General features: G+C 47.8%; 1 protein-coding gene across 4 annotated transcripts; it reads left to right on the forward strand.

Moving 5' to 3' along the window:
- The first annotated feature begins 2397 nt into the window (after nucleotides 1–2397).
- On the forward strand, nucleotides 2398–57494 carry TUNAR (transmembrane neural differentiation associated intracellular calcium regulator). Of its 4 annotated transcripts, XM_069558877.1 has the most exons (3): nucleotides 2400–2738; nucleotides 3001–3342; nucleotides 55019–57494. In XM_069558877.1, the coding sequence occupies exons 2-3, from the start codon at nucleotides 3331–3333 to the stop codon at nucleotides 55202–55204; spliced, it is 198 nt and encodes a 65-aa protein (XP_069414978.1). In that variant the 5' UTR covers nucleotides 2400–2738; nucleotides 3001–3330; the 3' UTR covers nucleotides 55205–57494. The 4 variants fall into 4 exon arrangements, with proteins under 4 accessions (XP_069414980.1, XP_069414978.1, XP_069414979.1 ...); XM_069558879.1 differs by lacking the exon at nucleotides 3001–3342 and having other exon boundaries at nucleotides 2398–2738; XM_069558878.1 differs by lacking the exon at nucleotides 2400–2738 and having other exon boundaries at nucleotides 2888–3342.
- Nucleotides 57495–71436: the final 13942 nt, after the last annotated feature.

Here is a 71436-nt window from a genome sequence, read left to right on the forward strand (position 1 = left end):
TCAGCCACAACGTGTTCATATATTCCCCACCTTTACTGAGAAAAGCGTGAGGAATAACAATATGATGCAGAGGAAGCCCTGCCTGTTGCCTTCTTGCTCCCCTCTGCCCCCACCACACACACACTGTAAAGGATGAATGTGCTGGCTTTGACTTTGACACAAGCCAATTATTTTTCAGATCTTCGTGAACAGTGAATGAGATGTTCGAACTGTCAAATCACATTTCCCCACAGGCTGCCTTGTTTCTTGGAACAGGGGGGCCCTGGTACAGGCTGTGCATGGAATGTAAGCCCTGAGCCTGTATTTATTGTCGGCACTGGGCTCCCTGACCAAATCAGATGTCCAATTAGAGCTGCATATTGGAAAGTCTAGGCTGAAGGAAGAGCCAGCTGCCAATATGGCACCAGGAAGCAGTCCTTCTGGAGTTTCTGCGGACCAGCTGCCAGGCTGCCACCACCCATAAAAACTGATTGGAAAGTCAGAAATGTTGCTCTCAGTTGCACTGGAATTTGCTGGATCTCAACTGTGGGGCATGGGCTGTGATGCCAAGTGGTTTTCTCAGAAAAGTGCTGCCTTTGGGCCTCTGTTCCATTTTTCATGTTTTTTTCTTTCTTTCTTTCTTTTTTTTTACTTGTTATTTGCAGCTGTTCTGGGTCTTCCCTGTGTGTGTGAGGGCTTTCTCTCGTTGCAGTGAGCGGGGGCAACTCTTTGCAGCGGTGCAGGGGCTTCTCTTGTTGCAGAGCATAGGCGCTAGGCACGTGGGCTCAGCAGTCATGGGGCACAGGTTCTGTTGCTCCACGGCATGTGGAATCTTCCCAGACCAGGGGTTGAACTCGTGTCCCCTGCATTGGCAGGCAGATTCTCAATCACTAGCCCACCAGGGAAGTCCTTGGACCTCTGTCTCTTAAGATACAGGATGGGTTTGCAGGGTTTTTCAACAAGAGTTAATGGCATCTCAGTAATACTCACGATGATGATGGCAGTACTAATAACTAGGAAAAGTCTTGTCACAGGGCCAAAAAAACCCACTCGGGGCATGGTATTTTCTAAAGCCCCTCATGGGGGGGGATCTGCCCTGGTGAGAGCCCCTGCTAGGATATGGGCGCTTTCTCGGACGGGGAGATCCCTTCTCCTCTGTGGGTGAGCTGCCTCTTTCTCCTGGCAGGCACACCAGAGAGGACAGTAGGGTGAAAAAGGGGTATGGGCTTGGTCCAGGAGGGAAGGCAGCAGAAATGAGGTCCTCCGAGGAGGAAGGAGGTGAGGCTGCCTGCACCTAGCGGCTGAAGAGCGGCAGTGGGGATGTGGGTGCTGGGACATCAGGAGGCCTGGGCTCTGCTTGCTCTGAGGCACCCAGTGGACCTGGACAAGTCATCTGTTCCATCGCAGGTTCCTGCCTGCGATGAGGTCTTTCACAAACTCTTGCCCACTTTCCCTGGCTTTGGGATGAATTCTGGGGGCCTCCCAGAGGATCAGGCTGTAGCTTTACAGCTAACACGTGTTCGCATTTACGGTGCACTTCAGGTGTTAATGCTTAGCTACCAGGTCTGTGGGGGAACACAGTTTTGTGAAAGGTGGGAAGTAATTTAGGACACATTCCGCATAATGCAGGCAATTGGAGGGGCCCCAAATCTCAAAATAGGAAGGTACCCCAAGTCAGATTAAAGGGCCCTCCCCCAATGTCCGTAACTGGATACAGGGAGGGGGCAGGGTGGGGAACTGCCAACACCGAGCTTGGTTTGAACAGCACGAAGCTGTTCCCGACATCTGACATCCTGGGTCATCTGTTGGGCGTTAAGGAAGGAGGAGCTGAAAGCAGCGAGCTGAGTGACCCGGGCTTCCAAGAGGAAGAGACAGTCAGCGCAGCGCAGGAGCAGAAATCCAGGAAGGAGGGAGAGAGACCAGAGGAAGGAGGAGGCTCCTCCTTCGCCGGCGTCCCCCAGGTCCCCAAGTATGCCACGTGGGTGGGAGCGTGTCGCACACACCCACGCGCCCACTGCCACAGTCCTCGCGTGCCCGGCCCGGCCCTTGTCTGAGTGCCTTCGGGCGCCGGGTCTCCACGGGCCACGTCGCCGCCACCTGCTGCTGCAGCCCTAGCAAGGGGAAGGCGCATCTCCGCGGCGCCCCCCTCCCCATCCGCCCCAGCTCGGTGCGGGCCTTCCCCCACCCCGCATCCTCCAGTGCCGGGCTGTGGACGTCTTCCCCGGGGCCCCCTCCCCAGCGCAGAAGGGGAGGCGGAGGGAGGAGCTCCGGCCGCGGCCACCCGCCCCCCCCCGCACCGCCCCCCCCTCGCACCCCGGAGCTTCCCTCCCCTTCCCTCCCCTCCCCTCCCCTTCCCTCCCCTCCCCTCCCCTTCCCTCCCCTCCCCTCCCCTTCGCTCGGTTGCCGCAGCCCCGCTAGTCGCGCGCGTCAGCATGGGCTCCCCGGAGCGAGTCGCTAAGTAACGGGGGCTGGCTCCGCAGACCCCGGGCCGGGGAAACCCGCGCGCGCGTCGTCAGCAGCGGCGCCGCGGGGCGGGGGCGGGGGGCGCACGGGCCCTCCCCCATCCGGGCCTGCGGACCGGGGCTGGCACGCCGCCCGCCTCCCCGGCTCCCTTAAACCCGCGCGGCCGGTCGCCGCCGAGGTGCCCCTCCCCTGCAGGGACCTCGACGCCGCCAGCCCTTCCCTCCTTCCCAGCCTGTGCGCACAGTTCCGCGCGCGGCAGATTGGGCACCCCGCGGCCGCGATCGCCGTCGTCGCCGGTAAGCCGCTCTCGGGGACCTGGGCCGGGGTGGGGAAGCGAGATGGAGGGGGTGGGGGGGAACGGCCGCCGGACCGGCCATGTGCTAAAGTTTCTGGGGCTCCGTGCCCCACCGGGCGGGCGCGCAGAGCCGGGCGCAGCGGCGCGGTGGGTGGGGCAGCGCGGTCCTGCCGGGCGCCCGCCGCCCCCGGACCCGCGGGGCGCAGCTCTGCGCGCACTCACGCTCTCTGTTCCTCTCTTTCCCTCCGCGCCGCCTCCCCGAGGTCCTCCTGCCGAGCCCCGCGCGGGGCATGAGGAGCCCCGGGGCGCCGCCCGGAGACAACCCGGCTGCGCGCACACCTCGCCAGCGGCGGACGGGGACATGAGCCGCGCGCACGGGGTCCGGCGCCGGGCGGCCAGCCCCAGCAGGCGGCGGCCAGCGGATCGGCGGTGCCCGGGAGAATGAGGCGGGAGCCGGCGGCCGCCTCCTGGTTCTCCACCTCGTCTTCCTCTTCCTCCTCCTCCTCTTCGCCTTCCTTCGGCTTGGGCGCCCCGGGCTCCGGCCGGGCTGTGGCTCTGCTGCGTGCCCCGCGCGCCCCCCCGCCCGCCTCCGGATGCGCTGCTCGGTAAGCCAGGCCCTCCGCCACCGGAACAAAGCCCCTTTGCCGCGGACCCCGGAGGCTGCCTCTGAGCCCCTGCCTGGCCCCCACTCGCCCAGAGCCTGCCCGCGGCGCTTCCGATTGAACCCCTGTATTCTCCCATTCCCCAAGCCTTGCCTGGAGGCCGAACACTGTCGGGCTGCATTCGAGACCTGGTGCCTCCCTGGGCCATCAGGGAGGTGGATACGGGCTTGACACGCAGGCAGGAGACCTGTTTGGTCGAGATAATGACATAGGCAACCTGGGTTCAGTCTCATCATTTGTGGGAAGGAGACGACTCATATATAGTGACCTGGAAAAGGGTGTCCAGGCTGTGCAGGGCAGGGAGCCTCCAAACCACCCGAGGAAGTGGGTTCCCCTTCTTCTCTGGCTCCGATGAGGAAACTGAGGCCCAGGGAGGTTGATGACTTAGTCAAGGTCACAGGGCCAGGAAGTGCAAACCAGGGAGACCACAGATTGACAACCAGGGAGCTCTTTCCCCCGCTCCCTGGAGAGCTGATCCGTTTGTAACAAACACACCTGTCCCAGCACTTCCGCTACCTGCTTTTGTCTGGAGTTGCTGCGCCTGCGTGAAAATGCTTGTGCTGATGAGTATCTGCTCGGATGCCATAAATCGCTGGTGGCATGTATGTTTTTATCCCTCCCTTCCTCATGCAACTGCTCAGCCTTAATGTGAATTGTTACGTGCTCGGCCACTTCTGTTCAGGTGGGAGGAAGAGATGTTCCCCTGGGTGCTCTCTTTCTTTTATTCTTTTTTCTCCCAGACCACTTAAAGGAGAAAAAGGTGGGCATTGGGATCCTCCTGTGTGCTGCTTCTGCGCTGCGTGTGCCTAGCACATGCTTGGCCTCAGAACTGAGTTCTGAACCTTTCTAAAGGGTGAGGGCTCATCAAGGCTCTTGCCCCTGGTTGTGTAAGTCTTGGAGATGGTTACTTAACTGGCTGATCCCAGATGGCCACTGTGTAGGAATCAGCCCTGTTGGAAATTTCATCTTGGCTCATGTTTGCCAACCCTCCTTGTCAGCAGAACTTCCCACAGCTCAATCCAGAAGAAAAGGAGAGGGGGCTTTCATGTAGATTGGAAGCCTTTGCTTGCTCCCAGCTCTCCGGTTTTGCCGCTCTTAACTGTCTGCTTAAGTGCACTTAGAGCGACCCTCAAGGGGGAAGCCACACAGAGTCGTTTGGTCCTCATCTGAATGCCTTGTTTAATTGGTTGAGTCAGCAAGTGTTAGACTTAGTTGTCTACAGGACTTGGAGGGTCCTGGTGTCAGGGCAGGGAAGGGCCATCGGTTTCCCTGATAGTGAAATGTCAAGAGTTACACTGGGTGAACCCTCAGATCCCTTCCAATGAAATGATTCTTCAAGTGGGAGAAGGGTGGGTCACAGGCCAGAGCTGAGGTGTGTGAGCTAGTCAGACACATACATTTGGATGGATAGCTCCACACTGAATAGGTTGTTGATCTCCAAGAGCAGGACGTAGTGCCCGAGGGAGCTGCAAAATTCAGGTTGCATCCACAGGAGGTGAAGCCCGGGCCGTGCTTTAGTGGATTATTTATTGGGCTAAAGCGTGATAGCTGTCAAACGTCCCAAGGTGCCAGATTGGGGTTACGGGGCAGGTTAGGCATTGCATTTGGAGAGATGACATTGATCTCTAAGAACTGATGAAATACAGCACATCAGCTGGATGTCCAGCCGGCTTGAAAGCGGCCAGCTGGTGAGCCTGCCTGTTCTTTCCAGAAGGAATCCATCGTAGTTGCAAGGTAAAACCTTCTCCGACTAACCCAGTAATGCCAGGAAATAAAGTGATTTTTAGACGCTCTTCTCTGCACTGTTTGCTGATTGTATTAGCGAATGGTGGCGCTTGCCTCAGCAGGTATTCAGAGGGTTTGTCCCATGAAACGGGCCACAAGGCTGTTTAGACCTTGACTTAGTCTTTGCCTGTTGATTACAGCTAAATTCATCAACTTGACCTATGGGCTCTTAATGGAGTTGTCATAGGTCTTTTAAAGATCTGGATTAATGAACCTTTTAAAGTGTTACTGAATCTCCAATGAAGCAGGCATGTCCCACCTTTTTCCCCAGACACTAAGCTCCCAGTGGGTTTTATGACTGTTTGTTGTTCACAGAACCAGAGCAGAGCTTTTATTGTTGACAAGCTCGCAGGGTCTGTGAATGGCAAGTAATGCATCTTGTGTGGGCATATTAATCTCCCAGCGTTGTGTGTTTTAGCGCCTCATGTCTAACGGGTGAGGTTTTGAATAAAAATGAATGCAGAGAAACAATTTTCATGAAGTTCCTTTTGAAAATGGTAATGTAATTATGAGAGAACAGTTTTTGTGTCATATATCATGCTGTTGCTACCCAAAGCCGAGTTTCACAGGAAAATGTTACCCTTGTTCCTCATCTATAGTTTTTAATTCATCAGTTCTCTCTGTTTTTGCTCTTTTTTTTTTTTTTTTTAACCTTCCTGGTGGGAAAGTGTGCGATTGAGAACAAAATCTCCATTTTCGATTCTGCTTTGTCTTAAACCCACTTCTTTTCTGGAAAATCTCTAAAGCGGACCTCTTCCATACCATACCTATAATGGCCTCATGTTCAAATATATTTCAGTGCCTCCTGTTTCTGTTGAGAGGGCAGGAGGGGTCTTATCACAAATGAATGACAAGATGTTTCCTCATGAGTGTCCCATTTCTAGCTGGAGTGTTTAGACCAGGAACTCTTGATTGGGGCTGACTCGCCCCTGCCTTGTGAGAACCCAGTTTGGACACTGTGGTACTTGTACAGGGTTAAGGAGGTACACAGGTACTTATGGGGTGGGGCGGGGGTGTCTAGAGAAAAGAAACATCTTCCAGAGGCCAGAAGACCTGGGAATTATTTTCGACTCTGATAATTGGCTTTGTGACCTTGGACGAGTCATCCCCGTTCTTGGGGTCTTCATTTACGTCTGTGCCGTGAGCTTGTATGTTTATGTGTCTCTGTGTCCCTGGGCGTGTGTGTATATTAGTGCCAGGAGGTCCTCTTCAACTCTTAAGCCCAAAGAGTCCTCGGAATCTAGATGCAGCTGGTTATTAATAGCTCCAGAATGCTCTGTGCTTTAAGGTTACATAACGTTTCCTATTAAACATCCGTATAAACAGTAAAGAATGGGCCATTACAAACAATCGTCTTGATTATCCTAAGGGGGAGCACTACCCTGAGTATGTGATGAAACAACTTTTCATCTCAAAAACAGTGATGCCAGTTTCCCCATCAGGGCGCCTTGCGGGGTGGAGTCTCGGCACGCATCTGAGAGGGCTGAGCCAGGACCCTCTCTAGGGTCCCTGTGCCAGGAGCCGCAGGAGCCCTTACGTAATTTGGGCCCACGGAGTATGAGAAATGTCACTTCCAACTGTATAGCTTGAGGTCCAGGGGCTGTGGAGGTTTCTCCGTAGTCTTTTCAGGCTGTTCCTGGAAGGTAAGAGGGTAAGTGTGTAATTACCGTTTGCAGTTGTTTTGAAAATGGAAAGTACTTTAATTAGAGCCTTGAATTCAGCTGAAGCTGAGAAATGGTGAGAAGTTTGTCGATTTGGCAGTGGTGTTTTTGCTGGGTTCCCTGGGCAGGCTGGCTTGTCACACTTAAGCAGTCTGCGGTCAGAGGTCAGCATTCCTAGCGAAGCTGCAATTGTTGTCAGATAAAGAGGGTGGAAGAAGGGAACCACCAGTCTTTACACATTTAATCCTCCCGACTCTGCTGCAGAGTAGATCTTATGAACCCCTGTTCTAGATTCAGAGCCCGAACTCAGAGAGCTGCAGTGTGTCACTCAGGGTCACAGTTGCGGAATGGCAGAAAAAAGCATGATTTCAAGGGCTGGGGTTGAAAACACACCCCCGCCCTTGCCCCTCAGACTTCATTTCCATGGGTGCTGCAGTGTGTCTGGAAACCAAATTGTGTTTTTCTTGTCGAATTTCTAAATAGCACCATGGCACAGAGAGAGCATGAAGCTCTGATGTAGGTAACGTGGGTGGTGGTGGGGAGCTATCCAGTTCTTGAAAAGACTTCTGCATTCAGGACGTCGAGTTTCTTTGAACTCTGTGTCGAATGTATTAGATTCAAAAGATCATTAGAAGTAAGTCAAGTATTACCCTATCAAGGTTAGAGTTGGTGGTTCTTTGGAGGAAGCTAAAACAACTCTGTAGATCCCATGTCACCCTGGGAGCGATCACAGGCTGACACGTGGGATATTTTGAAAGGCAGTGCCAGCCTGCACCTCACAAAAAGGGACACAGACTAAAAGTTATGTAACAGAAGCTTCCGAAATGAGTGTGACTCCGGTTCCAGGATGCCACACGGGTTAATCCTCCCCCACACGACAAAGGAGAGAAGGAAGTAGGAGGAACATGTAAAGACCCACCTCCAGCTCTTAAGAATTTCCAGGGCTTGGAGGAGGGAATGTCAGTTTCAGGAACTTTTCAAGCCCTGGAATAGAGATTCAGTCGTAGCCAAAACTTGGTGGAGCCTGCAGAAGCCCACCCACGTTAGTGTAGCTGTTGCCGTCTTTGCTGATAGCTCCACAGATCTGGAAGAGTGTCATCCATACTCAGGACAGGAGACTCCAGAATCCTGTCTGCAACGCACAAGTTTAAACAGATGCTAAAGGGAGCTCGTTGAAATCACCCATCCTTACATGCTAGCAATGATACTCAAGCTGACTGTCTTCACCAGCAGTTTAAATTCCTTTCAGCACCGATTCTGGCCTTGCCCACATCAGAGCAAGTGATGTCTTAACAAAAAGGACCCTCCCTCCATCTCCTCTGGATTCCTAAATGGCTTATATGCCAAGAGCATCGAGATTTGTGGTAGGTGATTAATGAGAAAAAAGCAGACAGAATGAGTTGAAAAACTCAATTGTGATTCATCTGTCATCGGTAAAGTACCAAAATGTCTTAGCAGCCAGTGCAGTGTTTTTGATTTGGTGAACTAGAAATTACATGGCTTGTCCCCAGTGAGACCCATAGAGACCGACAGACCCATCCTGGGTATGGATGACACTCTTCCAGATTTGTGGAGCTATCAGCAAAGATGGCAAGGTTTTACCCAAACCTTGAGTGAACAGATTCCTGGTAGCTTCAGTTCTGGGCCCGATTTTCAGTATATGGTTCTTCAATGACAGAGAATACAAAAGTGGCACTACAGAGGCTTTGGAGGGTGAGGCAAGAAGGCAGTAAAGTCCCTGGCCTCTGATTGGTGATTCCTACAAACAGTTATTTGGGGCCCAGTAAGTAGAAATGATTTAACATCCATTTCCAGCATCGAGAATCACAGAATAAATTTACTAAAGAATTCTAGATGTCTCATGCCATCTTCATATGTGGCTTGTGATAAGTGTCAATGAAATCTTACATGGGGTTAAAAAGGCTGCACCTTTGTAAACCCTTCTGGTAGACTTTGAGGACTTGTCTTAGTATTTGCTAGGCTGAATGCTTCTGCACTCAGCATCGTTGAAACCAGAATCACAGGTCAGATAGGCTGTTGGGAAGGGTCTGTGTATTCTCACTTGCTTCAGTTTCTTAATAAACTGTGATGAGCCACTCTGTATGCCTCATTTAGCACCTCCAAGCAGGAGCACACATAAGGAATGCCCAGGGCTTCCTGTTTTTTCATCATCCCAGCTTTTGAGCCTGTATCTGCTAATATAGTCCAGGAGCCTGACCAAGACTGTCTCATTCTGCCACAGATAAAGCACGCAAGTCACATGGGCCTCAACATGCACCCCCTTCCCCATTGAAAGATTCTTGATTTTTTTTTTAAATTCAGAAGATAGATGATAATGACACTCACCATCTTTTAATGATTGATATTAAAAAGTCTTTTTTTAAATAAAGTGAATGTGCCTTGAGAGCATCATGCCTAAACTGGAAACAGTTTATGAGCCCATGTTCCTATTAACTTGGTGAGAGGGCTGTAATGAAAACTTCTAAGAGAGTTAGCCTGGCTTTGCAGTGCTAAAACTCTAAAGATAGACATGGAAGCTTGCATTCTCCACCTGGAAGGCAGAAGTGGAAGGATAAACTTGTTCACTGTAAGGGAAGGCTGAGGCTTTTCACAATTTTACCGAGATAACATGGGTCCGAAAATCTCTGCAGATGCTGAGGTTGCTTCTCCATGAGGTCTGGTTGTCCTTGGCCTGCTCCAGGACATCCCTGTGGAGTTGGAGAGCTGCCCTGTCCATCTGTCCAGGAGTGTTGCCATCTCTTCCATCCTGTGTGCCTCTCTGGTCCTGCTTGATCACTGAGATCCGCCCCCATCACTCTCCCATTGGACAGGTGTTGATCATCAATGGCTGAACAAAAATCTGTTGTACACCAGCTCTGTCTAGGCACTGCTGGGCATTGGGGCCAAACTGATAGACGATGGATAGCTGGAGTATATCTGTGCATGGCTCCTGTGAGCCTGGGAGGGCACCCCTGCCCATCTGCAGTGGAGCAAGGAGGCCAGGGAGGAGGGCCCAGCCTGGGAGTCAGGGGGACTGCTTGTCGGCCCGGCTCCCCCTCTCATCTCACCTGGGCCCTAGGGTACAAGCCTCCATCCCACTCTGACTCTCCACTGGCTGTTAGGTTCAAGGATTGAGTCATAATGTAGGGTTTTTACCAAGTGGGATACAGTGGGGCCACTTCCATGAAAGCATCTGGGGAGCTTACTAAAATACAGATTCCTGGGTCTTGTTGTGCACCTACTGAGTCAGAACCTCAGAGGGTAGGGGCCCAGAATCTGTATTTTTAGCACCCTCCTGGTAATTCTTAGCTCAGGAGCAATAAGCAAGTGAGAACCCCTGGCTCTTGCAGGTGGTTGATCACTCATGCCCCTTCCTGCCCCCAAACACCTAGAATACTGCACCCGACTCATACTGACCTGTCTCTCCACCTCCACCCTGGCTGCTCTTACCTCTCTCACAACCTTTTGTTTTCCTCCCCCGCCACCCTCGGCAGTTTGCTCTCCAGCCGCCGCGCCGCCGGAGGGAGCCTTCTAAAGGATCCTGGTCTTCTCTGCTGGGAGCTCGCCAGTGTCCCCGAGAGCACTGACAGGGGCTGTCTCCAGGGCCCTGCACGACCTCGCCTGCCCCGCCCCTTGCTTCTCCCCTTCTAGCCGCACACTGGCTTCCATGCTCTTCCCGAAACCCTCACAACTGCCTCCAGCCCTGTTACTCTCCAGGAGCCCACGGGACCTGGGGGCTGGAGGAGAAGGGGGCTCAGCAGGTGGGGAGCCGCCCTGATGAGCTGCCATGCTCCGTGCCCCCATGGCTTTGAAACCTTGTCCAGGTGATGCTGTCATGCTCACGGGGCCAGTCTCAGCTTCCAGGCCCTCCGCCACATACGCATTGTTTTAGGAGCAGCCCTTTAACTCAGAGCACCATATTATAGGGTGATTCATCCCTGATGGGGTCATCAAAGTGGGTCTGGAGTTCTCTTCCAGAGGAATTTTTCTAAAAAGACCCTGATTCCATTTCTTCCACTGGGTGAGATGTTTCTTCAGCCACAGTTAATCCTGTGGTGGGGGCTTGCTGTCCCTCCTTCTCTTCCTTCCAGAAACATGCCCAGAGCACCAGCTATGTCCAGGCACCATTGCAGGTCCCCCATAAATGAGAGACGCAGTGGCTCTGGCGTCTGCTTGCTTTCATCTCTGACACTGGCTCTTGCTTTCATGCAGATGGAACAGTGAGGCCTGGGCTGGAGTCCTCTGGCTTCCATCTTCCACCAAGGAAGAGGTGGAAGGTTTATCAGAGTGGCTTTCTTGGGGCCTGCATGAAGCAAACCACACTCAGAAATATTGTGTGCTGAGTAGGAGGGAGAGATGGACCACTTCGTAAGATTTGTCTCCAAGCAGAGCTGAGTGCATGACCTGTTATAGAGATGGAAGATATAAAGATGATCTTAGATGGGTTAACACACAATGTTAATTCAGGGTCCCTTGAAGCCAGTCTGTGGCAGTATATCGCTTGAAGAAGGCCATGCAAACCTCAGACCCTTCTGGGTCCTGCCCACAGTAGGCGCTTTTCCTTGAATCTTGCAGAAGGAAGCATGTTCACTCTTAGCATCCATCTTGCACATTCCTGCAGTGGACACAGGGACCAGGCCGTCACTAAGAGCCCATCAGGAAGGATGGTGTGGGGATGGAGCCTGGCAAGATGCTCTTTGTCTTCAGTGGACTCAGAGACCATTGGGGAAACGTGTGACTATCTGTAGCTAATTAGAGTGGTTGATGTGCACTGTGAAGGCAGAGGTGGGTTTAGATGGGGGAGGGTGGGGGCCATTTGCCATGAGTCTTGAGAGACAAGTGGGGATTTGTCAAGCAAAGATGAAGCCCAGAGGCATACCAGGCAGGAGGGAAGAGAAGAGCAACGGTGCAGAGGCTGGGCCATTGCAGGTAGATGAGCAGGTGATGCAAGGCTGTAGCATCAGGCTGCAGGAGCACAGGTGAGTCAGTCCTGGCCCCATGGGAGTGTGTCTGGAAGACTGGGTCTCACAGGTGATGGGAGCCATGGGAAGTGCTTGAGCGAGGGTGTGGCTTTTAACAAGATAGCTGGTGATCCTGTTTCACGCTTCCTTGATAAAGTCTACATTACAGTGAAGGTGTGTAGAACACACAGATGTATAAAAAGAAGACATTGTCTCTGTGGAATGAGTGTGACTGTCTGGATGAGCGTGACTGTGACCTGCACCCTGCTACTGCTGTGTATCTGTTGAGGGATAGATACAGTCTGGCCCCACTGCCCAGACCCCAGCTCCACCGACCCTGCTGGACTCTGAGGGAGAGAGAGGTAGCCGCTGGCTGCGGCACTCGCTGCCCAGCCATTGTGGCCTCCAGCCAACAGGAAATGGAGCGGGCAGTGTCCCAGCCTGATTCACTGAGCCATGGGTCTCCCCGCGACTCTGCAAGTGCATTCAGGCTGCTCCTGGCCTAAAAACGATGCTCCCAGACCTACATCCACAGCTGAGAGAATCCAGGGTGTGTGTTTGCCGGCCGGCCTCCCTGAGCTCCCTCCAGTGTTGGACTCAATGCATGGGAAATGGGTCAGTGTCAAGAACCCAAGCCTGTGCCGATCTAATCGTTAGCCTTGAAATTGGCATCCTTGGCAGGACGGATGACTTCTGCAGAGCTGGTGGAGTGGGCACAAGGCAGAGGGTCCCAGGGGTCACTAGTGAATGTGTTTATGCCACTTCTATCCTCCACCTTCTTGTTGCTAAGAGAAGGAGAGGGAAATACAGAGCATGTCCTGTAGGCCAGCGGGCAAATTCTTAGCTGTTTCTGGGGAGTTTGGCCCTGGAAAAAGAGCCTTCCCTAGGGCAGGCTGACTGCCAGATCATGCCAAGGGCAGAGCATCATGGGCAGTTTGAAGAACTGCTGTCCACTGGCAGGCTCACTGTCTGGGAATTTGGGCTGGGGGAAGGGACACAGCTCCACCCTCTCAAAGGCCCCATTTGTAGGTCAAGAAATAGAGACCTAGAGAGGTGAAGCAACTGGCCCAAGGTCACACAGTGGGACTGGAGCCCAGCAGGGCATCAAATCAGTCTGGAGCCGGTCATGATCTTTGAAGTTGGCCAGTGCCCAGGGTTGGCGCAAGTCCACTTGGAAATGGACAGTTTGTACTCGCGCTGCTTTGCCCCCAACCAGTCAGGAAGGATGTGGCCTTCTCCTTGCTCCTTTGCCTTTCCTCTTGGAAGCCAGGCCCAGAGTCAGGGTTCTGGGCAACCCCAGTTGGAGGGGGCAGGGAGTGACCCCCTAGGTCTCTGGCCCTTTTGTGGTTCATTGCAGTTCTGCAGCTTGTGTGAATATGTGACTCGAGAGAATGCTATCAGAGCAAATTAGAATGCTTCTCAGGATCTGGGCATGCGTAGCACTGAGGCTGCGGTCTGTTTGGAGCTCGGGGTATCTGGAAAAGCCCCATCAGTCATCCAGGAAAGCCTGCCACCCAGATTCTCCAAGTTCCTTGGATGTACCTGAGTTTAGTCCAAAGCACCCTTGGTATCCCCATCAGTGTCTCTGTTCCTGCAAGTCCAGCACCATGGACAGAGCTCGCTTAGCGTTGGAGTGACTCCAGGCCTCTTGGGGCTGAGTGAGGGGTGCTGCGTGGAAAGGGACTTGTTTGATGAGCTTCTGTAGCAACCTGGCTTTCCGGGCTGTGTTTTGCCTTATCAAGTAGGTGCTCCCAAATGCGTGAGAGCTGATTGATGGCAGTACTGCCGGCTGATTTCACAACAGTAAAACCTTCAAGGCTTTATTAGGCAGATATATAAGTACAGTTCCCTTACATAAAATGCATCCGTCACAGCCCTCAGGAACGTGAAGGAATTGTTTGCAAACTTTCCCAGGTTATTACCCCCAAACTTGTTTGAATATATGTATTAGATAAATAATCTTGGGAGGCCCATGTGTTACGGCAGTTTGGGACAGAAGTAATCTACCTGCTGGCAAGTGTCACAGGTTTCACTGCCTTATTTATACTTATTTTTAACGAAAGAAGAGAGCAGAGCTAAAAAATATTATCCTCTTGTGGAGGGAGGCTAAATGTTTTGGAAAATGTCTGAGTGCCATGCAGATAGGCAGGGTGATTATTTTGAAGATGTTTTGAGTGTCTGACTTTAGTTCCTCTGCTTTTCTGGTCAAGAACATAGCCCCTCCCAGATGGGAATGGCAGTTCTTCAATGAGATTTTTTTAAGTGCCTTTTACAAAACTTTATTATTTATGGCTGTGCCGGTCTTCATTGCTGCACGCGGGCTTTCTCTAGTTGAGGTGAGTGGGGGTGATTCTCTAGTTTGGTGCTCAGGCTTCTCACTGGTGTGGCTTGTCTTGTTGCAGAGCAGAGGCTTTAGGAGGGTGGCCCAGTGGTTGTGGAGTACAGGCTTAGTGATCCCATGGCATGTGAGATCTTCCTGGATCAGGAATGGAACCCGTGTCCCCTGCATTGGCGGGCAGATTCTTCACCATCGGACCACCGGGGAAGTCCCGTCAATGAGAATTTTGATTACTGGCCCAGCCTCTTCCGGGGGGAATGCGTGTTTTAGTTGAACCTGTTTTCGGAGTCAAGCCATGCAGAATCTGAGTCACAGTGTGTTCAGTTTGCCTTAGTCCTTCAAGCCCTGTTTCTCTTCTGTACAATGGTTGTAATAACAATGATAATCATAGCTTTTACATACTAGGTGCTTAGTCTTGGTGGAGACTGCTAAATGTCTTTCCATGGACTATTTAATCTGAGCAACAGCTCAAGAAAGCAGTTACTTTTATCATTCCCATTTTACAGATGGGGAAACTAAGGCTTAGAGATTGCTGCCTATAAAACATCTCCAAATAGTGGCTTTTTAAACTTTATTTTTGCTCAGGAGTCTAGGGGCCACCTGGGCTCAGCTAGATGGTTCTTGCTGAAGGCCTCATGTAAGATTGCAGTCAGGCTGTGACTATGGCTGGAATCATCCAGAAGCTTCCTCGCTTCCATGCATGGCACTGGGCCTGGAGGATGCACACAGCCTGGGGGTGTGGGGGAGGGAGCTGGCACAGCTGAGGCTCCTTGGATCTCTGGGCAGTCTCTCCACATGGTCTGTCCAGCTAGGCAGGCCAGGTCAGCCGGGACTTCCTACAGTGGCTCAGGGCTCCAGTGCGCATGTCCCAAGAGGGCACCCAGGGGTGGGAGGGCTGTCTGTATCTCCCTTTTATGGTCTTGGAACACACAGCATCACTTCTGGCGTAAGCTGTCCCTTAGAAGCAAATCACTAAGGCTGTCCACATCGGGGCCCCCGTTGAAGGGAATTATATTGAGGAATTTGGGACATGTTTTAAGCCACCGTGGAGAGCTTGGGTGGCTTGTACAGGTGGTGGTCTGTGGTCGGTGGCTGAGTGGGGTGTGACTCAGGCAATCAGACCCTGAGCACATCTGGTCATTCCGCTGATATTTACAAACACTGACCACCTTGCTTTGTGGGGAAACTGGAGCTCCCTAAAGCCCTGTACCCTCCCGTCCACCTTCCAGGCATCTTCCTTGAAGAAGCACACAAAGCTGCTAAGAGTCTGATGTCTGCTCGTTGGTTCAGAGAGGCGCTGGTGCAGACCACGTGTCATCACCCCTCCTCACCACCTCTTTCATCCCCTCGCCTCCCTCCTCTGCACCCAGGCCTCCTGCTCATTTTCACCTGCCCTTTTGCCTCCCATGGGCCTTTCCGCCTCAAAAAGTATTAAAAGTTGTATCTCATGATTGAATTAATGTCACGAGGAATACTTTTGTATTATGTATTGTAACATTTTCTTCTAAGTACAAAGTGTATTTTTTTTTCCTTCTCACTTTAAAAGAGATGGAAACATGTTCATGGGTCCTCAGCCCTGTGCTCGCTGCATCTCGTGGAGAAGTCAGACCTCCCTGCACCTCCTTCCCTGCCTCCTTTCTCTCCCGACCCCCGCCCTCCCATCGCTCCATGTCCTCTCCTCTCTTCTTCCCCAGCCTGCACTGCTTCTCAGCTGACTCTGCAGGCCGTCCTCCTGCCTTGGACCATGATGCCCTAGGTTCTTGTCTTACATCCTCTGGGCTGGAACCAGGACTGAGAACAGAACGTTTCTGATGGCTCTGGGCCGTCTCTTTCACCTGGTCCTTCACTGGGGATGGGCCTTGCTTGTGAGAAGGGACTTAGGCAGGGGCTTCTTCCCCATAAGCCCACGAGCAGTCACCCCTGTCTGGTTCTGGTTTCGGGCTCTCTCACTTCTTGTTTTCCTGGAAGATTTAGAGAGGTAACAGCACAGACAGATGAGTTCTCTCAGGGCTGTTCCCGGGGAAGTCCTGTGTCTTAACTGGCACATGGGGTGGCAGGAATCAGACACCCCACCCCTATAAGCAGGCTTATAATTATCCTTCCATCCACCCAGAGACTTTTCATTGAGCAGCTGCTCTGTCCCAATAGGACTCACCCAGTGTCTGCCCTCATGGAACCCAGAGGGGTAGAAAGACGGAAAAATCAACATGTGGATTATTATAAGCCCTAGGAGATGGTGGATAAGGAATCGGCCTGTCATGGAGATCAAAACAAGAAGTGCAGTCTAGCCTCACAAAGGAGAAATAGTCATGGAAAAACCATCAGCTGTCAGAACCCTCCCTTCCGCCTGTCAGGAGCCTGGGGTCTCCCTTCGCCCTGTCGGGAGCCTGAGGTCTCACCATCTGGCACACCCCTCCTGCTCTCATCTCTCAACTCTGGCTTTCTCTTCTGTTCCTCTGAGCTTGTGGCTCAGTCGTGGTCATCCCCAAGTGGCAGCCTCAGCCCTATATCTGCATGACCTCACAACTCACCCCTCTCCTTGGGGGCCTAGATTCCCAGGAGAGAAGCTGAGTAGCCTGGCTTTCGGGTGCAAGGCTTCTGGTCTAAGCACCTGTGGCTGGGCCGCTGGAGTCACATGGCAGGGAGAGCTGACTGTCCTTACATGTAACTGGGATGATTCCCCAGGAAGCACATGCGGAGGGGAGGTTTCACTTCCCCATTTCATAGTGTAGGGTTGCAGTTGCTAGCCTTTTGATGTCCGCAGGTGGGCAAATTTGTTTAATCAAGGGATCAGCATGAGATTGCCAAATTCTGATCTGCTCTCTGTTAGCATTCTCAGTTGATGAATACTAAGGGAAAAAATAGGAAGACTCTACCATTGGAATTTCCAAACAGTATTTATTTTTCATTAATTCACTTAATTAAATCTAATTAATTAACCAATCAACACATTCTTTTTGTTGCTAAGATCTTGGTCTCCTTAATGCCCGTGGGTCCCCCTTATCTGGTCTGTGGACTCACAGTGGGGACCCACGGGCATTAAGGAGCCTGTAGAGGTCACTTGAAAGTGAAAAAAAGTGAAAGTGTTCGTCACTCAGTTGTGTCTGACTCTTTACGACCCCATGGACTATAACCTGCCAGTCTCTTTTGTCCATGGAACTCTCCAGGCAAGAATACTAGAGTGGGGTGCCATTCCTTTCTCCAGATCTTTCCGACCCAGGGACTGAACTTGCCTCTCCTGCATTGCAGGCAGATTCTTTACCATTGAGCTACCAGGGAAGCCTCCGAGGTCACTTAATGATAGTGACATGTGCTGGCACTGGGCTCAGAGCCTGACATGCACTGTTTAATTCCGAGCCTCCCGTAGTCATTGTTATTGCCTCCACCTTGTGCGGTGGAGAAAATGAAGCTCAAAGCCTTGTCCGGAGTGGCACAGATGGCACAAAAAGGAGTGAGATTTGATTCTAGGTATTGACTCCTTAAAAAGGGTCTTTCTGGGTGAAGGTGACGGACAGTCCCGTCTATAACAGAGGGAAGCATGTGATATGGGTGAGCTAACACGATGAACACGCTGCTCAGAGACTAACAGAGCTGCCCTGGAAATCTCCGCAAAGAGGTGTTTCCTTAGTCAGCCCCTGAAGGATGAGAAGGAAGCACTGGCCCGAGGAAGGAAGCATGCTCCTCAGGTGGGGGATGGACGCAGGAATGTGGACGCAGGTCTGGGAGAGCACGGAGAACCGTGACAGTCAGAGCCGGCCCAGCGTGGAGTGCACAAAAGTGACACCAACTAGTCTATGATTTAGAAGGACAGCCCGATTGGTAACGTGGAGGTGGAAGCAACATTTGCAAACGAGAAATCCTTGCTGGAAAACACTTTTAAATAGAGCAAATGTTTTCAGTATGCAGAGACACTCAAATGAGTCAACTGATTTTTGAAAATGCATTCTGGTGAGAGAGCTATACTGAGTTTCACTTCCCTAGAGGGCAGCCTTGAGAGTAACGTCAACTTTGAACATTAAATTTCCTTCTTGGAGAAAACCACTGGCTTTTAGAACAACTTCCACTTTGTTCCATCTTGTTGTTACTGTTGTGTTGCTAAGTTGGGCCTGACTCTTGCGACCCCATATACTGCAGCACTCCAGGCTTCCCTGTCCTTTGCTGTCTCCTGGAGTTTGCTCAAGTTCATGTCCATTGAGTCGGTGATGCCATCCAACCATCTCATGCTCTGACTCTCCCTTCTGCCCTCATTCTTTCGCAGCATCAGGGTGTTTTCCAGTGAGTCAGCTCTTCAAATCAGGTGGCCAAAGTATTGGAGCTTCAGCTTCAACAGCAGTCTTTTCAGTGCATATTCAGGGTTGATTTCCTTTAGGATTGACTGGTTTGATCTCCTTGCTGTCCAAGGGACTCTCAAGAGTCTTCTCTAGCAGTTTGAAAGCATCAATTCTTCGGCATTCAGCCTTCTTTATGGTCCAGCTCTCACATCTATACATGATTACTGGAAAAAACATAGCTTTGACTATACGGACCTTTGTCAACGAGGTGATGTCTCTGCTTTTTAATACACTGTCTAGGTTTGTCATAGCTCTCCCATGAAAGTCTTGTAATTCATACAACCATTTTGTTCATAAAGCCCATCTCGGGCCTGGTTGAATTTTGCAGCTCTGTGCGTGGATGGGTGGTGCTTAATGGCCTGAAATGACAGATGATGAAAAAGGCTCAGACTGCCTTGGGAGCATGCCCAGAGGGTCACACGGGTGGAGCAGGAGTGTGGACCAGGGTCTCTGTACTGCCAGGTCTTACCCCACGGACGACTTCCTACCGTGCTCACAGCCCTGTGATTCTGCACAGCACCTGCACGTGGGCGGGGCTTTTTGATCTGGCTGCTCCTTTGTCCCGTGTCCTTGCTGAGTGCTTAGTTTCCTGGACTGTAGTAACAATAACACAAGCTAGATGGCTCAAAATGATAGAAATGCATTCTGGAGGCCAGAAGTGGAATCGCGGTGTCAGCAGGACCACGCTCTCTTTGAAGATTTTAGAGGAAAACCTTTGCCTCTTGCAGGCTTCTCGTGATTGCTGGCAGTCCTTGGTGGTGTTTGGCCTATAGCTGTATCGTTCCAGTGTCTGCCCCCATCCCATGACGTTCTCCCTGTGTACCGAGTGTCCCTGTACCAAACGTTCTCTTTTCTCTTATAAAGACACCAGGCTTTGGCTTTAAACCCATCCTAACCAGTATAGGGGCTTCCCTGGTGGCTCCAGTGGTAAAGAATCCGCCTGCCAATGCAGGAGACGCAGGTTCGATTCCTGGGTCAGGAAGATCCCCTGGAGAAGGAAATGGCAACCTGCTCCAGTATTTTTGATTGGAGAACCCCATGGCCAGAGGAGCCTGGTGGGCTACAGCCCAGGGGGTGGCAAAGAGTGGGACACGACTCAGTGACTAAGCAACACCGGTCCAGTGTGGCCTCATCCTAACCTGAGTACATCTCCAGAGACCCAAATCAGGTCACAGGTACTGGTGGTCAGAACTTGAACTTGTTTTGTTGAATTGTATCTTTGGGGGGAACAAAATACAATCCATCTTCTGAGAGACTGCCTGAGTGGCGGGGTCTCTAGTGGACCATGTCTTCAACCAGAAGGTTCTATGAGTAGTCACTTATCTCTGGCCCAAGGGGGTCTCACCTGCCCCCTTCTCAGGTTGACTTGGCACATACTCCTGGAGAGTCCTCTGGCTTCTGAGTTAGGATGGGGCAAGAAGTCAGCTGCTGCCAGCTTAGAGCTCACGGGGACAGGTTGTGCCTTTTGGGCATCTGTTTGGGATGCTGCCAAAGCCTGGATGTGGTGAGTGGGTGGCAGCATGGGCACGTGGTGTATTGGAGGATGCAGGGCGGCCCGGCTGGCTTGAGCATCCTTCTTCAGGGCACTAGACGGCACCTGGTGCTTGCTCGGTCTGGGTATCATTCTGACTCTAGGGAGACCAAGGGGCAGCTGTGTCTGGGGAGGTGGCTCAGACCTTCGAGCTAGTCTGGTTCTTTCCCCACCAGTTCACAGACATCTTCAGGGCAGGGGCTTCTATTTTCCCTCCAGCACAGCTTTGGATGCGTGGGAACTGCCACGTATTTCAAACTCAGTCACCCCATGGCAGGCACTGGGGGCCCCTGAAATGCCCATGGGCAAATCTCTTTGCTTCGTGTGCACTTCAGGGCTGCTTCAGGATATGGTGAGCTGGTGTATGTTCATTGAAACCCCACACTTGAGAAATGTCAACTCTGGTCATAATGTAGGAGATGTTTGAGGAGAAAGTGGCAGGACTTGATTGAAGAGCAGAGCATTGTCAAGGATGGCTCCTCACCATCTGGCTGCAGGGATGGGTGGGAACAGATCTGAGGAAAGGATTGGGGGTGGGTGGAGTTGGCCCTCTCGTAAACTTGTTGTATTTGCAAGTGGAAGCATGGACATGCCCGATGCTCTAGATCTGTCCAGTCTGCGGCAACTGTGGCCCACAGGGTGGGAACATCTTGTTACTAGAGGAGACCAGAGAGAGGAGGATGGGCAGGGACCCTGTGTGTGTGTGTGTATGTCTGTGTGTGTGTGTGTGTGTGTGTCTGTGTGTGGTCAGTTGCTCAGTCGTGTCCAGCTCTTTGCAACTGTATGGACTGCAATCCACCAGGCTCCTCTGTCCATGGGACTTTTCCCAGGAAGAATACTTGAGTGGGTTGCCACTCCCGCCTCCAGAGGATCTTCCCAGTCCAGGTACTGAACCCAAATCTCTTGCATCACTCCCATTGCAGGTGGATTCTTTACTGCTGAGCCACCAGGGAAGCAGGGAGCCTTTAGAGAGTTCTAGAAGGGGTCTTCTGCCAAGACCTAGAGGAGACCCAAGAGGAGAGAGGGCATGGGGTGGGAGCAGTAGGGGAGTTTGGGCAGGAGCAGTCTGTCCTGTTGGTAGCAGAGAGGGCAGCCTGGGATGCTTAGGTTTGGAGGATGGGAATTTCGGGTCTTGGGAGATGGAAGTCTGGGGCAATCTGAGTGGGCATGGGTGTGGCAGACCTGAAGGTACTGCCTGCCTGGCCCTTTAAGGAAGAGGGGCCGACAGGAAGAATCCAAGTGGCCCAGGACCCTCAGCACAAGGGCCATGCTCCACTAGCTCCTTGTAGTTCTGACAGCTTGGAGCTGGCTTCCCCCTCGGTGTGTGGCCCTGGTTCCGGAAGCTGCCTGAATGCACCCTGAGGGCAGGGCTGTTTCTGAAAGACCACAGGCGCAGCCAGCAGAGCGCCCGGTGTGCCATACATGGGCACACTGAGAAGACCCGTTACCCAAGGCCGCGTGCCCAGTCCCAAGTCCGCAACCTCAACCGCCTGCTAGGACCTTCTGGAGAGTCCTGACGCCTGGGCCTCCTCATTTTGCATTTGTTGCTGTTCAGTTGCTCAGTCGTGTCCAACTCTTTGCAGCCCCGTGGACTGCAGCATGCCAGGCTTCCCGGTCCGTCACCAACTCCCAGAGCTTGCTCAAACTCACGTCCATTGAGTCGGTGATGCCACCCAGCCATCTCATCCTGTGTCGTCCCCTTCTCCTCCTGCCTTCTGTCTTTCCCAGCATCAGGGTCTTTTCTGCTTTGCATTAGGATTCAGCTAGTCTGCAGTGGGGCCGGGACAGCAGTCCTTGAGAAAGCTCCCACGGACACTGCCTCCAAGGCTGAGATGTGAGACCGGGACTGACTGCGGCTCCACTGCTGGGCCTGCTTCATCCTCCAGCCTGAGGCCCCGCCTTGCAGACGTGATGTGTGTGGTGGATTTAGCACAGTGCCTGGTGCCCAGACACCCTTGTGCCTGTTGACTCAAACCAGAGAGCCAGTCGACTTTCCTGGCGGCCTAGTGCTTCAGTGTCCACGCTTTCATTGCATGGGGGCATGGGTTCAATCCCTGGTCGGGTAACTAAGATCCTCCATGCCATGCAGGGCACAACCAAAAATTAAGAAATAAATTAAGATATGTTTTTTCAAAAGCAGAGAGCCAATTTGCCACGCCCAGACTGGGCAGGCTCTGCTCAGGGAAACGGCAAGTTTCTAGAAGAGGGAAGAGGGGCAGCTTGTGCGGGGTGGTCCCGCACTGGGTCAGTGGGACAGGAGAGTGTTTCAGGGAAGAAAAGCTCATGTCCTTGGACTTGGTGTCCTTTTGGGGTGAAACAAATGCCATTTTGTCAGAACTTGTGTGCTTGGGATTAGGCACCGCAGTTCCTACTAATGAGCTGTCACTGAGCACACGCTCTGTGCCACATCTGTGCAAGGAGGGGTTGGGGACCCCTAAATGAGTTAGTTTAGATCGTCACGCCCTGATGGAGCCCAGCGGGCTTTGGGCTCCCTCCCCGGGCCGCCTGAGATTAGGGGAGGGACAGAGGCCGTCTAGCTTCGTGAGGTTCAGGGTTTGCAGGGCCTCTGTGGCTTTCATGCTCATCAAAACATTTTTTTTTTTTCTGAGTATAAACTGTTCCAGTCGACAGAGGAAGAAGGCTTGGCATCAGGCCCGTGACCTTCTGCAGGTGCTGAGCTGTAGGTCTATAGATTGTTAGGTTTTTACATTAAAAAAAAAAATCCCTAAGGCTGTGCCTGAAAGAGCAGGCTTCTCCACCAGTTGACCTGCTTCTTTTTGTACCACTGCAGAGCTTCAAGAGCTCTAAAGAGAGGAGCCTGACTACCGGCCCCCTTGGCAAGCTACTGATGGGAGTGGAGGGGTGTACAGCCAAGGTCTGGAGGTATTTAGTGATGGGCAGGATGGGAGGATGCAGAGGCCAGAAGCATCCTCATTCAAAGAGCTCTGTTTGAGTGCCCGGGCACTGTGTGGCATTTCCATTGGGTGGAGCCTTCGTCCATGTGTGCCCTCTGCTGACAGCAGCTCTTTGGTGGCACTGGGCTGGAGCCAAGGGCAGAGTTGGATGAGGCAGGCTCACCCTTCTGGGAGTCAGGTCAGAGAGCGGCATCTCTGGATAATGGTCAGAGCTCAGACCAGTACTGAAACCAGAATAAATTCCTCAAAGAGGGCAGTCTGGGCAGGAAGAACTGGGGAGGGGAGAGTGCTAAGTCAATTCAGTCGTGTCTGACTCTTTGTGACCCCATGGACCATAGCCCGCCAGGCTCCTCTGTCCATGGGATTTTCCAGGCAAGAATACTAGAGTGGGTTGCCGTGTCCTTCCCCAGGGGAATCTTTCCGACCCAGAGATTGAATCTGCGTCCCTTATGTCTACTGCACTGGCAGGTGGGTTCTTTACCTGGAAGCTCAGCTCTAGGCAAAAATGTGTTGGGACCTGGCAAGGATCAGTGGGAGGGGCAGGCCAGCAGACCTGGGGCAGGAAAGACGGATCTGCATGCAGATTTGAGCTGATGGGAGGAGTATTGGGCCCCAGCCCAGCTCTGCGTCCACAGAACTGGATTCCAGCAGAGCATGCGTGGGCCTGTTTTTGGTGCATGTGTGTTCACGGGTGTAGGGTCAGGGCCTTGGAGAGTTGCTGTAGGATGAGTCAAGCCCAGGTCCAGGCACTGGCACGATGAAATCAGCCAGGCAACTGTGCTCTGCTGCGTAGTTACCATTGTAGCCTCACAGGAGGTCCCAGGAGTCAGCCCCCATGTCAGAGTCATAGGTCACTAAACCTCACACTTCCACAAAGTGAGACTTACTGCATTTTAGCAATGGTTTAGAATCCCTACAAGGTCCCATCAGGCATTTAGCCCACCACTAGGCCTAATGTGAGAGGGGGGAGTCTTTGGTGAGGAAGGCTTCCCAGAGAGAAGGCTGGAGGGAGACTCTACTCTTTACACTCCTAAACTGCAAACTATATAGCTCTCTACTGCCGCATTCGATCAACAGAAAGTTGTTGTTTGATCAACAGAAAATATTTGTTTTTCCGAATAATACAGACACAAAATAAGTCTGCAGATGTTTTGGGGGGCCTGGGAACTTTAAAAAACTTATTTTCCAACTTAATATTCCATTGTATATATGTACCCCTGTTTCTTTATCCGTTCATCTGATGATGGACACCTAGGTTGCTTCCATGTTCTACCTATTTGTAAATAGTGTTGCAATGAATATTGGGGTAGCATGTGCCTTTTTCAATTTCGGTTTCCTCAGGGTATATGCCAAGTAAGTCAGAAAGAGAAAAACGAATATCATGTATTCACAAAAATATATGGAATCTAGAAAGATGGTACTGATGAATCTGTTTACAGGGCAACAGTGGAGACGCAGACACAGAGAACAGACTTATGGACACGGGCGGAGAGGAAGGGGGAAGTAGAGGGATGAATAGAGAGAGAAACGTGGAGCCGTATGCACTGCCGTGTGTAAAATGTAGACAGTCAATGGGAGTTTGCTGTACGACTCAGGGAACTCAGATCGGGGCTCTGTAACAACCTAGAGGGGTTGCAAGGGGTGGGGCGGAGGCTAAAGAGGGAGGGGACACTTGTGTGCCTACAGCTGACTCACGCTGATACCTGGCAGGGTCCAACACAGTATTGTGAAGCAATTTTCCTTCAATTAAAAATAAGTAAGTTGGGGGGAGAAAAAAACTATTTGCAAGTGAGGTTCAAATAGCTCCTCTAGTGCTTTTATTTACTTATGTATATAAATGTCTTCCCCGTTACCCTTCCATGACGCTTCCGTCTCCACGTTTTGGAAGTTGAGGTTATCAGTGTCTTGCCATTCTTCCGGCCTTTCCTCTCAGATTCAGAATCATACGCCTTATATGGTTGATGTTGCATCAGGGTTGTTTCTGTTTACCTCCGGTCCTGTATTTTCTGCCATATGCTTTGTTGTAAATTGACTCTAAAAATCAAAACCGACAGGTGACTTAATGTAGTAATTGCTCTATCAGAAGTGTCTGATGCTGGGTTAAACCGTGTCCTGGGGTTCCATTGCTTCCTCCAAAGATCAGCTTCACAACCCCTGGGTCCCTCATGGCAGAATGTTCCATAACAGATTCCGATGGATTCTCTTTGCTGAAACTCCGTCCACTGTTTAAAATCATGTCATATTTTTGTTTGGATCATGACCTTATTATGCAGGGTTTTGTGTTTTGTTTTTTCCTCCTCGCTGGAATTTCTCACTATCTTTCTTTTTCCTTCTTGCTTTATCTGCCTTTATTGTATCTTCATTTTTTCATACTCTCCCTATTGTTCATACCACCTGCTCTATTAAGCCTCTCCCGGTTTTTTTGTTTTTGCTTTTTGTCCTCTCAAGACGCTCTCTGTTTTTGAAGCAGGCTGCTTCCTCTGCATGTCTGCTCCCTTGAGATCATCTGGGTTTCCTTTTACTCCTTTCCAGGGTTGGGGTCTCCTAAGAAAAGATACTTGGAAATTAAACTGAAAATATCTGTATTTTATACTCACACTGAGGGCAGACTTCTGGTTCAAAATCATTTTCCTAAAGAATCTGGAAGATTTTAGAGCTTTCTGCCTTGCTGATGAGAAGTTTGATTCCAGATCCCTTGCAGATTTTCTGTTGCTGTTCAGTCACTAAGTCGTCTCTGACCCTTTGCAACCCCATGGACTGCAGCACACCGGGCTTCCCTGTCCTTTACTATCTCCCGGAGTTTGCTCAAACTCTTGTCCTTGTTTTGATTATGCCATCCAACTATTTTACCCTCTTGTTGTTCCCTTCTCCTGCCCTCAATCTTTCCTAGCATCAGGGTCTTTTCCAGTGAATTGGCTCTTCACATCAAGTGGCCAGAGCATTGGAGCTTCAGCTTCAGCATCAGTCCCTCCAATGAATATTCAGGGTTGATTTCCTTTAGGACTGACCGATTTGATCTTCCTGCAGTCCAAGGCACTCTCAAGAGTCTTCTCCATAACCACAATTCGAAAGCATCATTTCTTCAGCACTCAGCCTTCTTTATGGTCCAAGTCTCACATCTGTACACGACTACTAGAAAACACATAGCTTTGACTACACGGACCTTTGTCGACAAAGTGATGTCTCTGTTTTTAAATATGCTATCTGGGTTTGTCATAGCTTTCCTTCCAAGGAGCAAGGGTCTTTTAATTTCATGGCTGCAATCACTGTCCACGGTGATTTTTGAGCCCAATAAAATAAAATGTCACTGTTTCCACTTCTTCCCCATCTATTTGCCATGAAGTAAAGGACCGGTTGCCATGATATTAGTTTTATGAAGTTGACTTTTAAGCCAGCTGTTCCCTTCTCCTCTTTCAACCTGATCAAGAGGCTCTTTAGTTTCTCTTCACTTTCTGACATTATAGGCATATTTGAGGTTGTTGATATTTCTCCTGGCAATCTTGATTCCAGCTTGGGCTTCATCGAGCTCAGCATTTCTGCATATAAGTTAAATAAGCAGGGTGACAGAAAACAGCCTTGATGAACTCCTTTCCCAGTTTTGAACCATTCTGTTGTTCCATATCTGGTTCTAACTGTTGCTTCTTGACCTGCATACAGTTTCTCAGAAGACAGGTAAAGTGTGAAAGTGTTAGTCACTCAGTCATGTTCGACTCTTTGTGACCTATAGACTGTGGCCCACCAGGCTCCTCCATCCATGGAATTCTCCAGGTAAGAATACTGGAGTGGGTTACCATGCCCTCCTCCAGGGGATCTTCCCAACCCAGAAATTGAACTTGGGTCTCCTGCATAGCGGGCAGATTCTTTACCCTCTGAGCTCCCACTGAAGCCCCATCTCTTTAAGAATTTTCCACAGTTGGTTGTGATCCACATGGTCAAAGGCTTTCATGTAGTCTATTCCCGCTTTTCTTTCCTGGCGGATTTTAGCAATTTGTCTTCACCCTTTACATTAATGCGCTACATGAGGATACTCTTGGTTCATTCATTGCTCTGGACACTTAACAGACTCTGTAAACTGAAGACTTGGTCCCTTAGCTGTGGGAGATCATAATATATTTGATTTTTTAACATATCTCCAATCTGTGTCCATTCTGCATTTCTGAACCCCTTACTTGTTGCCCCTTAACCCTTCCAGAATGGATCAAGGTATTTCCACATTTTTTCTTCTCGTATTTTCTTATTTTTTTTTTACTTTCTGCTATTTATTCTAGATTTTGCTGATTTCATTTTCCAGTCCATCTTTTAAAATCATTTTTTAAAAACATCTTTGCTGAAATATTTTTAAGTCCTAAGGGCTTTCCCGTATTCTCTGTTCCTTTTCCTGGTAGGAAATCTATTTCTGTTTCTGAAATCTATTTCAGAATCTATTTCTGTTTCATAACTATTATTATGCTGAGTGGTAGGATATGAATTAAAAATTGTGATATCTTTATTTGCTTTAACCCATGAGTTATTTCTCCCCTCTAAGGTCAGTTGTTGTCTTTGCTTATCTGGATCTTTCTCTCATGTTGCCCATTGGCTCATGTACCTGCTTATCTGGGGTTGAGAAAAGTCTAGCAGCTGTTGTAAGTTTCTTCCCGGGCAGATGAGTGATCAGACTCAGAAAGACTGAGGAGCTGGCCAGGGTCCCACAAGGAGGAAGAGTGCAGCTGGTGTACCCAACCCTGTGCTTTCTGATCTGCTCTTCAGTGAAACTTTGTTTCTTGGTAGCTGAGTGCTTCTTTCTCTTCATATATGACTAACCACCTCACCCCATAAAAAGGTCTGTATCTTTCATGTCTGGATACCCTGCCCTCTGAGTTCCATCCGTCTTGGAAGTGCTGGGACTCTGTCAATGTCAGTTACGCTCTTCCGCCACCTCTGACTGTGCTGATTGTACTTGTGCCTCTCAGACCACGCAGACTGATTTAGGGTTTGGAAACACAGACAGCAAATTTAGGGCATCCATCCCCGTGCTTTATAACGAGTAGGTCTTCAGTACCTGTTTTTCAAGAGACTTGATTGATTTTAGGCCCAGACTCATTCACTTTGCTGACTCTCGGAGCACTGGCATTTTCTGCTAATAGTAGGTTGTGGGAGAAGGGTGGCATCAGTGTGTCAATAAGCAGAGGAGAGATTTGATCCTCAGAGCCCTGGAAACACCAGTTCTAAATCAAATGTTGCAAATGCATCAGCTTTTCTGTAACTTTCCGCTTTTCCAATTCAGCAGTTTTCTTTTCCATTTTTAAAAGGGCAGAGAGAATGTTAGGGCAAACAGAAGGACTATAACAAATACCCCAAAATGTACTGTCTCAGATACCCTGGAAGTTTCTCTCTTATGCATAAACAGTGCAGTGGGTGTTCCTGGTGGGTGGACAGCTCTCCTCCAGGCGGCGGCGTGGGGACCCAGCTTCCCCATCTTGGACTTCTCCATACTCTTAAGACCTTCTCACCATTTGTCCCAGGCTGGAAGAGTAACAAAGAGCGCAGCTCGACTGCTCCACCTCCCGAAGCCCTGGCATGCATCACTTCACTCACATCCGGTGGTAAGATCTCAGTCACATGGCCACACTTCACTGCAAGACGGATGGGAAATGAAGCCTGGCTGTGTACCAGGGAAAAGGAGACCCTGGACTTGGTGAGGCAGTCAGCAGTCCCCACCAGAGTGGGTGTTGTGAGCCAGCCCGGCGATTTGCTGGAGCCCCACCCATCAAGTATTACGGTGTGCCCACAGCGTGCCAAGCCCTGTGCTAGGTGCTGGCCATCCAGAAAGAAGTAAGACGCATTTCTCATCTGACCAAGTGTAGCAGAAGAGGCCGAGGGTAGTCAGAGCATCAGTGAGATGCAGCATGCCTTGTGCCATACCGGGGAGAGCAATTGGCCCAGCTTTTCAGCAAAGGAGGAAGAGTTATTTCTGCTGGCAGATGCTGGTGGCTTCAACAGGTGCCTGGCTTTCTGATCCCAATCTACTCTCTCATATATTTCCCGACTGAGGCTATTGAATAATGGGATGCAGGAGCTGGAAGCAGCCCCACAGATTGTCTGGTATCTTGTCCACCTCACTTAATTTAAAGATGGAAACAGCGAGACTTGCAAAGAGGGAGTGGCCAGCCTCAGTCACACAGCTGGGCAGGGGCACTTCCCACGCTCTGCTCAGGTGCAGATGCTTGCTTCTTTTCCTCCTTTTCTCTCGTTTCCTGTCTGACTGGGGTCACATTTCCCATGCACTTGTCTCTGCTGCCCCAGGGGGAGGTCTGCTTGAGTTCCTTCTGAGTCCCATGGTTTTGTCAGGGGGACATGCAGATCAGTCCCAGACTGGTTGCTTCTCCCAGACCCCATGTCCTTTCCCCAGGTGGGAGGCCTGCATAATCCACTCCCAGGCTCCCTGCAACCCCAGAAAAGACCTGGGTCCTCCCACTTGGGACAGGAGACCCTCTCGTTGAGGAGGCCACATGGGCATCCCAAGTGTACCAGCGCCCCCTAGAAGGACTTCTGGGTGCCCAGGGCTTTCTGCCTGCATAGGGAAGAATTCAAAGGAGTTCATGACTCCAGATAAGGTGCAAACTTGGGAAAACGTGGAGTAAACATTAACCGCGGGTACTTCAATTCACTTACCCTTCTAGGGAGAGCTTGCTCCTTAGCATGTTCTGACTTGTGGAGAGGACACAGTACAGTTACTTACAGGAAATTCACAGGAGCCCTTCAGCTTCGGAAGGTCCTCAAATCACAGGGGATCTGAGATGCAGGCACGTATTGGCAGCTTTTGGCTGTTCCTTGATGGTTTTTGTTTATTCCGAAAATGTGTATAGAGTCTTTCTGTAAGCGTAGAACAGTGCTAATTACAAGGGGTGGGAGGGGGCAGTCTGCCCTCGGCATGAGTCTCAGCCTCTGTGCACAGCGAGAGCTGAATGTTGCTAGGTGAGGATGGCAGGACATGGCTGAGGACAGAGCCGGGGCCAGAGCTGCGGAAGGGAGAGTCCTGCTCTAGGGTCGCTGGGCCCCAGCGGGCGGAGCCCAGGGCAGCGGAGGAGTCTGCCATTTGCAGCCTTGGGTTCCTGTTTATTTTCCCTTTTTTTTTTTTTAAACTGGAGTATTTGGGAGCTTCCCAGGTGGCCCTAGCAGTAAAGAACCCACTTTCTAATGCAGGAGACATAAGAGATGGAGGTTGTATGTCTGGGTTGGGAAGATCCCCTGCAGAAGGGCATGACAACCCACTTCAGTAATCTTGCCTGGAGAATCCCATGGACAGAGGAGCCTGGCGGGCTACCGCCCGTGGGGTCGCAGAGTTGGACACGACTGAAGCGATGTAACATGCAGGCATAGTTGATTTACAATGTTGTGTTAGTTTCTGGTGTATAGCAAAGTGATTCAGTTATACAGACATATATTCTTTTTCATGTTCTGTTCCGTTGCGGTTTATTACAGGATATTGAATATAGTTCCTTGTGCCATACAGGAGGACCTTGTTGTTTATCTGTTTTATCGGTAGTAGTTTGTATCTGCTAAAGCCAGACTCCGAGTTTATCCCTCCCCCACCCTCTTTCCCGTTGGGGAGCCGTAAGTCTGTTGGATGCAGGCTTCAGACGGAGGCTGCCTTGTGTACAGGGCTGTGCTAGGCATTGAGTGGAGAGCCTGGCCACAGTGCTCATCCATGTCAGCTGCTCCCATGCAGGACATGGTGCTCAGGGTCCCAGGCAGAGAATAGTCCCGGAAGGGCAAGTGGTGCTGGATTTCTGACCCACCTGTCAGCATCTAACAAAAGGCAGTAAGAGAGGGGCGGCACTGCCTTTAGAAGCGGTGAACCCATCTGGCCCACATCCCCATTTTATGGACAGACAGTCTCGTAACGGGAAGTTCTGGGCTGTTTTATGTGCAGATAGACAGGACTGAGGGCGCACGGTTTACAAGTGCTTTTCTTGAATTCCTTTCTCTCTCTTTTTCGGCCTTCTTTAGCATTTTAAGAGCGTGTTTTCCCCCAGCCTTTTATCTTCAGCGATCATTTATTGATTCTCTCTTTTATTTTCTAACATAACATTTGAGATGGGTAGGAAGTGATTCAAGGAAGAGTTCCAAAAGGCATGTGCTTAGCAGAGAAAGGAGCACAAGCTATCGTCTGGCTGGCGGAAAAACTTTCTGACGAGAGCGATTGCTCGTAGGAGGCAGTGATTCCTGCAGCCCTGAGATGTTCCAGCAGAAATCTGGGCACCCCTGTGGGGAAGATATTAGAAAAGGGGTTGAGCAACCAGGGACTGGTCAGATGGGAAGACCCCTGATGTTCCCGTCTCCTCTCCCCCATGTGAATCACAGACAGGGAATCCTGCTCATGCATTCAGACTTCTTTCTGCAGATGTTGCCTGAGCATCTTCTGGGCACCAGCCCCCAAGTAGACGGTGTCGGTGTCGGAGATGTCAAGGGAGCCAGTGTGCTTGGGTTGAGTCAGGAAATAGAAATTATGCAAATATAGATACTTCCTTGGTGGTCCAGTGATTAAGTCTCTCTTGCAATTCAGGGGATGCGGTTTGATCCCTGGTCAGGGAATTAAGATCCCACATGGCCCAGAGCCACTAAACCTGCACGCTGCAACTAGAGACTCTCTGCACTGCAACGAAAGATCCCGCATAATGCAACGAAGATCCCACATGCCGTGACTAAGACTTGAGGTGGCCAAATAAATAATTAAGAAAAGAAAGAAGGCATGCAAGTAGAGACTGTAGGAGTTAATCTGATAGATTTGGGCTCATGACAGTGTAAGGGTTGATGCCCTTGGATCCTGCTGTCATGGATAAATCGTTTACCCCCCAGTGAGGCACAACTGTCTCATCTGGAAAGTGGGCACTTATGCATTTATTTAAAGCAACTTATGGAGTCTCTTCAATTCACTTGACATTGTTCTTGGCACTGGGGCTTCGCTGGAGGACAAGATTGCCTTCATGTGGCTAATCTTCCAAGCGAGGAAGAAGAGGAAGAATAAAAAATAATATGCTTTTGGGTCATGATCAGTACCTTCAGGAAAATAAAGTAGGTATATGAATGAAGGGTGAAGAGGTAGGATCTTTACAGATGGGGTAGCCAGGAAGAGTTCTTTGATAGCAGATTATCTGAGCAAAACTTGAATACTGTAGAAGCAAGTCAGCACAAAAGTTTGGCCAAAGTGTTTGATAGAGAAAATGTCAAGTGCAAAGGGTCTAGGGTGGTATTTGCCAAAAGGGTTGAGGGTGCAGTTGGTACAGGAAAGACGAAGAAGGAGAGTAGGAGGAATTTAATCAGGTAGGCAGGAGCTATATTATATATGTTTGGGGGAGGATGAGACCTGGTAGCAAAATCCATTAAAAAAATTTTTTCCCCATCAGTTTTAGACACGCATCAAAATTGTAACCCTTACTTCTCTCTGCATGTGAGTAGCCGCTTCTTCAGAAAAGCTATCAATCAGACGGATGTTATTTCCAGCGAGGACACAAACACCCTTGGAGCATCCATATGCAGAGATGGGATTTTGGTATCTCAGTCAATGGTAAACCCCACCCAGCTGTCTGGTCGTGTAGAAAAAAAATTCACATTAAAATGCAAATGCTCCTGAGAAAGTGAAATGTTGATGGGTACAACCCTCCAAAGAAAAATATTCATGAAATACGGGCTGTTGATCCACAGCTAGCTGGCTGAGCTGTTTGCTCAGCAAGACCTGAGTGCTAAGAAATCTCAATTACAGGCACTGTGCTGTGTCCTCCGGAAACCCCAGGACCTCCCCCAGGGGCATTGAGAAATGGGGACACACAAGTGCTGGGTAATCAGGAGATGGGGTGAGGAACTCACTTCTTTAAAGCCGTGGTCCCCAACATTTTTGGCACCAGGGACCAGTTTCATGGAAGAGAATCTTTCTGTAGACTGTGGGGTGGGGGCGTGGTGGTTTCTGGATGTTTCGTTACGTTTATGGTGCACTTTATTTCTGTCATCATTACATCAGGCACTAGATTCTGAAGATTTGGGGACCTGCTTTAAAGGACTTTCTGGCCACATCTGTTTCATATGCTAGTTAAACTTCTCAGTCTGGACTGGGGTCGGGGGCAAAGAATGGAGACTTTTGCTTCCATGTCCCCTGCAGGAGGAAGGGTCCACATTCCTTCACAGTCATTTCAGCTTCTTCTGTTCCTCATCGATCAAGACCTTCATTTTGAGTTTCCTTAAAAGGATTGTCCTCTCCCTTGTGTGATTTTTTGGGGAGATTGAGGAACATACATTTTCTCAGTTGTTGTTGTTTGGTTGCTAAGTCATGTCTGACTCTTTGCGACCCCATGAACTACAGCACACCAGGCTTCCTTGTCCTTCACTCTCTCTCGGAATTTGCTCAAACTCATGTCCATCAAGTCAGTGATGCCATCCATCTGTCTCATCCTCTGTCATCCCCTTCTCTGCTTGCCCTCAATCTTTCCCAGCATCAAGGTCTTTTCCAGTGAGTCGGCTCTTCGCATTAGGCAGCCAAAGTATTGGAGCTTCAGCTTCAGCATCAGTCCTTTCAATGAATATTCAGGGTTGATTTCCTTTAGGATTGACTAGTTTGACCTCCTTTGCTGTCTAAAGTGATTCTCAAGAGTCTTCTCCAGCACCACAATTCGAAAGCATCAGTTCTTCAGTGCTCAGCCTTCTTTATGGTCCAGCTCTCAACAACACTTAGCAGGTAGGTGTTCCCATCATATTTTGTACACCAGGAAAACTGAGGCTCAGAGATGAATGGAGGGAGGGAGGTTTGTGGCCTTTTGCCAGGAAGCAATAGAACAGGGTACTTGGGAGTGTAGGCTTAAAGCCAGATGTGTGTTCAGATCTCTTGACACCTCCCAGCTGTGGGACCTGCTTTGGGATGTCCCTTCCTCTCACTGGCTTGACTTTGCTGCTTGATAAAATATGATGACAGCACTTCCTCCTCTGTGATTGTTACGAGGGCTGAAATTGTCCATGGATGTGAAGTGCCCAGAACACTGCCTGGCCCCTAGGAAGGGCTCCATCACCCCATGCTCCCCTGACTGCCCTCTGGGTGTCCAAGGAGGAAGTGAGAGATGATGGCTTAGCCAAGCAGGACTGTCCAGGTGAGGGGCAGCCAGACTTGATACCCTGAGTCCCTGCTAGGTGTCTGGATCTATTTGAACTCACATCTGTGGATTTCAGAATGAAGCCCCCACCCCCATACACACCCAATGACACCCATTGGACACAGATCTCAGATATAGCCAGCTTGGTCACCCAGTTCTCATCTGACTCCCTGGGGAATTATGACACCCACTTTATAGATGAGAAAACTGATGTTCATGATCTTTGCTATTCTCCCAGAAGACAGCCTGCCTGTTTAACTATCTGCTGTAATCACTTGCTGTTACTTGAAGAAGACAAGCTTCTTTCTCCTGGGGGGTTGCAAACAAAAGCCTCTTTCAGCCAATGTTATTTCTTGCTGCGGCGCCGTCGTTGTTGTTCCATCACTAAGTAGTGTCAGACTCTTCGCGACCTCATGCAGCACGCCAGGCCTCCCTGACCCTCACCATCTCTCAGAGTTTGCCCAAGTTCATATCCATTGAATCGGTGATGCCATCCAACTGTCTCATCCTCTGCACAACCAGCCAGGACTAAGTGGCTTGAAATATAAGTGGTTATTATCTCTTAAGGCTCTGTGGGTGAACTGGGCTTGATGGGGCAGTTTCTGCGTGAGGACTCCTGCATTGGAGTCATGTGGTTGGAAGGTTCCTCCGCGCAGACGTTTGGTACCTGGGTGGGGTGGCTGGCACAGCCAGGGCTTTCAGCCTCTCTTTCCTCGTTCCTCTCCACAGGCCAGGATCGGGCCTCTCTGCAGCAGGCAGTCCTAGGGATGTTGACCTTCCTGCGGGGCACCTGGCTTCCCCCAGAGTGCAGTGTTCCAGAGGGTAGGAAGTGGAAGCTGCCAGTGTCTTAAGGCTGGACCCAGAAACTGGCACAGGGTCACTGCCAACTGTGTGGTGTCACCCCAAGGGAGGGGACGTGGGTCCGCCCCTCCAGGGTAGAGCGTGTCAGAGGCTCTGTGGTCATCTGTGACCCACCACAGCTGGGGAAGAGGGTTTTGGCAGATGCTGTGGGCTATGGATGTGTTTGGCAGCTCACTTCCGTGTAATGTGGGTTCTGCTAGTTGCCTGAAAATAGATCTGGGATCTTGCCTGATACACCTGGAGATATGCTGCTTGGCCTGAGTGGTTGGCCAGGACCTGCATCTTTGGGGAGCTGGGAAAAAAGTGGTCTGGCAGACAGACTGAGGCCTGGAAGCAGTTGGCATTTGGGGTCTGTGGGACGCTGGTCAGTGGGGTACATGCCACAAGATGAGCAGGGCTGAGGGGCAGACGGGCCTCAGCAGCAGAGCGCCAGCCGACAGTCAGCTTCTGGAGCAAAGCAGTCTTTCCCTGGAGGATGGGGACGGACATGAAGGTCAGCAGCCCAGGCCTGGGGTCACCGAGCAAGCTTCTCAGACGGGAACTAGGAGCTGCGCTCAGGCAGAGGCCTGGTTCGAAGTGCAGTGCAGGTGGGTGCTGACCAGGGGCCCCATAGTCAGTCTGGAAATGCAGACTCTGAAGTGACTGGAACCTAGGGCCCTGAGACTCAGCCCCTGAGAGGCGGAGGCCTTGAGTCCTGGGTGCTCCTGAGAAGCAGGGCATGAGTTGGGTGGGGTGTCTGCAGAGGGATGGGGGAGCTGAGAGACAGACCAGTCTGGGACCTCTGCAGGGACTGACTGTGCACCCTTTAGGACCCCAGCCCTGGCTGAGGACATTCAAATGGGCCACAAGTTCCCTTCAGTTCTGGAGCTCCTTTCACCAAGGATCGGTGCCCTTCCCAGCCCCTACTGGGTGACTGGCACTTTAGCAGGGCTTCCCAAGTGGCTCAGAGGTAAAGAATCTGTCTGCAGTACAGGAGATGCAGGAGATGCAGGAGATGCAGGTTGTCCCCTGGGTCGGGATGATCCCCCTCGAGACAGAAAAGGCAACCCTCTCCAGTATTCTTGCCTGGGAAATCCCACGGACAGAGGATCCTGGCAGGCTACAGTCCATGGGGTCGTGCCCACACACACACCACAGACAGTTGTGTAGGGCCCGGCAAAGGCCTGGTGATCTGGCAGAAGCAGTTGTGAAGTAACTGAATGATGATGCTAAGCATTGCCTCTTAAAAAACTAACTTAGACTTACAGTTGCGGAAGCAGCGCAGAGTTCTCCCCCAGCTTCCCCTCAAGCTCACGTCTTGCGTGGTCAGAGTGCAGTGAGCAAACCCAGGCAGAGAGCATCGTACACGGCTGCTAACTAAACCGCAGACCTTACTCTGATGTCAGCAGGTTTCCCACGAAGGTTCTTTTCCTATTCCAGCGTCCCACCCAGGATCCCACATCCCTTAATTGCCCTGGCTCCTTCATCCCCTCCAGTCTGTCTTTCCTTGTGCTTCATGATCTTGACACTTTTGGAGAGCACTGATCAGTTATTTTGCAGAATGACCCTCAGTTTGGGTTTGTGCGATGTTCAGAGGTGGTCCATTTTTGGCAGGGATCCCACGGAGGTGATGCCATGTCCTGCTCGCTTCCTCCTATCAGGGGCTCATAGTGTCCATGTCTCATGACTGGTGATGTTGACCTTGGCCACATGTTTCAGGTGCTGTCTGCCAGGCTTCTCCACTGTCAAGTTCCTCTCTTTCCTTTCTGATTAATAGATGTCTTGAGGGAGGTACTTTACCCAGGAGACTAAGCAAACTCTGTTTCTCTCTAAATTTTCACCCATTACTTTTAGCTTCCATCAATGCGTCTTTTCTACAACAGTTACTACTGTAATCTTTGCCTAATGATAATTTTCTGTTTCCTTCTTTATTTCTGCTTTTATTACTTGGAATTCTACTGTAAGAAAGAACCGTCTCTTCTCCCCCATTTATTTGTTTATGTGGTTATTTATAGCTATATAGACCCCTGGATATTTACATTATTCTATAAGCTATGATTTGTTGCTGTGGCTATTTATTTTCTTGCTTACGTTGTTCCAGCTTTGGCTTCATATTAAGAACACCTTCAGTTTTGCACTTGTGTTTTTGACCAGCCCCACTCATTTTTTTTTTGTGAGCATTTCTTTATTTTTTCAAGTTGTAAGATGTTCAAAGTTATCTTGTATTTTCCTTTCCCAAATCCTGCGGCAAGCCGCTTCTCCAAGGGTCCTGGTTCCTTTCATTGGAGAATGGTGTATAGAAACCAAGATCTGGGTGTTGGGTGTGCTCACTGCTACTGAGGTGTCACTGCGTTTAGACCCTCGCAGGGACACAGCTGGGAATTACATGGTGATGCACTAACACATGAATATATCCTCATCTGTATTTCTGTATCCACCTACCTGTATGTATATTAAAAACCATAAGTCTATCTTGATAGCTCTAATTCTGGTTCAACGACACAAGGTTCATTTAACCTTCCCTCCTTTCCTTATTTGTAATTCCTTTCTCCGGCAGTGAGAAGCCCAGTTCTCATTATCTCAGATACATGTATTTAACTCCAATATAGAGTAGTTTCAGAATTGCTGACCCACATCCCTGTGAGAAATGCGTTTACTAAGTGATGACAACACCTTCTATCCTCAATGCCACACTACACATTCAAAAACATGGTTTTCCAAAGCCACTGAAGTTAACGCCTTTCTTTCCCACCCTCTTCAGTATGGTTATATTATTTATTTGGTCCTTTTGTTAGTGTTGACATCCTATTTTGAGTTTCTCTCACATCTTGGTCGTTTTTAGTTGCTTTTGTGTGTGCATATGAAGATCATATGAAACATCACGGTGCTTCTCCGTCAGATCTGAACCAAAAGATATACTCGGAGACATGTCACTCCCTCTTCATCCCTGCCAATCTGATCTCATCCTTGACTTCTCTCTACCCCTTTCTTACCTCCTCTAGGTAGCCCATCTCTCATTTCTAATTTAGCCTTTCTATATTTCCTCTATACTGATGAGCAGGTTGTATATCTTATAGCCTCATTCTTGAGTGAATTGCAGCATTCCACTCTCACTGTTTGCTTTTCTAATTTAACCGTAAGTCCCGGAATGATCTCCAAATTAGTTCGTATCACTCTTTTTCCCTCCTTCTTTACAGTTGCATAGTACTCTACCGTGTGGCTATACCAGAGTTCATTCAGCTCCCCTCCTGTGTCTGAGTGTTTAGGTTACTTATCACATTTTTGCATTTTCCAATGATGTTGCATTGAATAAACTGCATGGATATTTTTGTAGTGCTGGGCAATGTCTTCAGAGCTCTGTCCAAGGAATGAGCTTGCCAGCTTGGCAGATAAGTGCACATGCAGTTCTACTGGGTGTTGCCAACTTTCCCTCCAGTAAGCTTTACCCTCCACTGTCGGAAAATATTTGTTTCTTGAAAGTCAAGGTTTGTGTCCATCTTGAATTGATTACAGATGAGGGCTGGAGACAGAGGATAATGTATTTAAGGTGACACAGCTCATTGGGGGCCAAACTGGAACTCAGATACAGCTCCCCAGAGTCCCCACCTCTTTCCCTACTTCCTGCTTCTCCTGAGAATTGGGAGTGGGTTCTCCTGGCAAGTGGGGTCCTTGGCCCAGAGGGAGTAGTAGGCAGGCAGGTGTGATCTGGCTGGTGGGGTTGTGTCTTGTTTTCACTGCTGAGTTTAAGCAGTCTTGCCCTGGAGCTGCCTGATGATCTTAGGGAAGTCTAGGCTAATATAATGCACTCTTCCCAAAACTAAAAAGTGTACTCTCATCTGAGTGGGAGAAAGACTGATTCAGTTCAGTTCAGTTCAGTTCAGTTCAGTCGCTCAGTCGTGTCTGACTCTTTGCGACCCCGTGAATCGCAGCACGCCAGGCCTCACCAACTCCCAGAGTTCACCCAGACTCGTGTCCATTGAGTCAGTGATGCCATCCAGCCATCTCATCCTCTGTCATCCCCTTTTCCTCCTGCCCTCAATCCCTCCCAGCATCAAAGTCTTTTCCAATGAGTCAACTGTTCACATGAGGTGGCCAAAGTACTGGAGTTTCAGCTTTAGCATCATTCCTTCCAAAGAAATCCCAGGATTGATCTCCTTCAGAATGGACTGGTTGGATCTCCTTGCAGTCCAAGGGACTCTCAAGAGTCTTCTCCAACACCACAGTTCAAAAGCATCAATTCTTCGGCGCTCAGCCTTCTTCACAGTCCAACTCTCACATCCGTATATGACTACTGGAAAAACCATAGCCTTGACTAGACGGACCTTAGTCGGCAAAGTAATGTCTCTGCTTTTGAATATGCTATCTAGGTTGGTCATAAGTTTTCTTCCAAGGAGTAAGTGCCTTTTAATTTCATGGCTGCAGTCATCATCTGCAGGGATTTTGGAGCCCCCCAAAATAAAATCTGACACTGTTTCCACTGTTTCTCCATCTATTTCCCATGGAGTGATGGGACCGGATGCCATGATCTTCGTTTTCTGAATGTTGAGCTTTAAGCCAACTTTTTCACTCTCCTCTTTCAGGAGGCTTTTTAGCTCCTCTTCACTTTCTGCCATAAGGGTGGTGTCATCTGCATATCTGAGGTTATTGATATTTCTCCTGGCAATCTTGATTCCAGCTTGTATTTCTTCCAGTCCAGCGTTTCTCATGATGTACTCTGCATAGAAGTCAAATAAGCAGGGTGACAATATACAGCCTTAAAGTACTCCTTTTCTTATTTGGAACCAGTCCCTTAAGGGTTAGTACAGGGAGCTGTTTTTTCTGTTTATATCAGTATTTAAACTTTTCTTACCTTCCACATAGTAAACTAAGCCTCCCTTTCATCAGACTTCAAGGTGGGAAAGAAAACAAGCCCAACGACTGACGAGGGCCCCTATATCTTATTATCTGGACCCACACTCTCCTTGACCACATGGGTGAGCTGAGTGCAGAGAGATTTGCCCTGGCTCTTCCCCAGGTTAGGAGCAGGTAGGAGGCTGGTCCCAGTCTGTCCATTGCTCACTCTGAGTGCAAATGGTGTCACCATTTGTAGATGGCAGACAAGAGAAGACAGATGCCCTGGGCTTCCCCAGGCTCCCTTGAGTCCACCTTTTCATTCATTCATTCATTCACTTGCTATTTCAGTACACTGAGCACCATTAGAACTCCAGGTCAGGGAGGGCTGGGACACGGAGATGAACCAGACTCAGGAGCTCACAGTTGAGTAGGGAAGGACCTGGATAAAGCGATGGTTATAGAATAGGACTGGATATGCTCAAAACGCAGTCTGCAGTGGGCCTCCTGACATCAAGAAGGGATCCTTGGAGAGAGGCTGCCAAGTATGCTGAACCTGAATGGATGAATGGCAGTTGTCCAAGCTGGGAGAAGAGTGGGCAGATGCGCTGAGGTCAGAGAACACGGTGGGAGTTAAGGGGAGGGGGCTGTAGGACCAGAGAGAGAGGCATGAGAGGGAGGCAGGGGATGAGTGGTACTTTGGCTGCTGGGTTTGATCCTGACTCAGTTTTTGAGTTCTTTGTTTTATTCACGGCCATATCCCTAGTGCCTAGGGCAGTGCCAGGCATGTTGTAGGTGTTCAGTAACTATTTTGAGTCTCAATTCTGTGTCTCTTAAAGGGGACAAGCACTTCTTTTTGCTGCTGCTGTATCCCAGTACTTTCAAATAGGGTCTGGCACACAGAAGGTGCTCAATGAATATTTTTCACGTGGCTGACAGGCTGGATGACAATATAGAGTTTGGCCCATACCTTGTACTTACTGATTAGCAGCTACGATTGTTATCTTCTTGGGTAGCTAGAGAAGTAGTTACTGGTCAGGTCATGATGGGTCTCATGTGCAGATCCAGCAATATCTGTCAGTAAAAGACAATGATAATGATGATGTAATAGAGGAGAACCTTTGTATTTCATTACAAGTTAATCACTAAAGGGATGATGCCTATGAGCTTACATTATACCTAATGGCCCATCTCTGGGAACCCTGTCTCCCAGGTAATGAACATTAAGCTAAAACAACTTTGTTTAGCTCATAGGAAACCTCTTGGCCAGGCCCACCTATGAATAACTGCAGGAAGGGAAAAACTAGCACATCCCTTCTGGAGGCTGACCAGAACCAAGAAATGTTTGACTTTACTTCCTCCCCTCTTGGTATAAAAGAAGCCCAAATTCTGACTCAGGCAAGATGGTTCTTTGGGACATGAGTCCACCATCCTCTCAGTCTGCCAGCTTTCCAAATAAAGTAGCTATTCCTTGGCCCAACAACGTGTCTCTGATGAGCAGTACAAACTTGGACTCAGTAATGGTAATAATAACAATTGTAAACCTTTGTTGAGCAGGTTAAATGCTTTACAAATGTTCTTTCTTTGATGGCTCTTTGGAACCCTCGGGGTAAATTCACAGGTGTGTCCGAGCTGCCATCTGCCTTGAGTAGCATCTAATGAAGCACAGGCTGTTCTGTGGCTGCTTAGACTGGGTGTGGGCACATGGGCAGGAGTTTGTCCTCTGGAGAACTCTTGCCCAGCTTCTGCAGAGGATCTGACCTGGATGTTGGGTGTCTGTGCCTTGGACAGTGCTTCCCGGCTGATTTCCTGAGGCAGAGCTGGAGGCCACCTGGTCCGAACATTTCATCTTGGAGAGCAAGTTGTCATTTTTTACTTACTGGGGTCTGATTTTAGGAGCTAAATGGGTTTTTGCAATTTTTTCATGAAGTTTCTCTGCGTGCTTGTGCTCATGCTCAGTCTTGACTCTTTGCCACCCTGTGGACTATAGCCTGCCTGGCTCCTCTGTCCATGGGATTCTCCGGGCAAGAATGCCGGAGGGGGTTGCCATGCTCTCCTTCAAGGGATCTTTCTGACCCAGGGATCAAACCTGCATCTCCCGTGTCTCCTGCATTGCAGGCGGACTGTTTACCACTGAGCCACTGCGGAAGCCCATCTCACGTATAAATAGTGTATATGTGTGGTTGAGACAATAAATATGAAACGAGCATCCATGTACTTATTGCATAGTCTGTGGAATAAATTCCAAAGCTCTTTGTGTGGTTTACAAGAGCCCCTGTACTGGCCTCTTCTTCCCCCTGAGACTTCAGCTGTCCCCAGACTCACTGGGATGCTTCATCGCCCCAGACTAACTGCATGCGGCCATTCGCACATTCACCTTTTCTTTGCACCTGCCAATCTCCTAACGCCTAGTTTTCTCCTACGATGGGCTGAACTAGTCCTGCTAGCCATTCAGGTCTCAGCTTAGCTCCCTCCCATCTTCCTGGGAGAATTCCCTGCATGCCTCTCAAGTGAGTGGGGACTCCCCCATTGTGCGTTCCCCGGTGCCCAGGGCTCACATCACCATAGTGATGTTTATGGCTCCCCCTCCCTGGGTCACGAGATGCCCGAGGGACCCGGTTTTCTGTTGGTGGATGCTCTGTGGATGCTTGGAGGATACTGATGGGAATCCTGGTCTATGGGTTCCCCAGGGGATACTGTGTTTTAAGTGACCACTGAGATCTGTTCTCTAGGGAGATGTCAGTGGTTCTTTAATGCTCTGGCATCATCCACTGGATTTGTCATCCAGCGTTTCTGAATGTCCAGGCAAAAGCTCATCCTTGTTAAATAGGATGGAATGAAACTTCCTCCCCCCGACAATATAAAAATATTCCTTGAGATGGAAAAACACTGGGAATTACAGCTGAGCCAGAGCCGCTCCTGGGAAGGTGGTCAGCGAGTCCTGGAAAGAATTTGAATGAAATAGTCTCTCCTTCCTTGTCTTGAATGAGTGGTGCCTCTTAGCATGTCGGGGAGCACAGGTTTAGTCCCAAGACTGGCGAATTTCTGCTAGAATTAAAGGGTACCGAAGCCAGGTCCATGTGGCCTGAGTATCTCTGGTGGAACAAAAACACTGTCAGAACTTTTAACATTTGGCATTCCCACACGCAGCCACACCCCTTTCCCAGCTCAAATTCCAGCCCCCTCCCCACTTCCTTCCCCCAGCAGAGAGATACTGTCACAGAGAAGGCTGCCTGCTTTGTCCTTTTCACTCGTATAGTGAATTTTCTAAGGCTCTTAGAAAGACAGAAGCATGTGGAGTCTTCATGGTTTTATTTACACGTATATGTGTTTTGAATATGAGGGAATATAAACTACGTGTATTCAGTCGCTCATTCGGGTCTGACTCTTGGTGACCCCATGGACTGCAGCACTCCAGGCTGTCCCATCCTTCGCTATCTCCTGGCGTTTGCTCAGATTCATGTCCGTTGAGTCGATGATGCTATCCAACCATCTCATCCTCTGCCGCCCTCTTCTCCTTTTGCCTTCAATCTTCCCCAGCATCAGGGTCTTTTCCAGTGAGTCAGCTCTTCACATCTAAAATAACATAATCAACTACATGACAGAAAATTTCAAAATAGTCTCCCCCCAGGCATTTTTCTCCTGTTCTAGTGAGGCTTTAAAACTATTATTTGGAATCCTAAGTAGGACTGAATTGCAATATCTTGTGGGTTTTTCTTCCCCCATCTCGTAGCTGGGGCATCTGCCTTTAGGCCACTTGGTCTTTTGATCCTCATTTTAAACTGCTGCGCAATGTTTCATAATCCTGTGAGGTTTTTTTTTTTTTCATTCCCTGTTTGCTGTTGATTGCCAAGTGGCAGCTGAAGGAAGATGTGTGACTTACTAAGCAGCTCTGAGGGATTGGCTGTAGAGAAGGGGACCCTGCAAGTGAATTGGGGGAGCCTAGGGCACCAGGACCCAATGTGAGTCCCTAGGACTGCATCTCTCAGCCGTGTCCTCCTCTGGCAAGGTCACTGGCGTGGTAGACCTAGAGATCTTAGCTGGACTTCACGGCATCTTACAAAAAAGATAGAGAAATATGCATAGAAGGGGAAAGCAAACAATAGAAGTCAAATGACTTGTGATGCTACGAACACGTTAGCATTACCTTGGAAATCTGGTCAAAAATTGGGACATGAATTGTCTGGACAACAGCGTGGAGGGTGTGCATGTCCAGTTTGTGGACGATCTGAAGTTGGAGGAGAAGCACTGGGTAGGTAGAAGGGGTTCTCTGGAAGCTGAGATGGCCTCACGGGGTGGCTCCATGGGCAAAAGTCAGCCTGCTGAAATGTAACAGAGTCAGAATACTCAGTCCTGGCTTTGGCTTCCAAACACTCACTTCGCTCGGACAGGAAGAGGTCCACGTGGCTCTGTAGCATGACGATTCCATAGCATGGTGTGGTGACCCCGAAGCCAGTGTGGTTCTGGGCAGCGTTGGTGGGTGTGCTGCCCCAGAAGGATGGAGGGCATAGCCCTGCCCCACCGGGCTGGGAAGACCTTTCCTGGAGTACTGTTTTCCTCGTAAATGCTGTGATTTTGGAATGGGTCTTTCCAGATGCAGGATCGTGATTAGGTGAGACTGCACAAACCAGTTAGAGGTGGGCGGTGTTTAGCTGGAGGAAAGGAGGCTCATGGGGCCACGAGAACAAGTGCCAGTCACCATCCACATCATTGTCATTAATCTCAGTAGTTCAGTTCACCGCCATTCTATTTAGTCCTACAAGCTGAGTATTAACCCGCACCTTACAGATTAGGAAATTGAGTCTCTGAGAGAGGTGAAGCCGCTTGCCCAACTCGCACAACTGGGAAACCACAGAGCCGAGATAGGATGTCAGATACATTTGAGGGCTGCATTGTCATTTCTTCCCACTGAATATCACTTTCTCAAAACCTGAGGCATTGTTGCCTTGCACAATCACCTTGGTCTTTTTTTTTTTTCGTATGGGATATAGCCAGTTAACAATGCTGTGATGGTTTCAGGTGAACAGCAAGGAAGCTCAGCCATTCATACACATGTATCCATTCTCCCCAGACTCCCCTCCCATCCAGGCTGCCACGTAACATTGAGCGGAGTTCCATAACATTACCTTGGTCTTTGCCGAGAGGGTGCCCCTCCTGGTTACAGAGCACAGGGATCCCCCTGAAATTTACACATAAATATTTACATAGCACTCAATACTTCTAGTCTTTAGAACCCTGTGGATCTTTTTTTTTAAGTTGTTTTAATGAATTCTAAATTTGTTTTTATTATAAGCTTTGTTTCATTAGTAAGTATTCAGTTGAAATAATTACTGAAATAATTCAGTTGAAATAATTACAATAATTAATTGTATTAATTATTGGATGAATAACAAAAGTCTATTTAGAAAATGTAAGGTGTAAAGAACAAGCAACCCTGTATCCACCTCCCCACTTAAGAAATATTACCAGTACTTCAGGGGTCCCCAATCCCATCCACTCCCCCTCTCTACTTGGTAGTAATCACTCCGCTGGCCTTTTGTTTTATTATTCTCTTGCTTTTCTTTGTAATTTTATCCCTGATAGATCAGTTGGGAAAGAATCCACCTGCAATGCAGGAGACCTGGGTTCAATCCCTGGGTTGGGAATATCCCCTGGAGAAAGGAAAGGCTACCCACTCCAGTATTCTGGCCTGGAGAATTCCATGGACTGTATAGTCCATGGGGTCCCAAAGAGTCAGACATGACTCAGTGACTTTCACTCACTCACTCTGTCTCTAAACAACTTGTTCAGTTTCCCCTGTTTCTGAACTTCATATAGATGGAAATATCCTTTATGCAGTCTTTGGCGGCTTACTTTTTAAATCTCCGTTGTAGCAATTTATTCTTGCAGGCTGCAGCATTTCACTCCTTTTCTCGCCATATAGAATGTATGAGAGGCCACTGTGGGTGGACATTTGTGTTGTTCCCAACATGTTGCGAACACTGACATTGCTGTCTGTCAGCATTCTTGGCTGCTCTGGACATTGGTGCAGGTGTACCCGGGTATGTGCCCACAGGTGGGATGGTGGGTCACCAGGGTCTGAGTATGCTCATCTTTATAAGATGATAGCATCCTACCTTAAAAAGCGACGGTGACCAAGTTGTACTTCTGCGTGTGCTCAGCCACTCAGTCATCTCTGACTCTTTGCAACCCCATGGACGTAGCCCACCGGGCTCCTCTGTCCATGGAATTCTCCAGGCAGGAATACTGGAGTGGGTTGCCATTTCCTTCTCCAGGGGATCTTCCCAGCTCGGCAGTCGAACCCGTGTCTCTTGCGTCTCCTGCCTTGACAGGAGGATCTTTACCACTGAGCCATCTGGAAAGCCCTGGTACTCCCGAAGCTGGTGAACAAGCCTCCCTGTTGCTTTACAGCCTTTATCAGTATTGAATGGTTTTCTCTGATTTTTTTACCTCTTGTCCATCATGCCTGTTGGGTAGTAACTCACTGTATTTTATTAATTTTTTTTCTCATCGTATTTTAATTTGCATTTCTCTGATTACTGAGGTTTAGCTTCTCGGTGCTTACTTTCTGTTTAGAGAAGTGCCTGAACATGGTTTTGGCCGAGTTTTCTGCTGTGAGTTTTCTCATTTTCTTCCTGGCATGACACTAACATGATATGCATGATATACAGTGTATATAGTGTGTATATGTAGACACATAGCACATACACGTGTGTGTGTATGTGTATATATATATATATATATATATATATATATATATCCCAGATTATGGCTTAACTAGGACATTTCTTTAATAAACAGGTATTAAATTTAATGCTTTCGAATTTTGTACTATTTTTCTTTATAGTTTGAACTTTTATGTCTCAATAAGGTATCCTCTGCCTCCGGATCATAAAGATATTCACTTATATTGTCTTATAAAAGTTCTTAAGTTTTCCTTTTCTCAGTTGTCTGCAATCCACCTGGAACTGGTGAAATTTGGTTTGATTTTTTCCTATATAGTTACCCAATTATTCCAGCACTGTTTATCCAGAAGCCCATTTTCCCCTGTGATGAGCAGTGTCCATATATGTGCGGCTGTTTCTGTTCTTTGGACTTATTTTTCTAAGGGTTAACTCCTAAAGCTGTATAATAATTCATGATGTCTTATAAGGCAAGTTCCCTTTCCTTATTTTTCATTAATAAACAATTTTTCTATTATTATCTCTCTGCACTTTGATATACATTTTTGAATCAGCCTGCTAGGTAGCACCAAAGACCCTATAGAAATTTTTGACTGAGGTAGCTCTGTATATAGGTCACCTTAGGTAGAACTCCTGTTTTCTAGATATTGACTCTCATACTCCTTGAAGATGGTGTGCCTTCCTTCTTATGGAGGTGCAACTTTATGTCTGTAAACTTTTCTTTTTAAAGAATTTTACATGTTTTTGTTAGATTGATTTTTAGGTAATTTATATTTCCACTACTGTTGCAAATGCTCTCTTTTTGAGATAAACCTCTTTATTGAGATAAAATCCACAAACCACCGCATTCACCTCTTCAAAGTGTACAATTCAGAGTTGTGCAGCCATCGCCAAAATCTAAGTCTAGAACATTTTCGTCATGCCCCCCAAAATGCCTTTCTCATTAGCAGCTAACTCTTACTCCCCTCGCCCCACTCCAGCTCCTGGCAGGTAGGAATGAGTGAGGGACTGGATGAATGAGCTTATGCCTATGCAGCTGGCTTCATGTCAGAAGTTGCCTAGGCCCCAACTTTCCTTTCTGTTTTATTTTGGTTCTGTTTTCCCCTCCTATCTCTGTTATTGGTCTCGTTTTCAGCTAATCCCCCAGCCTCTTTCATTCTCCTTAACTCCCTGGCCAGAGAGCTTTTCCCAAGGAAAAGCGTGTTCCAATCACGTCTCTCCGAGGAAACCCTCGGTGGCTCCCTTGGGAGTCCGGCTGCACTCCCAGCGCGATTTCTCTGGGGAGATTCAGGCTGATGACTCAAGCCCCTTGGAGGCAGACTTTGGGAATGCAGCTCTTGGGAGTCTGAGAAGGCCTCTTCCGGGCTCTAGGTTTGCTGCAGAGACCTCAGAAAGTAAACACAGTCGACCCGATTATTCTCCTCCACTTCCTCCTGAGTCAGAGCTGTCTTGGGTTAACTCGGGGAAGAGGCTAAATTAAGCCTTGAAACCAAGCAGCCTCCGTGACTGGTACTTTGTTTTGCTTGAGTGACCGCGATGATGGGTGTTGGGTTTTAAGGGCAGCACTAATTGTGTCTCTTTAGACCGACCTTGGTGATATTTTCCCTGCCTTGCAGAGCCGGGGATGGCCAGATTTACACCCCGCCCCACCGCTCCCCCAACCCGCAGCACCCACTTGCACATTCCTTCAATGCGGTTTCCCCAAATGCCTGGTCGTGCCAAGCCCTGTGCTTGGTGTTGGAGTTTCAAAAGCTTGCTCTCTCAGGGCTTGAAGTCTGGCTAAGGGAACTACAGGAAACAAGAGACCCATGAGAGAGATAACTGGTGCTTGGGTAGATGTCTGTCGAGGGCAGAGAAGGGAGTGGATGTCCCTTTGCCTTCTTGTGACCTCATGCAAAGGCCATGGAATCACCGAGATAAAACAAGGGGCCATCCTCGCACTCAGAAACAAGTGAGTGGATACAACCACTTATACCTTATCCCCTAGCAGCTCTTCTCTTAGGTGGATGGAGCCAACAGGAAATGGCACAGATTTACATCAAAAGAAAACACTGCAAACAAACATTGACTCTAGTTAATACATGCAAACTGCAGTATTTAAAGGGAAGTATTTAAATGGATGGTATTTCCCTGGAGAAGGAAATGGCAACCCACTCCTATATCCTTGCCTGTAAAATCCCATGGACAGAGGTGCCTGGCGGGCCATAGTCCATGGGGTTGCAAAGAGTCAGGCATGACTCAGCGCCTGACACAGATAATGATATTTGCAGGTTGCTTTGAAATGCACCCCCAAAAGATGGCTGGATAGGATGCAGAGATAGGTGTCTGAGAAAACAAATGCTGTTGTTCAGTAAGTCATGTCTGACTCTTTGCAACCCCATGGACTGCAGCACGCCAGGCTCCCCTGTCCTTCACTATCTCCTGGAGTTTTCTCATACTCAAGTCCATCAAGTCGATGATGCCATCCAACCATCTCATCCTCTGCCGTCCCCTTCTCCTCTGCCCTCAATATTTCCCAGCATCAGTCTTCTCCAGTGAGTCAGCTCTTCACATCAGGTGGCCAGAGTATTGGGGCTTCAGCTTCAGCATCAGTCCTTCCAATGAATACTCAGGTTTGGTTTCCTTTAGGATTGACTGGTTTGATCTCCTTGCAGTCCAAGGGATTCTCAAAAGCTTCTCCACCACCACAATATGAAAGCATGAGTTCTTCGGTGCTCAGCCTTCCGTATGGTTCAACTGAAACATTCATACATGACTACTGGAAAGATGATGTTTGCCGCAGTCATCTCCGACTCTTTGCAACCCCATGGCCTATAGCCAGCCAGGCTCCTCTGTCCATGGAATTTTCCAGGCAAGAATACTGGAGTGGGTTGCTATTTCCTACTCCAGGGGATTTTCCCAACCTAGGGATCAAAGCCACATCTCCAGCGTCTCCTGCATTGACAGGCAGATTCTTTACCACTGCAAAAACCCGTAACTTTTTGACTACGAACCTTTGTCAACAAAGTGATATCTCTGTATTTTTAATACACTGTCTAGGTTTCTTATCACTTTCCTTCTTCCAAGGAGCAAGTGTCTTTTAATTTCACGGCTGCAGTCGCTGTTGACAGTGATTATGGAGCCCAAGAAAGTAAAATCTGTCACCACTTCCACTTTTTCCTCTTCTGTTTGCCATGAAGTGAGGGGATCAGATGCCATGATCTTCATTTTTTGCATGTTGAGTTTTAAACGAATTTTTTTCACTCTCCTCTTTGATTTTCATCAGGAGACTCCTTAGTTCCTCTTTGCTTTCTGCCAGTAGGGTGGTAAAATCTGTGTATCTGAGGCTGTTGACATTTCTTTTGGTGATCTTGACTCCAGCTTGTGATTTATCCAGGCTGGCATTTCACATGATGTATTCTGCATATAAGTTAAATAAGCAGGATGACAGTATACAGCCTTGTCTTACTCTTTTCCCAATTTTGAACCAGTCCATTGTTCCATGTCCAGTTCTAACTGTTGCTTCTTGACCTGCATATAGGTTTCTCAGGAGGGAGGTAAGGTGGTCTGGTACTTCCATCTTTTAAAGATTTTCCACAGTGTGTTGTGATCCATACATTCAAAGGCTTTTAGCGTAGTCAGTGAAACAGAAGTAGATGGCTTTCTGGAACTCCCTTGCTTTCTCCATGGTCCAGCAAATGTTGGCATTTTTATCTCTGGTTTCTATGCCTCTTTAAAACCCAGCTTGTACATCTGGAAGTTCTCAATTCATGTACTGCTGAAGGCTGACTTGAAAGATTTTGAGCATACCTTTGCTATCATTTGAAATGACTGCAGTTGTACAGTAGTTTGAGCATTCTTTGGCATTGCCCTTCTTTGGGATTGAAATGAAAACTGACCTTTTCCTGTGGTCCTGTGGCCACTGCTGAGTTTTCCACATTTGCTGATATATTGAGTGTAGCACTCGAACAGCATCATCTTTTGTATTTTAAATGGCTCAGCTGAAATCCCATCATCTCCACTAGTTTTGTTCGTAGTGATGCTTCCCGAGGGCCACTTGACTTTACACTCCAGGATGTCTGGCTCTAGGTGAGTGACTAAAAGCAAGTATCAGTTCAGTTCAGTCACTCAGTTGTGTCCAACTCTTTGCGACCCCATGAATCGCAGTACGCCAGGCCTCCCTGTCCATCACCATCTCCTGGAGTTCATTCAGACTCACGTCCATCAAGTCAGTGATGCCATCCAGCCATCTCATCCTCTGTCTTCCCCTTCTGCTCCTGCCCTCAATCCCTCCCAGCATCAGAGTCTTTTCCAATGAGTCAACTCTTCGCATGAGGTGGCCAAAGTACTGGAGTTTCAGCTTCAGCATCATTCCTTCCAAAGATATCCCAGGTCTGATCTCCTTCAGAATGGACTGGTTGGATCTCCTTGCAGTCCAAGGGACTCTCAAGAGTCTTCTCCAACACCACAGCTCAAAAGCATCAATTCTTGAATGCTCAGCCTTCTTCACAGTCCAACTCTCACATCCATACATGACCACTGGGAAAACCATAGCCTTGACTAGATGGACCTTAGTCTGCAAAGTAATGTCTCTGCTTTTGAATATGCTATCTAGGTTGGTCATAACTTTTCTTCCAAGGAGTAAGTGTCTTTTAATTTCATGGCTGCAGTCACCATCTGCAGTGATTTGGGAGCCCAAGAAAATAAAGTCTGACACTGTTTCCACTGTTTCTCCATCTATTTCCCATGGAGTGATAGGACCAGGTGCCATGATCTTCCCTTTCTGAATGTTGAGTTTTAAGACAATTTTTTCATTCTCCTCTTTCACTTTCATCAAGAGGCTCTTTAGTTCCTCTTCACTTTCTGCCATAAGGGTGGTATCATCTGCATATCTGAGGTTATTGATATTTCTCCCGGCAATCTTGATTCCAGCTTGTGTTTCTTCCAGTCCAGTGTTTCTCATGATGTACTCTGCATATAAGTTAAATAAGCAGGGTGACAATATACAGCCTTGACATACTCCTTTTCCTATTTGGAACAAGTCTGTTGTTTCATGTCCAGTTCTAACTGTTGCTTCCCGACCTGCATACAGATTTCTCAAGAGACAGGTCAAGTGGTCTGGTATTCCCACCTCTTTCAGAATTTTCCACAGTTTATTGTGATCCACACAGTCATTGTAACATGCTAATAGTGGCATTTAGTTGCTGAGTGTATGGGTGCTCAGTATAAATTTTTTTTTTTTTCTGTATGTGAAATTTTTCATTTAAAACATTGGGGAAATGCATATGTGTGTTTGCCAGCAGAAATGTAAACGAATGTTCAGAACAGCATAATGACCTCTAACTGAAAGCAACTCAAATGCCCATCAGCAGTTAAAATAAATGCATACATAGTAGGCCTGTTTATATAATGGAGTACTGTTCACAATGAGAATGAACGCGCTAAGCTACACACAACATAACGTTAAAGGGGGAAAGACTCAAAAGAGGACATCCTGTATGGTTCTGTTTCCATAAAATCCATAAACAGGCAAAACTAGCCTGCTGCTGCTGCTGCTAAGTCACTCCAGTCGTGTCCGACTCTGTGTGACCCCATAGATGGCAGCCCACCAGGCTCCTCCGTCCCTGGGATTCTCCAGGCAAGAACACTGGAATGAGTTGCCATTTCCTTCTCCAAAACTAGCCTAGGATGTTAGAAATCAAGGTAACGGTTTTCAAGAAGAAGGAAGAAAAGGATTGAATGGAATAGGGAGCCTCCTGGGGTACTCGAAGGTTCTGTTTCTTGATGTTGGTGGCAGCTAACAGGTGTGAACACTCATCAAGTATGTTTAAAGTCTGTGTACCTTTCTGTTTGTGTATTACACATCATTAAAAAAAAAAAAACTGTACTGGCAAGAAAAAGAAAGAAAACCAAACATATCCAGCCTAGAAGCTTTGCCTAGCCAAAGCTACTTTTTTTTCATTTAAGAAGCAATTTTAATTAGAAATTACATCCTGTATACAGGTGTTATTCCAATGAGTTTCATTCCATTGGCTAGGACAGAGTGGATAGCTCTGAAATGATGGAAGTCTTGCCCTGACCACTTTAGGGCGGTGGGAACCCACACTGAGTCTGCCAAGTAAACCAAAGTTGGGAAGGGAGTGAGACTTCCCTTCAAGGCACACATTTGATCATTTGTGCACACGTGTCTGTGGCATCTGTTCCCTTGGTCTTCACTGTGTGTCTTTCCTTCACACAGAAATCTATCCACACACACTGTGTCCTGAATCCAGACTAGATTCCCAAGGTATGACTTGGCCCTTGCAGGGGTTCATGTGCCCAGAGGAAGGAAGAGGCGTGCAGGCGTTTCACCTGGCAGCCACCCTCTCTGCCTACCTGGAGTCCTTTTTGTGATTCTTCTAATATGTTTGTCCTGAGATATCCTTTGACCCCTGAACTGACTTGTCAAGAGTTCTTCAGAGAAGCAGAACCAATGAGAGAGAGACAGAGATAGATAGATGGATAGATAGAGGTTTGTTATAAGAAACTGGCTCATATCATTATGTGTGCTAAGTCACTTCAGTCATGTCCAACTCTGTACGATGCTCTGGACCACCAGGCTCCTCTGTCCATGCGATTCTCCAGGCAAGAATACTGGAGAGGGTTGCCATGCCCTCCTCCAGGGGATCTTCCTGTCCTGCATCCGTTCCGTCTAACCTGCATTGGCAGGCAGGTTCTTTACCCCTCGTGTCACCTGGGAAGCCCCATGTCGTTATGGAGACCCCCAAGTCTTGGGATCTGCAGAGTGAGTCAGCAACCAGGAGACTCAGGAGAGCTGATGGTTTCATTTCAGTCTGAAGGCTGGCAGGCTCAATACCCAGGAAGAGCCTAGGTTTCCGTCTGGATGCAAAAGCAGAAAACAGCTGATGTCCCAGCTCAAAGGCAGTCGGGCAGGAAGAGTTCCTTCTCACTCAGCCCTTTTTGGCTATTCAGGCCTTCGACTGCTTAGATGAGGCCCACCCACACTGGGCAAGGCAGTCTGCTTTGCTCAGTCTACCGATTCCAATGTCAGTCTCATCCAGCAACCACCCTCACAGACACACCCCGAATCATGTCTGAAAAATGTCTGGGCACCCCAGGATCCAGGAATCAGTCAGACTGACAGAAAATTAATTGTCACCACTCTGGAGCCTGAAAAGCCTTCTAGCTCGAAAAGACACAGCTCTCTAATAGAAGAGGTGCAGCCAGGGACCCTGGCCTGGTCCCTGTCCCATCTCAAGTAGGACAGGCTATTGCTGTTGCCATCTCATACACATTAGTCATTTTCACCCCCCACGTTGTTTGAATTAGTCATCAGTGGAAAAGAAGGCTTCAGCTGCCCACCAGGCCCCCTGCATGGTCATGTTTATGATTTTAAAGAATAAATAGAAATATCTTAGTTATTACAAAATACATCATATATGTCAGGCAATCTCTGAAACAGTTGAAAGGATAAAGATAAAAAATGAACCTCCACGTACTTCCCGCACAGCCTCACAAATGGAAAATGACCAGTATACTGAAGGGCTTTGCTGCTCCTCTGAGGGGATTCCCTCTCTGTCCTTTCCTGTAAGTAGCCACTCTCCTGAATTCTGTTGGTCATTCTCTTGCATTTTACAAACACCAAAGTGTGTGTCGCTAAGTATACTTGTTTGATGTGCCTTATTTGAATCTTTATGAATTGACACGTGCTGTGGATGTTCTCTGCACCATGCTTCTTCATACGAGATGGGGCCTCATCCCCACCATCGCATGTAGCCGCCGTGCGTTCATTTCACTTCCGTGTCATATTCTTTGGTATGGACGCGTCCATCGTAGGAGCCACGTGTCCGTTTCTTCAACTCTTGATGCCTGTTTGGGTAACTTCTGGTCCTCTGCCTTCCCAGCTGAAGCTCACAGGAGCATTCCTGTCACTGTCTCCAGGTTCACAGGTACAGGGATTTCTCTTAGATGAACACCTAGGAGGTCAGCCCAGCTGGGGACTATCTCTTTGCTTCTCTGGGTAATGCCAGGGAACTTTCCAGAATGATTTTACCAGTGTGTGCTCCTGTTGGTGGTGATGTGGGTTTCTTATGATGCTGTCCCCCTCCCCCCTCTCCATCCTCTCTGATCTCAGTAAGTTGCCCTCCCTAGGTTTGGTCACCCTTGTTCACAGGGCGGCCGGTGTTTAAAGCACACTGTGACCATGATGCCCTCCTGCCCGCTTCATGCATGTGCAGGACTGCGCTTGTCCAGGGTGGGATCTAGTACTTGAACACGTGTCAAGTTCCCACTGCTGTGGGAGAGCCCACGGGCTTTTGTTGGACAACTGTGCAGCTGTCTGTCTCTGCTTCAAGGAAAATGACTGAAGCAAAATCCCAGTAGAATGGGTGGTGGCCAAGCTGAGCCCCGAGGCCGAGCTCCTTATGCCAGTATCACAGTCTTCATCCTTGAAAGTGATCAGCCGTGCTCTGCCATCTCTCCATGGCCAAAGAGCAGTGCGTCCCAAGGTTTTCTCCATGAGAGATTTTTCGGGCCCACCCAACACCTAGTCCCCAGACATGAAAACACTCCCCCACCCAGTCTGCCAGGCTTTGGAGAGGGATGCTTATAAACTGTCTTTTTTCTGTGCTGCCTCTTTCCAATTGCAGATTAGTCTAGGGAGGAAGATAAAGACATTTGCCACCAAGATGGTAATCACGAGTGGAAATGACGAAGACAGAGGAGGCCAGGAAAAAGAGAGTAAAGAAGAGAGTGTCTTGGCGATGCTGGGGATTATTGGGACCATTCTGAATCTGATCGTCATCATATTTGTATACATCTACACCACTCTGTGAATGGCCCAGTGGGTCCTCAGGCCTCGGGATGGCCAAAAGACAGGAGGAGTCCTGTGTGTTGGCAGATCGGTGACCAGACACTGCGCCAACAAGCAGCCTTGACCGACACATACCGCTCAATCAGATGCACCTTCGAACTTGATAAAGGGTCACCAAAATCAACCAATCCTGCTGCAAGGAGCAGACACTAAAGCACAATGAATCCACCAAAACTCATTCACACAGCAAGGAACTCAACATCGTTGGCAGGGGACCCGAAAGGACGCTTGGAAAACCACCCTTTGACACCATCAGGAAGTGGATGGGTGCAAAGATGGGTTATCCCAGGTCACTAACGGATGTCACGTGTTCAAAAAGAGGAACAGGGGTGGACGCAGCTCACAGCAGACACAGCTCTCGGCCTGTCTCCCAGGACACATATTTCCTCCTAGCTCAATGAACTGTTTGGTACCAAAAAACCACAGGGACAATCTTTGACAAGCATCCCATTCATCAAAAGTGTCTAACTATTTGATACTGGGGAGATAACTTATTTTTTCTTTTTTTCATTGGCTTGATGTGTTTATCTGTTCATATCAAGGTTTATAAATATATATTTTTAATAAATGTGCTCTATTTTTTAGCATGAACCGAATATTTGGAGAAGCGCTCCTGGATCCATACAGCTTTCCTTGGTTTTACCTGCTGTATCTACCTTAGACTGCAGTTGTTCTGTTGTGTAATCGCTCTAGTCCTCGTTCTCATCTGGAATCATTTCCCTCTCATGCTTTTCGATCTGGAGGACATTTTCCCATAAGACCAGCTGTGGTCTTGGTTGGTGCATGTTTTAAGATTGTCCACTGAGCGACTTTTTGTTGTTATACCGGAGATGTAAAATGGTCGTGGGCGTGTGGACTTTGGATGTACCGTATCCTTACTGAGAATTATGCATGAACAGGGCTGAGTGATATAGATCAGCTTAAAAAATTTTTTTTACAAGGAATACCATGGAGGAAGGGCACGGCTACATCTGTGGATCAACTGTAGGATGGAGTATTCAGCTTCTCATTGGCAGCGTTATTTCATTCTTGTGACCATTTGTGGATGAGATTTGATTTTAATGGCCACATGCCATGAAAGATGGGTGGGAAGGACAAGGCAGGGAAAGCTCAGAGTTAGGGACGTAATTCCCATAGTGAGCCTCCTGGGAGCCTTTGCAAAGTAGGTGGGGGTGTAGATGATACTCAGACTCCCCCCCGTAAGAGCTCACCTGGCTGTTTCAGGCTGAGAGCACACCCCTGCAACGTGACTTTTCAAGAGCACTAAAAGGGGATGCACCGGTCACCCTAAAAGATTGCTACATTTCTTCAAGCTCCTGGTTTACACCCACATGAAGCTACTTCCTCCCTGGCAGGGGCAGTTGAATCAGGATGAATGTGCCCTGTTCTCCTGCCTGCCTGAGATGGGCCTTTCACTGGCTGCAGCGGCACGGCCTTATAAAGAGGGTAGTGTTCCTTCTGCCAGTGCCAGCCTTGCCTGTGGGCAAAAGGAGCAGCAGGCTGCCTAGGTGGAGTCGAATGATGTCCAGGAGGTGACCGCCAGGTCTCTCCCTCCTGATGTCGTGGTGTCTGAAATTTCACGCGTAGAGAGTCACTTCTTGGACTGTGTTAAAGACCAGGCTCTTTTTAAAGCAGATACCCCGAGCACCTGGCCCTCATCAGGAGTCTTCTCTTCCCCACCAGAAGGAACGGAAGTCGATGTGTGTTCAGGACATACTGTGTGCTAGGCACCGTGCCAGACCCTGTATTCCTTCAGTCATTGAATGCTCACAGGAAATGAGCTGGAGAGTCTCTGTCCCACATCTTAGAGGAAGAAAGGGGAACTCAGATGGGGAAACTTCCCCGAGGTCAGGTAGCTGGTAGTGATGAGTCAGAACGCAAATTCCCAGAGCTGTCTGATTCCCTAGCCTGCTGAGGGGCATCAAATGCTGGGCAAAGAGGGAATGGAGAGGCAGGGACTGGCCAGGAAAGGGCCCACGGGACTGGATGCACACCCATGGTTTTCCGAGAGCCAGCTCTGCCCCCGCCCTCCTTCCCTCCTAAGAATAAATAACCCCTGGGAACCCCTTGCATCCTGGCGCAACGCTGGCCACGTGAGGACTTGAGGAGGGAGGCCAGGAGGAGGCTGCTTAGAAATATAATGGACTGTCGTGGGAGGGAGCCACCTCACGGGTTCCGTGTGGTTCTAGAAAGACTGTGAGACTTTTGAACAGTGAACAAAGTAAACAATAAAGGTGCAATGGAAAAAAAAATCTATCAATGTCCTTTTTCCCCCCACAGCGTCCTGGTATTTTTAAACCTTCACGTCATTCCTTTACCTATGTGTATTTTTGTTTTATTTTATTTCAGATTTTTTTTTTTGATATGGACCATTTTTGAAGTTTTTTCAATTTGTTATAATGTTGTTTCTGTTTTACCTTTGTTTGTTTTCCTATTTTCTGTTTTGTTTTTTTGTTGTTGTTGTTTGGGAATCCAAACTCACCAACCAGGGATCGAACTCACACCCCGTGGATTGGAAGGTGAAGTCTTAACCACTGGACCACCAGGGATGTCCTGATTTTTTTTCTTTTTTTAAGCAGACAAATCTGAATGTGACTGTGTTCCGATGAAACTGTTTTGTTTGAACTGTGGAAGCCCCAGTGATTTTTCAAGTGTGCTAATCTGAAATTTATTGAGGGGAAAAACTGCCTTTCCGATTCTCTCAACGGCTCCCCAATGGTCCTTCTACACTGTCCTAATCCACAGCCTGGAAATAAAGCTGCCCGTTCAATGACTGCCAACCCGAGTGGCAGCGCTCTCTCCTGTAGAGAGAGACTTTCATTTCTGCCCTCATTTAGCAAAGCCCAAGAACACGGACTGGGCAAACTCATAGTTTCCTCCATGATGTCAAGGCGTCTCGTGGGGATGTGATGGGGAGGCAGCTGGTGGCCCTGGGGCTTAGTATGCCGAGCCCAGCCTTGGCACGAATAGCAACAACCCAAATGACCAGCCCGAGGGCTGAGACTTCCCACCCATCTTCAGGGACCCTCACAACAGCCGTGAGATGTCCATGCCTACCCCGTCTCACAAGATGAAGTGTGTGTGTCTTCACTCACTCAGTTGTGTCCGACACTTTGCGACCCCACGAACTGTAGCCCTCCAGGCTCCTCTGTCCATGAGATTTCCCAGGCAAAAATACTGGAGTGGGTTGCCATGCCTTCCTCCATGGGGTCTTCCCCAAGGACCAAACCCACATCCCCTGCATTGGCAGTCTGACTCTTTACCACTGAGCCACTTGGGAAGCCCTGGAAGATGAGGAGAAAGGCTCAAAAAGGCTGATCGACTTTTCCAAGGTCACACAGCTCGAAACCAGCAGAATCATACCTGTCCCACCTCTGTGCCATCCACAGACCTTGAGTGGCCCAGGCTGTGGGTCTGAGCTCTGCTGGAGTCTTTGGGCCAGTCCAGTCACGTCACACAGGTTCCCACTACACCTGCCTCTCCTGGGTCATAACACAACTGGTCTGGTCAACATGTCTAAATCGATGCCTTTGACTTCTACCCCAGAAAGCAACTCGTAAAGCCTGGGTTCTGGCAGGGGAGGGCCAGGCACCTGTGGCAGTGTGCCCCTGGTGGTTTGGGGCTGCGAAGTGCTTGCCGATGGCCAGAAACGGCTTGGGCCTGACTTTCATCTGCCTTATATGATCGATATGACCAGCTCTGTGAGCCTCAATTTTCCTCATCTGTCAATAGAGGGTGTTAATAGCCCCCAAGTCTCATCAGGAGTTTCAACCTCATTTTTATTGATACAGAAACTGTGGCCTGGAAAGGTGAGTTGACTTAGCAAAGGTTCCCTGGTGGCTCGAATGGTAAAGAATCTGCCTGCAATGTGAGAGACCCAAGTTCAATCCCTGAATTGGGAAGATCCCCTGGAGAAGAGAATGGCCACTCATTCTAGTATTCTTACCTGGAGAATTCCATAGAGAGGAGACTGGCGGGTTCCATGGGGTCTCCAAGAGTCGACTGAGCAATTAACAATTTCACTTTGACTAGGGGACCATGGCGTCATGTGGCCAGGGGTCCAGAAGCTGCTACCTTCACCTCTGCAGCCAAAGAATGTCACTTAAACCCGCATGTCATTGTTCGTGTGTGTGTGTGTGTGTGTGTGTGTGTGTGTGTGTGTGCTAAGTCGCTTCAGTTGTGTCTGACTCTGCGACCCCATGGACTGTAGCCCTCCAGCTTCCTCTGTCCATGGGATTCTCCAGGCAAGAATACTGGAGTGGGTTGCCATGCCCTCCTCCAGAGCATCTCCTCAACCCAGGGATCGAACCCATGTCTCTATGTCTCCTGCAGTAGCACACATGTTCTTTACCATTAGGGCCACCTGGGAAGCTCCTGGACATGAGTACCATTTACTAAAGAAACACTGGATCAAAATTTACATTCACATTGCTTCTAACAAACACCTCTGTGTGTCTAATGTGGGAGCAGTTCCTATCTGTCTCTTTCTCTCCCACACTCCCCTCTCGCTCTCCTCCTCTCTCTCTGTCTTTCCCGTCCTCTGTTCATTTCCCATCCCTCTCCGCCTCAAAGCCCCAGGGCCCCAGCTCACCGTCTCTCACTGTTGCCATCCCCACACTTAGTCTAAGGGCTCCCTTTTTCTGTCAACTGCCTGCGGAACACCAGAAAGCCACCCCCCCCCACCTCCTTGTTTCACTGTTTTTCATAGAGACAGTCTCACTGGCTGCTTAAACAGTTTCCTAACAGCTACTTTGGGAACCCAGACTGGCTATGATCATGTCACACTTTGGGATGAGAAAGTTCCAGAAGCCAAATTCCTGCCTTCTCTTTTGAGAGACTCTCCTGGAGTGCCCTGTAGCCCCACCCCCTAAAGAAAAGACCTCTATATGAGACGGCCCCAGAAAGATGCCCCTGTGGACTGGGGTACCTTCTGACCTTACTACATAATGATTCTTTCCTCTTGTGGGAAGCAGATGGAATGGACAGACTTAATATTTTCTGTTGTCTGTAAACAAGTTGTACAAAACTGGCGGGTGCTTTTCATAGAAGGGCTACATGTTGCCATGAGAAATAAGATCACATAATATATAATTTTTCACTACAAGATTCGCTGTTATCAGGTGTGCTTATTTACTTTATTTCTATTAGACAATAATGGAGAATGCAAAATTAGGTAAGAGTCATGATTGGATGTCTCTGCAGCATGCCTCTCCCTACCTGGGACAGCGGCCTGCCAGGTATGCAGAGACTTGGCTCCAAATCCTGGACATCAACTCTGTCAGCTGCCCCTAATTGCTGGAGGACAGCACAACCCAACGTCCTATTCAGATATTCAAAGCATCCCATCCACTCCCCACGCTCAGCAGACAGCAGGAAGCCAAAGGGTAACAGCTGAATGGTTCTAAGGTACTTGGAAGTAGCTAGTCAGCAATAAAAGACAACATTTTAAACTAGTATCTGTCTCTTTGGGACTGGGCTTTCCAGGTGGCGCTAATGGTTAGGAGCCTGTCTGCCGATGCAGGAGATGCAGGAGAAGTGGGTTCAGTCCCTGGGTCGGGAAGATCCCCTGGAGGAGGGCATGGCAACCCACTTCAGTATTCTTGCCTGGAGAATGCCGTGAACAGAGGAGCCTGGTGGGCTTCAGTCCGTAGGGTCACAGAGAATCGGACACAACTGAAACGACTTCACATGCGGCATGCATTGGGACTAAAGGAATCAAAGTTAAATCGAGCAGAGGTGATCCAGTTTGCTCCTCACATCTGCCTGACCTGCAAGCTGACATCTTTTTCTAAACCAGGAAGATGCTTCTATCACAAAAGATCAAAAGCACAAACTGATGATCCCCTGGTATGGACCAGCCACAAATCAGGACTCCTGGAATGCCTACAGGTCTCTGAATCTCTGGGACCTCCAGCCCAGGAAGTGTGGACTTCAAACACCTCCTCACAAACCTGCACATTCCAGGATAAACTAGTAGGTTCCTTTGGAGTTCGTACATCGTTAGCTTAGCTAACCCCTTAGTCAGTTCCCAGAGACTGGTATTTATAATTCTGAATAGGAATCAGGGGACACAGCCCAACATGCTTATCCTTCTCCTGGTTGTATTACCTTCTCGTCTGAGCCTCTATTGTCCTGGCCTCTGAGACATTACCTGATCAGACTGGCCCTGCTTTCTCCTTGGTCTCTTTGCTTTCTGTTCTTAAGAGTCCAACTTTAGTGTTTTTAGTTCTGACGACTCTGCTGTAGAACTTGGGGTTCTGAAGTTCTAAAGATTCTGCCTCTGTGTTAAAGAGATGTGTGAACTCAGCTTCAGTGGGACACTCTGGTTTGATGTGAGCTTGGCCACCAGAGCTGAGCAATAAGTCTTTCCTCCCACACTTTCCTCCTGAAAAACTGGTGGATAATTCCGTCGCCTGTGGGTATTTCAGCAGTAAGCGTGAGCACCAAATCTATCCCTCACCCCACATCAGGGACCACTCTCTCATTTACTTTAAGAACTGGGATGACCTTCAGAAATGGGGCTGGGGCTCAAAACCAGAAGATCTGTGTTTGAGTCCCAACTCTGCCACTGATTGACTATTGATCTTGAGATGGATCCTGAATATTTCTGAAAGAATATTCGTCTTCCTGTCATGAATTTAATAAGTCTGCTCTCTCAGTGCTGGTGTGTAGATTACATTTTTGTGCCGTGTACTCAGTCACTCAGTCGTATCTGACTCTGCAGCCCCATGAACTGGAGCCCACCAGGCTCTTCTGTCCATGGGATTTTCCAGGCAAGAATACTGGAGTGGGTTTCCATTTCCTACTCCAGGGGATTACATTTTTATGTAATAGCATTTTGGAAACTAAGGAATGCAAGCTTCTATTAGCTATTAATAGTTAGCAGCTCAGTCATGTCTGACTCTTTGCAACCCCATGGACTGTAGCCCACCAGGCTTCTTTGTCCATGGAATTCTCCAGGCAAGAATACTGGAGTGGATTGTCATTTCCTTCTCCAGGGGATCGAACCCAGGTCTCCCACATTGCAGGCAGATTCTTTACTGTCTGAGCCACCAGGGAAGCCCATTAACTATTAATACCAGCAATTAAAAAACATGTCTTTAAAAATCTTTTCCCATTAAGGAATAACAATAAGGACACAAAAATCAGATTCAGTGGTATTTCAGAATCCTTTTCCTGACAATATTAAGTGATTCATTTCACCTGGGATGATGCAAAGGTCTATTTAATTGAAAAACTAAGTATCGGAGACTTGGAAGTGGCCCTATATTAAAATGAGAGTATAATCAGCTCTTCATCAGTAATTTGAAATTTTAGCTCTGTCTTCTACTCAAAAAGAAAATTAAAAGAAAAGTACTCTTTAGGAAGACAAAGGTATGTATGTGAATGTGTTGTGAACAGTATGGCAGGATGAGAAATTTGAAAACTCCTTCGTGCAGACAGATTGTACCCTGTACTTTAAGCTTCTGTATTCCAGGTGCTCAGAAGAATCTCTGTGGAATGGATGAAGCAGATGGAGACCAGCCTCCAGCCTCAGTCGGATACGAGCACGTCCTTCCTCTGCTGGCTCTATACTTTTCCAGGAGACAGAGTCACAGTCATGGCTGCTAGAAGAGGTCACCATAGCGCTAGGTCTCTGCGGCTCCTACACAGTGAGCCTCGGCTCGCTTCTGGGAGCCTCAGCTCTCTTATCTATAAAATAGGATGCTGTCTTGCAAAAACTTGATCAGGTTTATAGCTCATGTGCCTAGCACACGTTCAGTGCCTAGCATGGGGTCTGGTACCCAGGAGGTGCTTACTGAGCCTTATTTCCCAAGACGTCAGAGTACAGGACTCCTCAGCTCCTTTGAAGCCAGCCTTAGTAACCATGTTAGTAACCAACCAACTAAGACCTGATGCAGTCAAATAAATAAATAACCACAAAATATTTATTTATTTGGCTGTTCTGGGTCTTAGTTGTGGCATGCAGGGTCTTTAGTTGCGCCCTTTGGGATCTATCTAGTTCCCTGACCAGGGATCAAACATGGGTCCCTCTGTATTGGGAGCATGGAGTCTTAGGCACTGCTTGGTTGTAAATGGTCCCAATCAACCATTTTTTCTAACATGGCATTCTAGACTCCTCTTGCAAAAGTGATCTTGCATTGAAAAGTGTAAGGAGTTGAAGAGTTCTGTTCCTTACTAGTTGTATGGCCTTGAGACAAATTATGTGTATGAGCACTTTTTTAGAGGCAATGATATCTGAATAAAGTCTCCAGGGATAGATAGTAACACCCCAAGACTTACAATTCCTCCTTAAATTTAAAGTATTTTTCATTTATGAAATATAAATGTAAATACTTTTATACATGAAATATACTAATATTCTAATTATGTCTTCAATAATTTGAGTGCAAGATAATTTGGGTGTCTCATTCTAGACCCTCCATCCTGTTTCCTCTCCTCCTTTCAGAGCTGGTCTTTTTGGTAGACACCAGCATGGATATACTCACTGTTAGGGCTGATAGCTGTTCTTTTTTAGTTTTCAATTCCAAAACTAAATCCATAGTTTATTTGTCAGCATTAAGTTATAGAATAGAAGTTGTAAACACTATTTGTAAACATTATTATAACTATATTTACAATTCACATTCTAGGCATTTATACCAAGTGCCTTGTCATAGATATAATTTAAATATTCTATGCCAAACTCCTCTATCAATATTTATAAAGAAATCACTGCTGTACTATTTCCCTAATCTTGGCAGGATAACAAAAAGATGTTACTCCATAGACTAGAATATATAATATGACTATTTTTAGTGGTTTTGAGGAGATTTTCCTGGCAGTGACCATGTAAAAGGGCAGCTTTCTTTTTCAGTGGTCTGTGTTCCCAACTGAACACACTAACCTCCTCTTTTGGAAGAGTATTTAATATGCTTCCCACTTTAGAAAACAAGATCAAGGAACAAAGAAACAGCATACAATCTGAAACAAATTTCTACATAAAACTAATCTAGATGTTTGTGCCACAAGTCACGACAGATACACCAAAAGCTCATATCACAGCACTCTGAAACCTCTACGTACAGAATGGGATGAATCTAATCCTGGTAATCGTGAATGCCTCCGATGGATCCAATACTTTTAGTGCAAAATGAGAGAATCAGCAGAGCAAAGAGTTGGTGAAAAGCCACCCTAAGAGAGGGGCACCAAAGGTCCCCGTGGAATGAAAGCGTTTGGCGTGTTTGCCAACATGCATGTTGCATGCTTAGTTGCTCAGCTGTGTCCGACTCTGCTACCCCATGGCCTCTAGCCTGCCGGGCTCCTCTGTCCATGGGATTATCCAGGCAAGAATACTAGACTGGGTTGCTGTGCCCTCCTCCAGGGAATCTTCCCTCCAGGGAATCTTCCCTACCCAGGGATCGAACCTGGGTCTCCCACATTGCGGGCAGATTCTTTACTGTCTGAGCCACCAGGGAAGCCCAGAGTGTGAAAGTGAAAGTAAGTTTTAGTCACCTGTTGGAGAAGGAAATGGCAATCCACTCCAGTATTCTTACCTGGAAGATCCCATGGACAGAGGAGCCTGGCAGGTCCTTGGGGTCAAGGAGTCAGATGTGACTGAGCACGCACACATAACCACATACCAGAGGTCCCAGCCAGTGCAATGTGAGGAAAAATAAGTAAGAGTCGTAAAGGTTGGATCAAGCAAAGTAAGATCATCTTCATTCACAAATAATGCCATTGTTTGCATAGAAAATCTTATGAAATTCACAGCATAACTATTAGAAATAATGAGTGAATTTAATAAGATTGCAAGATTTAAGGTTGATATGCAAACAATTTATATATGCCAGAAATGAACAAATGAAAAATGATATTAGACATAACATTACTGTTTGCATCAGAAAACATAAAATAAGCTTCAATAAGAAAATCTAAGCACTCACATAATCTACGCATCTGCATGAAGAAGCCACACGACACGGAGGGCTTCCTTGGTGGCTCAGTGGTAAAGGCTCTGCCTGCCAACTCAGGAGACACGAGTTTGACTCCTGGTCTGGGAAGATCCCACAACCAAGGAGCAAAGAAGCCCGTGTGCCACAGCTACGGAGCCTGTACTCTAGAGCCTGGGAACCGCAACTACTGAGCTCTCAAGCCACAAATACTGAAGCCCCACACACAATAGATTCTGTGCTCCACAACAAGAAAAGCTACTGCAGTGAGAAGCCCCTGTACAGCAACGAGAGAGTAGCCCCAGCTCGCTATAGCTAGAGAGCAGCCCGTGCAACAGTGAAGACCCAGAACAGGCAATAAATACATAAATTAAATAAAGAAGCCATGCAAAAACGAGCAAAGTAAGAATCCTGGTAAGTAGAAAGAAAGGCATAAAGGTAAGAGCAAAGTCAATGAAGTAGAACAGAAAAATAGGAAACAAAGTCAGTGAAACTAAAAGCTGATTCTTTGGAAAGATTGATAAAATTATAAATCTGTAAGACTGATCAAGAAAAAAAGAGAGAAGACTCAATTTACTGGTATCAGGAATGAAAGGATATCACTATGTAGCCTAGAGACATTAAAATAATAATGGCATATTATAAACAATTACGGGCTTCCCAGGTGGTGCTAGTGGTAAAGAATCTGGAGAAGATGTAAGAGACTCAGGTTCCATCCCTGGGTTGGGAAGTTCCCCTGGAGGAGGGCGTGGCAACCCATTCCAGTATTCTTGCCTGGAGAGTCCCATGGACAGGAGGAGCCTGGCAGGCTGCAGTCCACGCGGTGGCAAAGCATCAGACATGGCTGAATTGACTTAGCACGCACGCATGCATGAACAATTACATGTCAAGAAATTTAACAACTTAGATGAAATGGATAAGTTCTCTAAGAGACACAAGTTGTCAAACGTGACTCAAAAAGAAATAAAAAAAACTTAAAAGCCTTATTTATATACCAAAATAAAGGAGGAGAAACATAAGATCATGTCTCAATGGACACAGAAAAACAATATGACAAAATTCAACACCCATTTGTGATAAAAATTATGGGCAAACCAGGAATACAACATAACTTTTTCAAAGTACTAAAGGATATCCATAAAGACTATAGCTAAATTTATCTTAGTGGTAAAAAACTGAATGCTTCCCTCCCCCAAATAATTGGGAACAAAATACTAATGCAAAAAAGTATGATGTCACTAAAAATAAATTCAAAAGTATATGTCAGGTCTGTGATCAAAGCAATAGATACTTGCTAAGAGACATTTTAAAGATTTAAATAAATAGACATTGTATATTCATGGACCCAGAAGCTAATATTGTTAAGATTTCAGTTTTCCCAAGTTTGACCTATGTATTTGAAACAATCTCTATCAAATTTCAGTAGGTTTTCTGGGTAGTAATAAACAAACTGATTCTAAAGTTTATATGGAAATTCAAAGGACATCTAAAAACTAATTTTTTTTAAAAAGAGACAAAGTTTGAGGGTTTACTTCCTTAACTTCAAGACTCACTCAGAAGCTAGAATTAACAAGATGTGATGTATTTGATGTCAAGAGCAACAAAGGGATCAATGGAACAACATAAAAAGCCAGAAATGAGCCCATACCTAACATGGCAGTTGATTTTTTTTACAAAATTCTAGTGCAGTTTCATGGGGAAATTAAAATCTTTTCAACAAATAATGCACAATCAGTTGAATATCCTTATGGAGGGGAAAAATGAACCTTTACTCCCTGTCTTATACAAATTATTCAAAATTAACTCGATATGAGTCTAAGACCAATGAAAAAGCTAAACCTACAAAGTTTCCTAAAGAAAACACAAGGGAATACTTCAGTCTTGAGATCAGTAGAGATTTCCCAGATGGGGCACAGAAAGCACTCACTAGAAAACAGTAAACTGATAAATTATACTTCATAATATTTAAAACTTTGGTTCATCAAAAGACACCATTAGAAAAGTTGAAACAGACTGGAAGAAAGCGTTCATAATAATTTAATCGTCATCAGAATACACAAAGATCATACGCAGTTCACTAATAAAAGCAAGGGAATCCCATTTTTTTTAATGAGCAGAAGACTAGAATAGAAATTTCATAAAGGAACATGTACAAATGAGCAATAATCACTTGAAAATGTCATTAATCATCAGGAAAATGAAATTTTTAAATGCCAACTACACACCCACATTAAGAATAAAGTTCCTGCATCTTACATCTTTTGAGTTTCCAAAATATTTGCTAGCCCCTTTAAGATGTCAAGATGTCACCCACAGTGCAGGACTTAAACAGTTTTATCATGTGCAGACCTCATTACTCCTACTCTAAGTTCCAAGTTGTCATGTTTGCTGAAAACCATCCAAACTATGAGACTCTGGGAGCTTGAAGGAATCAGAAATTTTCCAGATAAGCTTCTTCCTTGTATATTTCAAACCTTATTTCTCCTCCTTTGTTAACCACATATTTCTGCTGCTGGGTGCCATAGGTTGTATTCATTTTAAGAATCTCTCTGGCCTTGTACTTTTAGTCATAATGCCAGCTAAGTCAGTTAAATGAGTGACAATTTCCCTGGAAACTCTTCCTGCATGAGTGAGCTATCAATAGCTTAACTGTATGTGAAAGGGACTGAATGACATAAATTTAGTCCACAAAACTAAAAATAAATGTGTCCCTAACTCAACATCCCTTTAGCCAGATACTAAATATGCTCACAGCCACTCCAATATTACCTGACCCAGAGGAAGGTATGATGGAGGGGAAATCAGATGGGAAAAAGACAGCAGTATTAATCAATTGTGGTTAAATATATTACTTTCACCAGACTTATGGCCCTGTGATGCATTGCTCGTGCCCCACCCAGAGCCTTGTTAAAAAGCATATTCAGATGTGAGAGGTTCTGAAATGGTGGCTTTATTAGTTAATGGGGAATCTGCTACCGGATCTTGTAATAGATACCCACAATCTTGTTTGCAAAAACAGAATTCCTTCTTTTTCATGCTGCTCTGCTGTTGGTAGACATGACTGTAGTAGACATGATGTGAGGAACTGTCATCTTCTAAGTCCTATGTCTCCACACTCCCCCTTTCTCTTGACTGGCTCATGGTTGAGTCAATCAGAGTAACCTCCCATGTGACCAACTTTGAATGGTCCAAAACCAACCTATAACAATTAGACTAAAGATTAGGAAGACTGTTGGTGGCTTGAATGGCAAAGCAGTGACATCATCATCATCATCATAGCTAAAAGTTACTGAACACTCTAGTATTTGCAACACTTTCTGGGGTAGTTTCATATATCATCTACATTTTACAATTGAGAATACTGAGGCTTGGACAGATGAACAGATCTGCTAATGGGACAAAGTTAATAAGTAGAAGAGCTTCAGTTTAAACCCAGGCAGATTGAAATGCTTAACCACTACCCTGCAGTGCTCATTCGATTTCTGGCTATGACAGGAAGCTGGTCCTAGAGACTGAAGCTTATGTCCAGTAAGATCTGAAGAAGAATAGGAGTCCCTCAAGCCTGAGTGCATCACTTCCCTTTCTGGGCTGAGGTCTTCAGTTCAGTTCAGTTCAGTCGCTCAGTCGTGTCCGACTCTTTGCGACCCCATGAATTGTAGCACACCAGGCCTCCCTGTCCATCACCAACTCCCGGAGTTCATTCAGACTCACGTCCATCGAGTCCGTGATGCCATCCAGCCATCTCATCCTGGGTCTTCCCCTTCTCCTCCTGTCCCCAGTCTCTCCCAGTATGAGAGTCTTTTCCAATGAGTCAACTCTTCGCATGAGGTATCCAAAGCACTGGAGCTTCAGCTTTAGCATCATTCCTTCCAAAGAACTCCCAGGGCTGATCTCCTTCAGAATGGACTGGTTGGACCTCCTTGCAGTTCAAGGGACCTTCAACAGTCTTCTCCAACACCACAGTTCAAAAGCATCAATTCTTCGGTGCTCTGCCTTCTTTACAGTCCAACTCTCACATCCATACATGACCGCAGGAAAAACCATAGCCTTGACTAGACGGACCTCAGTCAGCAAAGTAATGTCTCTGCTTTTGAATATACTATCTAGGTTGGTCATAACTTTTCTTCCAAGGAGTGAACGTCTTTTAATTTCATAGCTGCTGTCACCATCTGCAGTGATTTTGGAGCCCCCCCAAAATAAAGTCTGACACTGTTTCTACTGTTTCCCCATCTATTTCCCATGAAGTGATGGGACCAGATGCCATGATCTTTGTTTTCTAAATGTTGAGCTTTAAGCCAACTTTTTCACTCTCCTCTTTCACTTTCATCAAGAGTCTTTTTAGCTCCTCTTCACTTTCTGCCATAAGGGTGGTGTCAGCTGCATATCTGAGGTTATTGATATTTCTCCTGGCAATCTTGATTCCAGCTTGTGTTTCTTCCAGTCCAGCATTTCTCATGATGTACTCTGCATATAAGTTAAATAAGCAGGGTAACAATAAACAGCCTTGAAGTACTCCTTTTCCTATTTGGAACCAGTCTGTTGTTCCATTAGGGACTTAAGAAAAAAAAAAGGTTCATGTTTCTAGCAATCAAAAAGGTTCAACGCGAGACAACAGCCCAGCATCTCTTTTCATTCTCTTTCAGGGTATATGTACAATAGGATAAGAGCTAGAAAAGATAGAAACTTATTCTGAGATCCTGAGAACCTAAACCTTTCCTCCTGACCCTCCTTTGCTTAACACCTCTGATTGCAAAATGCTGATTTCCATCTTGCTTGGTGTCTTATGGTCGCTCCTCAGCATCCAAACCACTGACAGTACATTACGCACAGACTCTGGATTTGCAATCATACATTGCAGGGGAACCTTCAGCATCCTCTGGTTCACCCCTCCCTCTGTTTTATCGCTGGGGAGACAGGCTCAAGCAGGGAAAGTAATAGCCCAGAGTCATACTCTCAGGAGGTGTCATGACCACATGAGGACCGCCTGCCTCCCTAATGACACCAGGTAGAAGGGTCAGGCCTAGCACGGCTCCTGCCTTACAGGCTGCGTTGGGCTACAGGCTGGCTCCCTCTGTAGAGAATGTGGTTGCCAGTTGGTGGGAAAAACACACAACCCATTTTCCTGATGTCACTTGGAAGTACTGCACTCTTTCCTGCCAAGTAGTGTGATAGATTTGTTTTCTTTAATAGCCAGCCACTGGGTTTTATCCCCCAGAGAATTCTCGTCCAAATGGCGAATATATATTGGCTTCATAAATCTGGCATGCAGACTGTCATGCATATAAAAAACCAGATTTGTTCCAAGACACAGATTTGTGCAAACTCTTCCAAACCTCCATCCATAAGCTATAACTCCAAATTTTTGGCGCAGTCGACCTCACAGGGCTGTGTAACTTGACAAGCTATAATGAAGATGGAACTAGGTGTGGACAATATGGCAGGGAGGACTGAGGCAAAGTCAGCTGAATTCAATTCAAGGGACAGGGCCAAAGGAGCTGCAACTTACTAGGAGATTGTATGGTGCAGTGATGAAGTCCAAGGTCCTAGAGTTCACCTCTGTAGGTTCAAATTCTATCTTTACTACTTACTAACCAGAAGACCTTGGCAAGCTATTCAACTGCTTTGTGTTTTAATGTTCTTGCCTGTGAAATGGGAGTGTTAACAACAGAGCCTGTTAGATTGGCTTGCTGTGAGAATTGAGTAGGTGTTCATACATGTGATTATCCAACAACAGTGATTTGCTGTTATGATCCAGGACCTACAGTGGCTCCGTGCAAATCACTGCCTTGTTGAATCTCAGTCAAACCCCCGTGAAGGCAATCTTGATGAGAAAACAGAGACTTGGGGATGAGGTATACTTGCCTCAATCCCATGAGCAGAACTTCCAAGTCGCCATCACTCATTCTGATCCTTTCTAAGTTATCTTAGCTTTGAGATCAAGCTGACTTAAGATCAATATCCACTTCCAACTTTGCCTACAGCTGCACAGAAATTATATAATGGGGTGTCTAATAGCTTCTAGTGAAGCAGCCAGATACAACAGATATTGGATGTCAAGGTGAGTGTTGAGATAGCCCTTTGCTCACACTGAGAATATAAAAGGGTCAAGTCTGAAGCTTTGAGAAGGGAGTGGTGCTTTGGAAAGGACTTGGAGGACAGGGGATGTCTGTGGCTTCATTTGTAAAGATGGCCTTCAAGGAGATGACTCCGAGTAATGTGGGTCTCCTACAGAGACTGGGAGTAGCCTCTGCCACGGTGTTCA

The sequence above is a fragment of the Ovis canadensis genome, chromosome 18 (genome assembly GCF_042477335.2).
Source record: "Ovis canadensis isolate MfBH-ARS-UI-01 breed Bighorn chromosome 18, ARS-UI_OviCan_v2, whole genome shotgun sequence".
In the NCBI taxonomy this organism is placed as follows: domain Eukaryota; kingdom Metazoa; phylum Chordata; class Mammalia; order Artiodactyla; family Bovidae; genus Ovis; species Ovis canadensis.